Consider the following 65185-nt stretch of genomic DNA (forward strand, 5'->3'; position numbering starts at 1 on the left):
TTGCAAGCTCTTCGGGTCATTCAGCTACAACTAGAGTACCAGAAGTTTCCTTGAACAGTGAAAAACCTGTCCTGTCTTAATATGATGGAACGGGGGGGGGGGGGGCTAGAATACCCTGTCAGCATTAATATGAGGGGCATAACGGGGCAGTAGAATCACGAAAAAAATATTATTGCCCCTGACTGCATTGGGGGGGTAGTCAACATGCCTCTCTCCAGATGATGCACAACTCCCATGATGCTCAGACAGCATTCAGAGGGTCTAAAAGCCACCCGAGAATCATGAAAGGTTTAGACACTACAAGGATTGCAAGCTCTTGTGCGTTATTATTATTTATTTTTTATATAGCGCCATCCTATTCCACAGCGCCGTACAATTCTGCATCAAATTTGCTGTAAAAATGCATCTTATGGTTAAATTATCGCTCATTCTGCCAGGGGGTTAAATGGCCAAGTGCCCCCCACAGTATTTTATTGCCCCCTCCCACTTTCTCACACCACCGGCCTCATGCATCGCTGCCATAATAGTAAGAGCGGCCGGGGCTCCTGCTGGGCCCTCGCTGTTCTGATTCGGGGGCCCCTTCCCCGCTCTTCAGCCCTGAATAAGCCTCCGATTGGCAGGGAGTCCCACGAGCCGCTGACTGATAGCCGTATAAAATTGGTTTATGAATTGAAGAGTATTGTTGCCCCCTCCCCGGGCTCCGCTGCCCCCTCCGCAGCCCCGGCCTCATTCATCCAGTAATTGATTATACGCGGCTCGCTCACTGACAGCCGGGACATAAAATCCTAGAGAAAGCAGAGCCAAGAAAGGACCCCCTCTGGTAAACTGCGAAGAATCTCAAACCCCTTCGCTACCTGTCCATAGAAGACCCTTAAACCCCCCTCCAATCCACTTTAAGTGAAACTTTATTCCCCGATCCCCTCCTTATCACATGATCAGAGTTTATATTTTGGTTGTTTCAAAGATACTGGGGGAAGCTATTTCCTGTCGCACCAACCACTTCCTGTTTGGTAAAAAAAAAATTATATTTTTGAAAAGGGTTTGGTGTACTGATCATAGAATCTTTGTTAAAAGCAAATGTATAGATCAAGAAAATGTATTCACAGGGCGGAGGGGCCCAGTAAAAATCTAAAGACAGGGGCCCCCGGTCACCCCAAAAGACTAAACAGGGGCCACCATGCCTCAATCCCCCCAAAAGGAACCATCTGGACCCTGCCGGGGCCCAGACACAGGTAGTGCTAATGAGGGGAGCCCGTTACAGATCAGCATACCTGGAAACTGTCAGGGTTTTTCCCAGATTCTCAGGTTTTTTGCCCCAATCTCAGGGTCTCGGGGTAAATCTCAGAGTCACACAGTCATCCTTTAACTCTTTCATACTTTCAATTGATCCATTGAATGAGTGCTTCTGCTAAAAGCATGTAATGGTTGATATCCCTGCTTGAATGCAGGTGACTCAATTAAGCGCATCTTTAAATAATGACAAGTCACTGTTTCCATGACGACCGGTATTAGAGCCATTTAGGTAACACGTTCGAGAGTCACTACATAAAAGGGTTAATAAGTCTCCGGCTCTTTAGGAAAGTTCTCAGTTATGCTCATGGCTGCTGCTGCTGTAGAAATGGCTGAGAGTGCTGGGAATTGTCATCCATTAGCGGGGAAATAAGGGGCTTTTTGATTTATTGCTTTAAAAGAATCTGCGCTGGTGTTCATTTCCCTTTTACCTGGTACTGATTAACCCTTTTGAAATAGGATTAAAGACAAAGCCCTTCTAGGGGGCAAAAGGGGGGGCAGGGCTGGTGCTTTCTAAAGCATAACTGTAGGGGTCTCATTTACAGTCTCCTGCTAATAAAGGATTTTTGAGCCTAGGAGCTGACAATTCATTATGTGAAACAATTGTAACCCCGATTGCAGACGACCAGGGGTCCCCGGAGCGATGGGGCAAAAATACCGCCGCGTAAAACAATGAAATAGCGAGGGATACGCCAAAAAAAAACTTCAAAAGAAATCAAGGGGAATTTATTTTCTTTTAAATTCTTTTACATCACGTGCCAAATTCAATTTTATTTTAATTTTTTTTTTATTTTTACATTTTTTTATTTTAAAAATAATATTAAAATTAATTATTTTTCAATATTTTTTATTCCATTATAATAATTGTTTTATTGTTTTGATACCAAGGAACAAACAATTATTTCACAGAAAAACATCACTGGGTCAAATTACAGATAAACCGATCGATAAAGGTGATTATCACGGAAATAACGATTGATTTGGGTCAAATCTGATATTACCGACATTTTTTTTTATAAATTCACACGTTTTTCTCTAACATCCAACCCTTGTGGCTCCTTATTGCTGAATCTTTATTATATATTTTATTTAATAATTTTATTTATATTATTATATATTTTATGTTAAGAGATTGGGGGGGAAAATAATCTAAAAAAAAATCTGCATATTTTTTAAAATTGTCCAAATTTTATCGTTCTCTCGATAACCTTAAAAAAAAAAAAAGCTTAAAATTTTTTTTTTAAAATAATTCCACATTTTTAGTGAGATATTAAAAAAAAAAATCTGTAAGATTCCAAAACAATAAATTGAACACCAGCTATTTTTTTCCCCTGCAGTTTTTGATAAATAGGCTGCCCCCCCCCCGTGCAGAGGATTGTGGGTAAACGGGCGCATTGTCCCGGCCTCCATTGCTTCCGATTAGTTACGGGATGTCACATAGATTTATGTGTGACGGCCGCGCTGAAGGCCTCCGCTATAAACTCAGTAGGAAGCGCGAAGCTTTAAATGGCTGCCCTATTTTGAGGCTTTTCTCAAGGCGTAGCTGCCCCTCGCACCCCCGCTGACTGCCCCCACACCCCCGCTGACTGCCCCCGCACCCCCCCAGTGTCTTGTATGTGGGCATTGTGTGAAGCCCTCCTCAGAAAGTATGTGAATGAAGGCTCTCGCTGTCCCCCATTAATGATCTTTCATTCGTTTTTTCCCCCCGCTATTACCTCCTCATATCTCTCCATCAGGTTTATTAACAAAATTGTGGAGTTTTTTTTTTTTTTTTTTTTACCACTTTGGGGCCAATTTTGGTCAATTTGTTTTTAAAATAATAAAAAAAATGCTATATTAAGAATTGTAATAATTCTCCATTCTGGATTTTCTTAGGCCGCGTGAAGATGGCGGATTTCCACGGATAATTTAAATGTAGGGCGGGGAGGTTCCGTCGTGTCTTTCAGGATGTGGGGGTGTCAGCGTGTGGAAAATACCCCAGTCTGGGGCAAACTATTATAGCCATCATGCTAGTAAAGTTCCACGCGGCGAATATACCGTATTTGCTCGATTATAAGACGAGGTTTTTTTTCAGAGCAAATGCTCTGAAAAATACCCCTCGTCTTATAATCGGGGTCGTCTTCTAATCAGACCTCAAATAGAGGTCTGATTAGAAGACTAAGATCCAGATCCCCCGCACCGCTGCAGGGGACCTGGATCCTCCTGTCGTCGCCCCCCCCCCCCCCCACACACACACTTACCGGTGCTTCCGGAGGTGAAGTTGGCAGCGGGGGTTTGTATGCGTCCGTCGCAAATACCTTCCCCGACTATCAGAGTTCCAGAGTTCCTGATCTCTGACAGCCGGGGAAGGTATTTGCGACGGACGCATACAAACCCCCGCTGCCAACTCCACCTCCTTCCGGCTGCCGCGGAATGAGACGTCAACCCGCTGCCCCGGCAATACAGCAGGAAATTGGAAGCACCGGTAAGTAAGTGTGTGTGTGTGTGTGTGTGTGTGTGTGTGTGTGTGTGTGTGTGTGTGTGTGTGTGTGTGTGTGTGTGTGTGTGTGTGTGTGTGTGTGTGTGTGTGTGTGTGTGTGTGTAGGGCATTTCTGGAATGCCTTACACCCCTATATGCCACTCTGGCACTTAGGGGGTTAAAAGGCATATTATGGGGCAGAGTGGCATATAGGGAGGTATAAGGCATTTCAGGAGGCAGAGTGGCGTTAAGGGGGCATTTAATAGAGCACTCTGCCTCCTGAAATGCCTTATACCTCCCTATATGCCACTCTGCCCCATAATATGCCTTTTAACCCCCTAAATGCCAGAGTGGCATATAGGGGTATAAGGCATTTCTGGAGGCAGAGTGCTCTATACAATGCCTTTTAACTCCCTTAATGCCACTCTGCCTCCTGGAATGCCTTATACCTCCCTATATGCCACTCTGCCCCATAATATGCATTTTAACCCCCTAAATGCCAGAATGGGATATAGGGGTATAAGGCATTTCTGGAGGCAGAGTGGCACATAGGGGGTCAAAAGGCATACCATGGGGCACAGTGGCATATAGAGGGTTAAAAGGCATATCATGGGCCACAGTGCCATATTGGTGTGGCAAGCCTGGGGGCAGATGTGCGTAACTGGGGGACAGGTTGGAAAATACAAGGAAATAAAAACAAAAAAAATATTTTTCTCAATCATAGCTTTTATTAAAAAAAATAGTTTACATGAATTAACATTTACTGGTAAAACTTTTTTCCTTTAGGGTCGTCTTATATTCAGGCTTTTTCTTTTTTTCTTAAGTTAATATTCAGATTTTGGGGGGTCGTCTTATAATCAGGGTCGTCTTATAATCGAGCAAATACGGTAATAGACAAAATCTATACACGAGCAAGAGCAGCCATCTTGGTTGTGGCGGTTGGTGGCCCAGGTCACATAGTGCTATAATTATGACGGTCGGTGGCAGTCGCTGCCATTTGACAGTCAGTCGCGTATTCACAAAGCTCATTTTGTATTGGGAGCAGTCTGGGGAAACTGTGGTCGCCAAGACAGCTGGGACTGTTCCAGGAACATCAGAACTGTTGGCAACTATGCCGGAGCTTTTGGTAAAGGATTTTTTTTCTGATGATACATTTAATAAAATATTCTATTTGGTGATGTACAGCGCTACGGAATATGATGGCACTATACATATAGATCACATTATTATTAATAATAATAATTAATAATAATAATTAATAATAATAATAGTGATCCATTAACCAGGCCTGATAGAAACCCGGAATTCTGGACTAATTAAGGGTTAAATATTAAACAGGATAACCCCAGGAATAGAAGGGGATGAGGATTACTGGGGGGGCTCTGACAGTCCGCATTAAATACATATAAATATGTACAACACTCCAGCTTCTGTTGGTACTCTAGAGAGAAACATATTGGGGGGAGGCGAAGGGGCCTCGGGAAAGTTCCAAAGAGTTTGCAAAATGTTCTTTGTCCGTCACTAAAGTGTCGCTGAATGTAAATGAATAATGGATTAACCCCTCGATTTCCATCATATTATTATGATAAAATGTTTCTAAGCTGAGCGGATGACCATCAGTGTTGGTTTTAGGGAGGAATACATGAAGCGGGGGGTGTGAAAACACAGATAGTGGCCTTTCGCACATGCGTCTCGCCTTTAAATGGTGTGAGATCCTGTTATTGAGCCGCTCTGCTGCTTGAAGGCGTTGAGTGGGAGCCTTTCGAGGCTCCTCTCATTATCTGCCTTAATCTCCGCACTTTGCTGGGACAATGCGATGGGAGAGAGGCTGATTAGAGACACTTCGGCTGTAATGGGAGAAGCTGGCGGGGACGGCGTCTTCCCAGTCAAACCAGTAACAGGGTGTTAAGCATGGAAAGGTGCCGAAGAAGCACATTCGGTAACGACGGATGACGGATTGCAAGCTTTCGAGACCAGCTAAGTCTCTGCTTCAGGCGTATTATAATAGTTATTATATTAGGTATAAGAAGAGTCCTAGCTAGTCTTGAGAGCTTGCAATCTATTACCCGTCAGCCAATAAAAGGATCATCTTTACAGCAGGACCGCAGGGAACATACAGTGCGAAAGAATATCATTTCGGGTCTCCATGTCCCAAAAAGTCTCATTCTTTGCAGAAAGTAATATTAAGAATGAATGAATGAATGAATGAATAAAGTTGTGTAACTCATTCTTCTGCATTCATTTTTATTTTGACTTTCGATGTCTGAAAATGTATATAATAATAAAAATGAAATTCCTATAACTACCGTAATTATTAATGATCGCAGATAAGAGGGGCGGCCAGCAACTGGCATTTAAAGGGTAAAAAAAGTACCTGCAAAAGCATTAATGGGAAAGGCGAATGTTGGTAAATAACACGTTAATCGAGTCACACGCGTGTAGAAATGTCCACCATGCCTGAGATCAAAGAGATAAAGGAACCTTTTAGAGGGGCAGATTTTGGCTGCCGGGGGTCAGTCTCGGGGGGGGGAGTTTGCTCGGAGTATATTGAATGCCGCAAAAAGACAAATAGTCATAGGAAGCTCTTTAATGCCCTCCAGTCGGGGGCCGCAGACCCCCCCCCAGCATTGATGTTTAAAGGGAAACAACACAGGGTTCATTATCAGCACAGCTTTCACTTCTTAACCCTTTGTTGTTTAACAAAGGACAGGAGGACTAAAGGTTAGAACAAGAGACCGTCATCTAACACTGGAGATGGCGGGAAGTTTTTACTTTACTTAGAGGGTGGTAGATAAGTGGAACAGTCTCCCAGCAGAAGTGGTAGAGGGTAATACAGCGAGGGTATTAAACATGCATGGGATAGACATACGGCTCCTGAATCTAAGACGAGACCAGCGACTGATTAAGGTTTGACTCTTTACAGCGGGAGAAACGGGCGACTAGATGGGGGCCGGATGGGGGCCGATCTGCCAGTGGGCTCTGAGTTTCTAGTTTATAAATTATATGACATAGAAGATATAAGATAAGGACTTATGTGGTTTCTGGCATCATAATGAACTCAATAGTGAGTCGTGTTTATGTATAAAGTGGTCCAATAACCATGGAAACCTTGGAATGATTCAATGGCCGTGAAGATTCTACTGGTTGCTACGGCGACAGGATCTCGTTAAAAACTTTGCACCAAAATAACGTTTTATACATAAGCTCCAAAGTTGAGTATTCTGAGCACTAAAAACGCAGACCCGGCCGCCATCGTCCAGAACCGGCCCTGGGGAAGCGGAACGCGCAGCGCATCGTTCTCGTTACTGTGCGCGGGGGGTGGGGGGGGCGGTTGTGTCTGGGTGGGAAATGGAATTCATTGCAAGAAGAAAATAAATGTCTCCCCATGCCCCCCCACCAGACCCCCATAAAAACCGCGCATGGTCGCTGCTCAGACATCCAGCTTCACACGGCGAAGAATTCTAATAAAACGCTCCCAACCTGAGCAAACAGCCGTCTGAGCGCGGAGTCTCCTGCGCATGTCCACGGCTGCCCCAGCTATACGTCTGTGTATATATACTGTATATATATATATATATATATATAACCCCCAGAGCCCATACCCACCAGGGACCCCCTATTCACAGTGAACGCTGGCCAACAAGGGAATGTGGGGGGGGGCAGGGGGTAAAAGCTGGCAGGAGGAGGTGGTATTAAGGAGATGGTCGGGGCAGAGATGTAGCATGCAGGGTAGAAGACCCCCCCCCCCCGAGGGGGCAATCCTCTCGTCTTCGCCTCTACCTTTGGGCAGAAAGTGGAGGAATAAATGAGTTCCTAAAAATATAGGTCATGTGATTAAAGGATTAAAGCAGCAAACAGTCCCATATTTGCGGGTACAGTCCCAACGATATCAGAAGCAGAGTTATTGTTGTTCAGTCTCCATCGTCTTTCCTGCGACAATGCGGCAGCGCTGGATATTCCCAAAGCACGGACCACGGATTTCAACGGCATCAGTAATAATCAAAACTGCAATTTCAATGCTAATGCCCCCTGACACCCCCCTTTCCTCCTGATGCCCCCCCGATGCCCCTCTCTCCTCCCCGATGCCCCTCTTTTCTAGGAGGTCAGAGTGTTTGCTGGGTATGAGGGGATCGCAGGGTTCTACGGCCCTAAAAGCCCCGATAATGTGTATAGAAACAGCAGGGAACGGGTTAATAAATTAAACGGGGTAAATAATATTATTCTTGTAAAGCCCACACGCGATGTGAGCTCCGCGGCAGTCATTTTGATCGTATTTGGGGTAGAAATGAAAGTAAATGAGTCCGGACGTCACTTTGTGCAATTAAAATACTTCGGTCTCGTGCTAAATAATGTAAAAAATCCATAAATCAGCATCAAAAACAGCTCTCCGCACCCCCGACGGACAGGAAACACACACAAGAAATCAGAGGAAGCGGCAGAAAATGTGAAAAACAACAAAGAAGAGAGATTATTCACATAATAATAATAATAATAATAATAATAATAATGGTAATAATAATAATAATAAATTCATTATTATTATTCCCACAGCTAACATTTCTCTCTCCAATGAGAAGGGAAGCAGCGCCACCTGCTGCTCATCACGGAGAATGACTTCAGATCGGCCCCATCCGGCCCCCGTCTAGTCGCCGTTTCTCCTGCTGTAAAGACTCAAACCTTAATCAGTCGTTGGTCTCGTCTTAGATTCAGGAGCCGTATGTCTATCCCATGCATGTTTAATGCCCTCACTGTATTACCCTCTACCACCTCTGCTGGGAGGCTGTTCCACTTATCCACCACCCTCTCAGTAAAGTAAAACTTCCTTCCGTTCCATCTCAGTCTCTGATCCTCTAGTGTTAGATTCCGGTCTCTTGTTGTAATTTTTTTCCTCCTTTGGAATAAATTCCCTCCTTTCCTTTATTAAATCGCTTTATGGATTTAAACGTCTCTCTCTCTCCCGTCCCCCCTCTCTTGTCCCGTCTCTCTCTCTTCTCTCCCCCAAGCCGGATATATTGAGATCCCCCCCGTCCTGGAACCATTATATAGAGTCACAGCGACAGCAGAAAAGTCACCTCTAGTCTGCCTATATATTCTATAGGGTAGCTTTCTGCGCATCGCCAGCTGTTTCTTTACCGTGATTGGCTGTCCTACGTCCACTAAGGAAGTATTTTATAAAAGTAGCTGGAAACAGAACGTTACTGAACCGGCCAATGAGAAGTGAGCACTCACAATACTCCGAGCCGCCTGGCTCACATTGCCATAACTTGTGGCCCCCTAGTGGTTCTAGAGCCGGTTCCGGAGCAGCTCCTAGATCACATGGTTAGTAAGACACAGAACACTGGGGTAAAAAAAAAAGTGGGTGTGGCAAGGGCCAAAAATGGGGAGGAGCTACCATTAAACCACATCTTGCAGGGATCAGGATTCTGGAGATGCCCCCCACTAATCCTCGCAGAAATAATGAGACCCCCATAAAAAGAAACAGCATTCAGATCATTTCAACCAATAAAAACCAACGGAACGCAGAGTTACTCCCCGAAAGGGAACTTAATGTTTATTTAAAACACGGACAGGAGGACCAGCAGCCCCCCCGGGGGTATAAGGACTGCTGGGGGCAGGTAAGAGGTGTTTAAATCCCTTTCTATCACCTGCCTGTCCTGATTGGTTGGGAACAAACCGTTGGAGAGATTTATTAGCAGAATTCTGAGCAGATGGGGCTGCGGACACCCCTGCGGGTTGGCGGATTTAAGGGGTTAGTCAAGCCACGGTGCCGCTGCTTCGTGGCACTGGGGGGTGCGCGGGGGGCAGGATACTTCCGCCTTTCTTGCTGAGGAGGGAAATTTCTTCTTTCAGGTTCCCGATTTCTTTGGCTTGTATCTGAACCATGTGCAGCAGCTTATTCCTCCCCCGTATATCTGCGCTGCGCGGACCCCGGAACTCCTCACCCTGGTGGGTTTCAAACAGAAACGAGAAAAGGCGAGAGAATCATTACTGACTGGCAAAGAGCAAAATCAAGTGCTTTGCGGGGGTGTAATTATTGGCAGACTTTACATAATTCCCAACCGTCCTGGTTTTCATGGGACAGTCCCTATTTTCGGGCAGCAGATACAAGGTGTTTGGAAGAGACGTACCGCGCATGTTTGCCGTGCATCGAGTTTCTCTTCTAGAGCCTTCTGTTCCATAAGAAGTTCGTTCATCTTCTCCAGCTTCCTCGTCTGCTCCCGAGTGACCCCCATCAGCTCTCTCTTCTTCTCCATCACCTTGGCCTGGAATCGGTTACAGCGACAAGGTGTCAGGAAACAGATCGGCCCCATCCGGCCCCCGTCTAACCTGCCCGCATTCCCCGCTGTAAAGACTCAAACCTTAATCAGTCGTCGGTCTCGTCTTAGATTCAGGAGCCGTATGTCTATCCCATGCATGTTTAATCCCCTCACTGTATCACCCTCTACCACCTCTGCTGGGAGGCTGTTCCACTTATCTACCACCCTCTCAGTAAAGTAAAACATTAGCTCTAAGCCTCTCCCCGCCAGGTATCTGGTGGTTATAGTTAAACGAGAGATCAGGCTATTGCTGGTCCGCATCCGGGGGGATTATAAGCCCCCATTACTGACCCGCTCCCAGCTCACCTCCCACTCGGCGACCTCCTTGTCCATTTTCTGCCCCGTCTCCAAAGATTTTATCTTCAGCTCCTCCAGGTTGACGTTCACAGACAGCGTCTGCAGGGACTCGAGGTCCACCAGGCGGCCGAACTTCATCATCATCTGCTGACGACACTTCTCCTGCAGCTCTGGATTGGGGGGGTTTGGGACAGTTGGTTAGTATGAGTGGGGCAGACAGAATGTGGTCTGAATGATGAATGTAAGTCACCGGGGCCGTGATGGACAGCAGGCTGCGGCCTCGATACAAAGTATTAAACCCACGGTACTTTGTGCCATTCAGGCCGGACGGCCGGGGTTCTGGGTGCTGTACCCTCTCTGGCCTTTACATTTCAAGGGGGCGCTGTTTCATATTCCTTTTTCCCCTAAAACTGACCCCAAAAACTCATTTCTAATCACTAATCAGTAATATATCCGGTGTTACCCAAAAGCAACAGCGCAGTACAACGCATGAACGTTTTCAATGAATCGTCATCATCATCATCGGCTCGTCAGAGTCTTGCTGCCCCCTTTACGTTCCTGGGTGTTTTGCGGGGGGCTCCCTGGGCACTCACTCCGTATCTGGGACTCCATCTCCTTTCTGTCGCGGATCAGCTGCTTATGTTGCTCCCGCGCCTGTCTGTAGAGCTCCCGCTGCTCCAGCTTCTCCCGCTGCAGCTCCTCGATCCGCCGCTGCAGGCCGTCCAGGGAATGGTGGCTGAACACCAGCGCTTGGGAGAGATCTCCCGGGATCTCGCCGTTTACCGTGTGATCCACCTGCCGAGGAGATCATTTATGGGTAACGAGTATCCGGCACTAACCTGACCCCGTGTGGTGTAACAGGTCGTGTTATTACCCCTTTGAGTGCCACGGTCAGGGTACATGTTGCCCCGTGGCAGGCCTGGTCTGTGGTTTTAGTCTTCGTACCTGATGTAGTTTCAGCGGCACCACGACATGAAGCTCGTTCAGCTTCTGCTGCTTCTCCCTCTGGAACGCGTCGAGCTCCTTCTCCGCGATACTCAGGCTCACGTCCACAACTTTCACCTGATGGGGGGCAAACAGCGGCCTTTTAGTATGGTGCGGGTGCTTGTGTGACCACCGCGGCAGACACCGTCACCTGCCTTTAAATGCTAGGACCCGGCAAATCTACCTGTCAGGCTGGATAATACTGCCCTTCGCCTACATATAACAGAAGCAAGGCATACAAAGGGTTAATGGGGTAACACAGCCTGGTGGTGTATAAGTTATAGTCCTTGGGGGATCTGCCATCATACCCCCCAACCTACCCAAGGCAGGACGCCATTGGTGGGGGTGGTTAGAGGTGGGATAGGGGCATGGCCATCCACCTACTTACAATGTACTGAACATCAGGATATGACATCATATATCAGCGCTCTGCTTTAATGCATCACAAGGTGGCCATGTGACTTTAATCTCCCTATCTGTCCCACGATCCTCACGGAAACTGGAACCGCACACACTAAATGGGGGGCTAGGTAAGTATGCACCACGGATCTATTAAGAAAACCCCCTAACCCATTTTAAGGTATCTGTAAAGGTCAGGTAATCCATGCCCCGTTCTAATGCCCCACGCTAATGCCCCACTCTAATGCCCCACTCTAATGCCCACTCTAATGCCCCATGCTAATGCCCACTCTAATGCCCCGTTCTAATGCCCCGTTCTAATTGCCCCAGCGGGACACTCGTACATGGCGAGTACCTTTTTGGCCAGAGCGTCGTACTCCTTCTTCAGGTTGTCTGCAACCTTCTTCTCTTCGGTCAGAGAGTCCTCGATGTCCAGGCGTCTCTCGCGCAGCCGGAGGGTTTTCTCAAACAAGGCAGGGTCGCAGTCTGCGGGAGGGAAGGGAAGACGGACAGCACGGAGCTCCGAGTGACCCCATGGACGCCGACCAGAGACCCCATCGCACGTGGAGCCCCCAAACAGCTGCTGCCGTGGAAATGAACGACTCGCACACTTACTGTCGGGGCAAATGGAGTCGTCGAAAACTCCTTCCTCGGAGCCGGACTCGTCCTCATCGCTCTCCCAGGTGGATTCTTCATCGGAATCGTCCTCGCTCTCCTCTTCCTCCTCTGTAATTTACACAACCGGATATCCCGTCTCACAACGTGTACCTTCACCTAAACATTCACAACCGCGCAGCCAACGGCCGTCACCCGTCTCTGCCCGAGTCTCACCGATGGAGGCTACACGCCAACCGGCTCCCCCCCGGGGGCATCACTGAGGAGCAAAAATCCCCCCAAAAAGCCTTCAGGATGCCCTTGGGAATCTCGGGCAGGGTGTCAATGAGCGCGTTGTCATGGGAATTATGTAAAAAACACAAAATACAGCCAGGAAGGCAAATGATGGGGGGGCCAAATCAGCAATCAGACTGGGGGGGTATTGGGGTTCCCCCCACACTCCTTTCCTTAGTGGTCTAACTAAAAGCGTAATATTATCCTGATACCCCGCAGCCGCCCAACCAGACGCCCAACTCCCACTGCTTGCCACCGATGCCCTCATCCCATCCTCCAGGCAACCCGGTTAGAGTGACGGGAAGGAGGTCTACCTTCTCCACCGTGGGTCTCTTCCCTGTAAGTACGTCCGGCTGGGGATTCTATCGATGGCTACATGTTGGCCGGATGTGTTTGGAAAGTGTATATTTATGACCGCGGAGCGCACCCAGTGAACGCACCTTCGGCACCGGGAATCTCTTTCTTTTTAGTGCGTTTAATCTTCTTCTTAAAGACTTTGGTCAGAAATCCAGCAAATTTGTTGTTCTCGCCCAACGAAGACTGGAAGGTGGAATGAAGAGCCGTCTCCTGCTCCTGAAGGTTTGTTATCTCTCTCTTTTTGGCCTCAAGCTGCTGCAGATATTCCTCAGACTTCGCCTGAAAGACAGACGACGTGTCAGGGTGTCCTGCCCCGTAACGCGACATATCCCCCCCCCGGTACCGTCATGTACAGGGACCCCCCCCCGGTACCGTCATGTACAGGGACCCCCCGGTAGGGTCATGTACAGGGACCCCCCTGTCACAGGGTCAGGCTAACAGGCTATTATTTTCATGTTAAGTTAGCCGGGTCATGGAGTGTTTTTGGGTTCAGTTTGTGATACCATGACCCGGGTTATTGTGTATTCGGCCCAGAGACTGATGTGGCTGCAGCTCCAGCCTTCAAAGAGACAATCCTATAATCTGGCTGGGGCTCTTAATCAGCCAGCACAGCCCTATCTGCCCAGACGGCACCCACACTACAGGGGGGATAACACAGGTGGGGGAACCCATTGTATCCCTTAATCCCCTCACCTGATCCATCCCCTGTATACCGATGGGATTTGTGATGGGATGTGGCTGATGAGATTGGGGGCTGGGTTTTGTGTTTATTGAATTAAGGATCTATATAAGTTTGGTTTGTTGTGCAATAAAGAGTTCTTATTCTGGTTTTACTCAGAATGGTGGTCTGACTGACCTGTGGATAGCTGAGTGCTATCCGTATGAGAGACTGACTGGTGATTCCTCAGTCCTCAAACAGGGAAACCCAGCCTTGGGTACGGTGACCCTGTAACACCCCCCCCGGGTACCGTCATGTACAGGGATCCCCCCCCGGGTACCGTCATGTACAGGGATCCCCCCCCGGGTACCTTCATGTACAGGGATCCCCCCCCGGGTACCTTCATGTACAGGGACCCCCCAGGTACCTTCATGTACAGGGACCCCCTCGCCCCCGTACCATCATGTACAGGGACCCCCCCCGGGTACCTTCATGTACAGGGACCCCCCCCCCCCCCGGGTACCTTCATGTCCTCCTTCTCGGAGACTCGGTCGCTGACTCTCTCCTGCAGGATGTCCTCTCGCTTCTCAAACTCCTTCAACAGGAGAAGCTCCTCAAAGAGCGTGACGTGGCGCAGGTCGGCCATCTTCATTTCCACGTCCAGCTTCAGCTTCTCGTGGCGCAGAATCCGAAGCTCGGCGTCAAAGTTACTCACCAACTCGTTAATCTGCGGCGGAGGAAAAAAAGAAGAAAGAGAGAAACTATTTTTCTAAATGCTTCTTTTATCGATAAAATCCTTCAGCCCTCATCTTCTCGCCCCGGCCGCCGCCAACTCCTAACGATGAATAGGGCACAGAGTCACATAAAAAGTCTAAGTAAAGCCCCGCCCAGCCCCACCTCTAGCCACACCCCCAAAAGTGCCCCTTTTTGGTATTTTTTATTGTTTTTCTGTTTCTACCCCATTTCCTCACCTTCTTTATAAGGTTCTGCTGCTCATACATGTTCCTGATCTCGTCGATCCGCGCGATCTCCTTCTCCAGTTCCGATTTCTCTTCCTCCTGCGCTGATCCGCAAGCGGCAGACCCTCCTCGGGTCGATCGAGAGGATGGCAGGGACCGCGTCTCTCCTTCGTTAAGGGCAGTATTTGTCTCGCCTCCAAACCCCCCGAAGCCCCCGAAAGCCTCCTCCTTTAATGGCCGTTTAGATTTATTTTCCTGCTCCAGTTGAAATCTCTGGAGTGTTTCGCTGTCGTATCGGAACTTGTTCTCCGGCACCTCGTCAGGAAGCATGCGCGGCACCGGCGGAACCGCCAAGCGCTTGGTAGGTTCTAACCGGGACTGCGTGAGTTTGACTTCTTCGGTTAACTTCTGGATCTCTTTGATGGTGTCCGCCTTGAAGTCTCTCAGTGCCAGGATGGCGAGGTTCATGGCCGATTTCCTCTCGTGGATCTGCGGAGGGGAAAAACAACGGTAAGGAGGCGTCCGAAAGTGCCAGAGACGCGCCCCGCGCTGGGGCAACTCTGCTATTCCAAACTAGTACATTGGCCCACAGTACTTTGGTGATACCCCTAATCTAGTACATTGTTTCCGGGGGATGGTGCCCGGATGCCACCGGAAACGAGGTAGCCCCAGACTGCTGTGTCGTGGTCTGGGGTTGCCCCAGGCAGGTGCAACTTTCCCGGTGACATCATTCAGACCCGTGAGAAAGACTGGTTCACCCCAGCCCTTCAGGAATAGCCCACGACCGGGTCATCTCCATTGCCGTCTGCCGGTGTGCCCGCGTGATACCGTGCGGGTTTCACGGATCCGGTGTGGCCGCCCCGTCCCGGTAAGCGTACGCACCGTGTCCTCCAACATGGCCAGCTCGTTCCTCTTCCGCTCCGCGTTGATGCGCAGGTGCTCGGGGACCGTGTAATCCGCTGCGGTCTTCAGTTTAAAGTCTCCCATGTTCTCCTTAGCGTTTTTTATGGCCAGCAAGTCCTGCGGATCTTCGTAGTCGTCGTTGGGCTTCTTCTTGTACCTGGAAGACACCGTCACGTTTTAGGGAAATTCTCCTTCAAAACCCAAGGTTTACTCCCAATTCTCAGTTTAAATCCGTATGGATCGCATCACTTGACGGCGCATGTGACAGAACGGGAAGAAATGACATGGGTAATGCTGTGTGCAACCAATGGGAGATCTAACGTCTGGTCTACTTGCCTCTAATTGGCTACTTTTGTTTTCTTATTCAACCCAGTTGTAGTTATACTGGGGGTTATATTCCTGTATACAGCGCTGGGGTTATATTCCTGTATACAGTGCTGGGGGGTTATATTACTGTATACAGTGCTGGGGGGGTTATATTACTGTATACAGCGCTGGGGGGTTATATTACTGTATACAGCGCTGGGGGGTTATATTACTGTATACAGCGCTGGGGGTTATATTACTGTATACAGCGCTGGGGGTTATATTACTGTATACAGCGCTGGGTGTTATATTACTGTATACAGCGCTGGGGGTTATATTACTGTATACAGCGCTGGGGGTTATATTACTGTATACAGCGCTGGCTGTTATATTACTGTATACAGCGCTGGGGGTTATATTACTGTATACAGCGCTGGGGGTTACATTACTGTATACAGCGCTGGGGGTTATATTACTGTATACAGCGCTGGGTGTTATATTACTGTATACAGCGCTGGGTGTTATATTACTGTATACAGCGCTGGGGGTTATATTACTGTATACAGTGCTGGGGGTTATATTACTGTATACAGCGCTGGGGGTTATATTACTGTATACAGCGCTGGGGGTTATATTCCTGTATACAGCGCTGGGGGTTATATTCCTGTATACAGTGCTGGGGGGTTATATTACTGTATACAGTGCTGGGGGGGTTATATTACTGTATACAGCGCTGGGGGGTTATATTACTGTATACAGCGCTGGGGGGTTATATTACTGTATACAGCGCTGGGGGTTATATTACTGTATACAGCGCTGGGGGTTATATTACTGTATACAGCGCTGGGTGTTATATTACTGTATACAGCGCTGGGGGTTATATTACTGTATACAGCGCTGGGGGTTATATTACTGTATACAGCGCTGGCTGTTATATTACTGTATACAGCGCTGGGGGTTATATTACTGTATACAGCGCTGGGGGTTATATTACTGTATACAGCGCTGGGTGTTATATTACTGTATACAGCGCTGGGGGTTATATTACTGTATACAGCGCTGGCTGTTATATTACGGTATACAGCGCTGGGGGTTATATTACTGTATACAGTGCTGGGGGTTATATAACTGTATACAGCGCTGGGGGTTATATTACTGTATACAGTGCTGGGGGTTATATTACTGTATACAGTACACTGGGGGTTATATTACTGTATACAGCGCTGGGGGGGTTATATTACTGTATACAGCGCTGGGGGTTATATTACTGTATACAGTGCTGGGGGGTTATATTACTGTATACAGCGCTGGGGGTTATATTACTGTATACAGCGCTGGGGGTTATATTACTGTATACAGCGCTGGGGGTTATATTACTGTATACAGTGCTGGGGGTTATATTACTGTATACAGCGCTGGGGGGTTATATTACTGTATACAGCGCTGGGGGTTATATTACTGTATACAGCGCTGGGGGGTTATATTACTGTATACAGCGCTGGGGGGTTATATTACTGTATACAGTGCTGGGGGTTATATTACTGTATACAGCGCTGGGGGGTTATATTACTGTATACAGCGCTGGGGGTTATATTACTGTATACAGTGCTGGGGGTTATATTACTGTATACAGCGCTGGGGGTTATATTACTGTATACAGCGCTGGGGGGTTATATTACTGTATACAGCGCTGGGGGTTATATTACTGTATAAAGTGCTGGGGGTTATATTACTGTATACAGCGCTGGGGGTTATATTACTGTATACAGCGCTGGGGGTTATATTACTGTATACAGCACTGGGGGTTATATTACTGTATACAGCACTGGGGGTTATATTACTGTATACAGTGCTGGGGGTTATATAACTGTATACAGCGCTGGGGGTTATATTACTGTATACAGTGCTGGGGGTTATATTACTGTATACAGTACACTGGGGGTTATATTACTGTATACAGCGCTGGGGGGTTATATTACTGTATACAGCGCTGGGGGTTATATTACTGTATACAGTGCTGGGGGGTTATATTACTGTATACAGTGCTGGGGGTTATATTACTGTATACAGCGCTGGGGGTAATATTACTGTATACAGCGCTGGGGGGTTATATTACTGTATACAGCGCTGGGGGTTATATTACTGTATACAGCGCTGGGGGTTATATTACTGTATACAGTGCTGGGGGTTATATTACTGTATACAGCGCTGGGGGGTTATATTACTGTATACAGCGCTGGGGGTTATATTACTGTATACAGCGCTGGGGGGTTATATTACTGTATACAGCGCTGGGGGGTTATATTACTGTATACAGTGCTGGGGGTTATATTACTGTATACAGCGCTGGGGGGTTATATTACTGTATACAGCGCTGGGGGTTATATTACTGTATACAGTGCTGGGGGTTATATTACTGTATACAGCGCTGGGGGTTATATTACTGTATACAGCGCTGGGGGGTTATATTACTGTATACAGCGCTGGGGGTTATATTACTGTATAAAGTGCTGGGGGTTATATTACTGTATACAGCGCTGGGGGTTATATTACTGTATACAGCGCTGGGGGTTATATTACTGTATACAGCACTGGGGGTTATATTACTGTATACAGCACTGGGGGTTATATTACTGTATACAGCGCTGGGGGGATATATTACTGTATACAGCGCTGGGGGGTATATTACTGTATACAGCGCTGGGGGGTTATATTACTGTATACAGCGCTGGGGGTCATATTACTGTATACAGCGCTGGGGGGGTTATTACTGTATACAGCGCTGGGGGGGTTATCACTGTATACAGCGCTGGGGGGTTATATTACTGTATACAGCGCTGGGGGGTTATATTACTGTATACAGCGCTGGGGGGTTATATTACTGTATACAGCGCTGGGGGTTATTACTGTATACAGCGCTGGGGGGGTTATCACTGTATACAGCGCTGGGGGGTTATATTACTGTATACAGCGCTGGGGGGTTATATTACTGTATACAGCGCTGGGGGGTTATATTACTGTATACAGCGCTGGGGGTTATTACTGTATACAGTGCTGGGGTTATATTACTGTATACAGCGCTGGGGGTTATTACTGTATACAGCGCTGGGGGTTATATTACTGTATACAGCGCTGGGGGGGTATATTACTGTATACAGTGCTGGGGTTATATTACTGTATACAGCGCTGGGGATTATATTACTGTATACAGCGCTGGGGGTTATATTACTGTATACAGCGCTGGGGGTTATTACTGTATACAGCGCTGGGGGTTATATTACTGTATACGGCGCTGGGGGGGTTATATTACTGTATACAGCGCTGGGGGTTATATTACTGTATACAGCGCTGGGGGTTATATTACTGCATACAGTGCTGGGGGGTTATATTACTGTATACAGCGCTGGGGGGTTATATTACTGTATACAGCTCTGGGGGTTATATTACTGTATACAGCGCTGGGGGTTATATTACTGTATACAGCGCTGGGGGTTATATTACTGCATACAGTGCTGGGGGGGTTATATTACTGTATACAGCGCTGGGGGGTTATATTACTGTATACAGCGCTGGGGGGGAGTTATTACTGTATACAGCGCTGGGGGCGGGTTATTACTGTATACAGCGCTGGGGGTTATATTACTGTATACAGCGCTGGGGGTTATATTACTGTATACAGCGCTGGGGGTTATTACTGTATACAGCGCTGGAGGTTATATTACTGTATACAGCGCTGGGGTTATATTACTGTATACAGCGCTGGGGGGTTATATTACTGTATACAGCGCTGGGGGTTATATTACTGTATACAGTGCTGAGGGTTATATTACTGTATACAGCGCTGGGGGTTATATTACTGTATACAGCGCTGGGGGTTATATTACTGTATACAGCGCGGGGGGGTTATATTACTGTATACAGTGCTGAGGGTTATATTACTGTATACAGCGCCGGGGGGGTTATATTACTGTATACAGCGCTGGGGGCGGGTTATTATTGTATACAGCGCTGTACGCCCGGTGTCTTCCCCGTGAAGGAATTGATGGAGGACTCACAGTTCTTCCCACTCCTTCTTCCTTTGGGAGATTTTGGATTTTGCCGTCTCCGTTTTCTCCATAATCTTCCTCATTCTTTCGAGCCGGCTGCCCGCCTTGTGTTTTCCCGGCCACTTCTGCTTCTGAACTGGAATCGATGCCTCCTTCCCTTCGGCTGCAGCTCGTTCTGCTATAGCTGGCAACAAGAAAGAAGAGATGCGATTATCACGCGGGTTACTGAAACGGGTTCACAAATCTTAATCGGGTTTTATTAGCTAACGTTCCGCGGCGCTGTACGATGTACATGTGGGGTGCTAAACAAATACATTAAAAAAGATACATTTCTACATTACAAGTACACCAGGGGTTAAGGACTCGGCCTGTGAGCTTGCAATCTAGCCTTGTGATGCTTTCATACAAAGTTCCGTGCAAGAATGGCGGGCTTTCTCGCGAGTTCCGAGTGAAGTTTAGGCTCCTCGCTTGGGTTCTGCGCTGTGATATAATGTATCCTACATTTGGATTTGTATGAATTTTAACAAATTTCTTACAAAAACGATGAGGGGGCCTCAGCGAAATAAATATTTAACAAGAATCGCCGTTTCCAGTCTCGCTGAGAGCCCCAAACCATCTCGGAACGAGAAACACAATCATTCGTAATTTGTGCTGGGATTATTTAATTGTCATGTGACATCAAAGCGGCCGCTTCCTCACCTAATTCGTGGCCGTCCTTGGTTGCCTCGGGCTCTTTCGGGTACAGCTCGTGCCGAGTTAACCGTCTCTTGCCCTGAGTCCCCTTCACCCGGTAGGGCTTTTCGTTGAGGCTCAGCAGTCTGTACGTTGACACCTGGTGATCGCTGTTGATGCCGCGGACTCTGACCGTGTCAAATTCCACGTTATCCCGAAAGCTGCAAAGGGTTAAAAAGGACGTTATTTTTATTTAGTGTAAGAAAAAACACAATATATATATATATATATATATATATATACACACACGGTATATATATACTGTCTTAAAACATTCAGCTCTTCCATTAATCCGGTTTGGGATATCCCCATACCTGGGAACTTTCCGGCTCCGGCTACCCGGAGCCCCCCATGCGGGATGCGACTATGTTATATACATGGTGTCCTATTGAAGATGTTATATAGGTGGCGTTATATTACAGGGGATCTCCCACCATTACTTTAAATTAAAAAAACGTTTCCAAAAATTATCTCGATGATTATTATTATTTTATATAGCGCCATCATATTCCGCGGCGCTGTACAACGGGTAGTGATGTTATAATGAGGGCGTTATTAATGGAGCAGATAATGATATTGATCCTGTTTTATAGACCATGTTATATACTTTATATTACGCTGATGATGTTTTGCAGGGCTCGGTATCCAGGGGCCACATGGTATTATTTGGTATTTCTAGACTGTAAGCCTGCGAGCCAAGACCTATTAATGAATGTATCCGTTGGTCTTGGTCTGCGGGTTCTGGTTCTGTCGGACCCTTTAAATGTAGGGACTGTAAGAAGCGCTGCGTGAATTGTTGGCGTGAAATAATAATAATAATAATAAAAATTAATAAGGGGGTCACGGTAGCCACAACTAAATCATGGAGGCTTTTTTACCCCAACTGACTGAAAACATGAAATCTCGGCCTACAGACCCAACGCGCAGCCAGTAAGAGGACGCTCACCGGGCCTGCAGCTTCTTCAGCGCCAGGCTGTGTCTCTCCTGATCCCACGCCAGCTCCTTCATCACTGTACGGATCCTTTCTGAGGTCCGTCTCTCCATCTCCTCGCGGATTCGGTGATCCATCTCGAACTCCTGCAAACGGGAAGGGAACATGGATCCAGGACACGAGAAAACGCTCCAGACGTGAAGTCGGGGGAGCAGGAAAGTGCCGAAAACCGTTACGGTGCAAACTGATAGTAATGGAGCTCTGCGCCAGTCACAGACTTATATTTTACTGTCCTATGGTAGAGACAGTGTGTAGATTTAGATGGAATGGAAGCAAGTTTTAGGGTGGTAGATAAGTGGAACGGCCTCTCAGCAGAGGTGGTAGAGGGTAATACAGTGAGGGTATTAAACATGCATGGGATAGACATACGGCTCCTGAATCTAAGACGAGACCAACGACTGATTAAGGTTTGAGTCTTTACAGCAGGAGAAACAGGCAACTAGACGGGGGCCGGATGGGGCCGATCTGCTGGCGGGTTCTAGGTTTCTTTGTATCTTTAGCATACACTCTGCCTAATCAACCAACAGGGCATTATATATTTATATTTTTTGTTACATTGGGGGGCAGTCAGGGAAGGGATTCGATGATTTTGCCCTGGAATTCCCTCCACTAGACAAGACCCCATTTTTAGAGCATTTAGGAAAATTGAAGGGTAGAACAAGAATGTAGGTTTTTGTCGTTTGAGTGATAACTGTGAGCCACTCGCTCCTCGGTGTCACCCATCCTGTCAGATCAGCAGACTTTATTTGCCCCGATGTTGGGACACTTACCGCTCGGCTGAGCTGCATGTGAGTCGGCAGCTCCGAATTCTTCCTCAGCAGCACCCGGAACTCATTTCTCAAGCTCTCCAGCGTCCGCCTCTTGTTGTCCTTCTTTACTTCTGCTGCCTTCACCATCAGGTCATACTGCCTTTTCTGCTTTGCATTCTCTATGCTGCTCAGAAAGACAAAAAAATTATATCTTATATTATATATAAATGATTTATTCGCATATCATACAAGGTCTCAGTGACCTAGGCAGACCAGCTGATTAATGCGACCCTATGGGGAAAGGGACTTCATTAGCATAAGATGGACTTCATTAGGTCTGCCATAAAGAACTCACAAAGTGTGGTGCTTCAGGAGGTGAAGTCACCTAAAATATCTCACGACTGCCTGCAATGGCGGCTGCCCGGTCTACAGAAGTTACAGAAGATACCAAATCAAACCAAGCTTCCTCCAGCGCGGAACACATTACTGTCTACAACACAGACTCATACTCAAAGTAAAATGATTCTCTCATGCTCACTCACTGATACTCTCACTCATGCTCACTCACTGATACTCTCACTGTCTCTCGCACCAAAGTGGCATCCTCTCCCCCGTTCCTCCAATCAGGGGAGAGGGTTACATGGGGCTCCGCCTTTTTTCCGAAGTACTCCTATAAAGCTTTGCGTTTTCTAGCAACACCGTGCTTCTCGCATAATTCGTAACCCCAAATTCCAATTATTTTGGAACTTTCAGGCGGATGAAATCGTGATTTAGATTTTAACAGATCCAAATATGCACTTTTTAGATAAATGGTTCGGAAACCAGTAAGGGAGCATGATTTTAAAAGCGTTTTTTGAACATAACTGGTTAATATTGAATCACGAGGGCAACGAGAAGCCCCGGGAGACTCCCAATTCCTACACAGCTAGTTTAAATTCTTGAGGGATCGACAATGGTTCTGGTCTCTGGGATGGAGGCCTTTCTTTGTGTTAAGTAATTAACCCCTTTGTCTCATGTTACCTATATGCATTTGGATCATCGATATCTTCTGCTGGCTTCTCTCCTTCCAGGTCTCTCTGTGGCGGGAGGACACAGAAAATGCATTAATACAGATTACAGGCAACACAGGGGGCGCTATAACAGAACATAACTGGTTAAACCTCATTTTTATCGATAAAATGTACTGATCCGCCACGGACTAAGGAGAATATACACGGATCTATAGATTAGATCTATAACAGACATCGGTAAGCAAAGCACTCTTCTATTTGGAATTTGGGCTGTGAATTCATGTGACTGTAACGACGACGGACGTTAGAGAGACAGCCAGTGTATACTGTATACTGTTACTGTCCCATTAGCCGTTGACAGTTCTAATTGCATGGGGTATAACCATGACAACATACCCTCGGGGAGGGCACTTTTGTCTTCTTCTCTTTGAGATCACGCTCTATATCTTCCATGGATAGGATGCTGAAGGTGAAGATGTTACTATCTGCTCCGCAGGTCACTAAATACTGATTGTCGTAGCTGCAGCAGATGGCTTGGACGTGTCCGTACTGGTTGTCGTGGACGCCAAGAGACCAGTAACCTTGCATGGAGTGTAGCGAGGGGTCGTTGGCTTGGAGAGGATAGACCCGGATGGCGCCGTCCTGCATCCCGCAAAAGAGCAGCTGCTTGCTGGAGCTAAAAATGCAATAAGAAACACACAGGCAGCGAATGAAACAGCCAAAAAGAAACACACAGGTAGTGAATGAAAAATCCAATAAGAAACACACAGGCAGTGAATGAAAAATCCAATAAGAAACACACAGGCAGTGAATGAAACATCCAAAAAGAAACACACAGGCAGTGAATGAAAAATCCAATAAGAAACACACAGGCAGTGAAGGAAAAATCCAATAAGAAACACACAGGCAGTGAATGAAAAATCCAATAAGAAACACAAAGGCAGTGAATGAAACATCCAATAAGAAACACACAGGCAGTGAATGAAAAATCCAATAAGAAACACAAAGGCAGTGAATGGCACAACTTAACGCCATATCTCATAAAGATGCTGATATGCGGGATGTACACAAGGCTGATGTACACCAAGTCCTAGGTCACTCAGTGCCGCGCAGGCTTAAGTTCCCCACTCCCCCAGTGACGTCCCATTCACGCTAAGGTCAGATGCCGAAAAACACACAGGGATCTCTAGCTGGGTTATGGGGAGAGGAACTGATGCCCTTCAACTGCAAACCTTGCCAGAATGTCCATTAAGGGACTGTTAGTCTGGATTTGCCCGCTACAATTGAGCGCTGGATCAATAAAATTATTTATTATTTATTTATTAAAATTATCATGATTATAATACATAATAATACATATATAATAATAATATTATATATATAAATATATATATTTTATCAATATTAAATGTATTATTATATTAATTATATATAATGTATTATTATTTTGAATTATTATTACATTATGTAAAATTTACAAATTCATTAAAAAATGACATTAATCCATAAAACTACTGTATCTGGACCAAATATTGTTAAATCAGAGATTACATGAGGACTCAGGCTCTTCTCTTCTCGCTGTAACACTACGACTCCCATCAGTCTAAGGTTGGAGATAATTTATAAACCGCTGGTATATTCTATCCCATCCTGCCGTGTTTCTACCTGAAATGCACTTTGTGGATGGGGTTGTGAGCAGCGTTCTCGATGGGAAGGGCAGATCTCGGCTCGTCTCTTCTTGTTATAGGGTCGGCCGCCTGGTTCTCATCAAACTTGCACAGGTAGAGGAATCCAGAGTCATATCCGCCCTATTGGGACGAATGAAGACGCGATCAGAGAGCAGAGATACTGCTATTAGCAGAAATCCGTAATTAACAGTTATTTAGCGGATCTGGTAAATCTACTCAAATAAACATAATGTGACAACCAAGAAAGGGGGCAGCACAAAAAAGTACATAAGTGGAACAGCCTCCCAGCAGAAGTGGTAGAGGGTAATACAGTGAGGGGATTAAACATACATGGGGTAGACATACGGCTCCTGAATCTAAGACGAGACCAACGACTGATTAAGGTTTAAGTCTTTACAGCAGGAGAAACGAGAGACTAGACTTTTTTTTCACTGTGTGTGTCTATAATATGCAATTTCAAATACAGCCAACATTGCGTCTCTAGAGTATAAAGGCTCTCTGGAACCATTTACACCCTGTCTGGATCCTTCCTGTCCTCTTCCATTCAGTCCGTGGTGAACGCATGCTGAGTACCGTGCGTGTTGCCGGCCACTTGCCTCGACTAGTCCCCTCGGCTTCCAGTTGCCAGCCATCTGCTGGTTTATCACAGAATCCAAATAATAAAAGTAGTTGTGTAATTAAGTGAAACATTATACCAGCGACAGCCAGAATTCTCCTGGGGAGGCGTAAAACCCACAGAGGACTGGACTGGGTTCCTCAGGAACATAAAGTGGTGGCAAGGGCTCTTCCTCATCTCCTGTCTCCTGCTGCAGGTCTTCTTCTGTAAGATCCGCTCCCTTCTGATGCTTCAACCTGGCTTCCATCTCCTGCCTCTTCTTCTCCTTCACCTCCCGCCTGCGGGCCAGATCCTCTTCCCTCTGCGGAGAGTATATAATATATAATATGAGGAATATACAGGATATAACGGGTTATAAGGAAGGGATTAGTTATACGGGGGGAGAGTATATAATATATAATATGAGGAATATACAGGGATATAACGGGTTATAAGGACGGGATTAGTTATACGGGGGGGAGAGTATATAATATATAATATGAGGAATATACAGGATATAACGGGTTATAAGGACGGGATTAGTTATACGGCCGGAGAGTATATAATATATAATATGAGGAATATACAGGATATAACGGGTTATAAAGACGGGATTAGTTATACGGGGGGAGAGTATATAATATATAATATGAGGAATATACAGGATATAACGGGTTATAAGGACGGGATTAGTTATACGGGGGGAGAGTATATAATATATAATATGAGGAATATACAGGAAATAACGGGTTATAAGGACGGGATTAGTTATACGGCCGGAGAGTATATAATATATAATATGAGGAATATACAGGATATAACGGGTTATAAAGACGGGATTAGTTATACGGGGGGAGAGTATATAATATATAATATGAGGAATATACAGGATATAACGGGTTATAAGGACGGGATTAGTTATACGGGGGAGAGTATATAATATATAATATGAGGAATATACAGGATATAACGGGTTATAAGGACGGGATTAGTTATACGGCCGGAGAGTATATAATATATAATATGAGGAATATACAGGATATAACGGGTTATAAAGACGGGATTAGTTATACGGGGGGAGAGTATATAATATATAATATGAGGAATATACAGGATATAACGGGTTATAAGGACGGGATTAGTTATACGGGGGGAGAGTATATAATATATAATATGAGGAATATACAGGGATATAACGGGTTATAAGGACGGGATTAGTTATACGGGGGAGAGTATATAATATATAATATGAGGAATATACAGGGATATAACAGGTTATAAGGACGGGATTAGTTATACGGCCGGAGAGTATATAATATATAATATGAGGAATATACAGGATATAACGGGTTATAAAGACGGGATTAGTTATACGGGGGGAGAGTATATAATATATAATATGAGGAATATACAGGATATAACGGGTTATAAAGACGGGATTAGTTATACGGGGGGAGAGTATATAATATATAATATGAGGAATATAAAGGATATAACGGGTTATAAGGACGGGATTAGTTATACGGGGGGGGAGAGTATATAATATATAATATGAGGAATATACAGGATATAACGGGTTATAAGGACAGGATTAGTTATACAGGGGGAGAGTATATAATATATAATATGAGGAATATACAGGATATAACGGGTTATAAGGACGGGATTAGTTATACGGGAGGAGAGTATATAATATATAATATGAGGAATATACAGGGATATAACGGGTTATAAGGACGGGATTAGTTATACGGGGGGGAGAGTATATAATATATAATATGAGGAATATACAGGATATAACGGGTTATAAGGACGGGATTAGTTATACGGGGGGCAGGGCCGGCCTTTGGGGTGTGCGACCTGTGCGACCGCACAGGGCGCCACACTCCAGGGGGCGCCGCCGCGGGGTCCGCCGCAGCGCGGTCCGACGCCCCTGCCGCCAGTATGGGGGCACCCGGCACCCCTCCAGAGACGGACAGTAATGTCCGCCGCTGGAGGAGCAGGCTCGCAAGGGAGCAGTATCGGAGGTCTTTAACAGACCTCCGATACCGCTCCCTTGTGATCCCCGCGGCAACAGCTGCTGTGCGCCGGGGTTTGCTGTGAGATCCCGGCGCACAGCACTGAAGCCGCGCCCACCGGTCTCCGTGCCCTCTGACCCGGAAGAAGAGAAGACAGAAGAACTAAGAAGAAGAGCGAAGAGGAGGCAAAGAAACTGAAAGAGGAAAGGTAGGAAAGCATAGAGTGACAGTGAGAGTGGATTGGTGTATATGTGTGGTTTGGTATATATGTGTGGATTGGTATATATGTGTGGATTAGTATATATGTGTGGTTTGGTGTATATGTGGATTGGTATATATGTGTGGATTGGTGTATATGTGTGGATTGGTATGCGTGTGGATTGGTATATATGTGTGGATTGGTGTATATGTGTGGATTGGTGTATACGTGTGTGGATTGGTATGCGTGTGGATTGGTGTATATGTGTGGATTGGTGTATACGTGTGTGGATTGGTATGCGTGTGGATTGGTGTATATGTGTGGATTGGTATATATGTGTGGATTGGTATATGTGTGGATTGGTATATGTGTGGATTGGTGTATATGTGTGGATTGGTATGTGTGTGTGGATTGGTGTATATATGTGGATTGGTGTATATGTGTGGAGTGGATTGGTGTATATGTGTGGATTGGTGTATATGTGTGGATTGGTGTATATGTGTGGAGTGGATTGGTGTATATGTGTGGATTGGTGTATGTGTGTGGATTGGTGTATATGTGTGGAGTGGATTGGTGTATATGTGTGGATTGGTGTATATGTGTGGATTGGTGTATATGTGTGGATTGGTATATATGTGTGGATTGGTGTATATGTGTGGATTGGTGTATGTGTGTGGATTGGTAAGGGTGTGAGAGTGATGGGTGTTATGCTGTACCATTTCCAATGTATTTTGCATTATATAATTATGCTCTAAAGTACATCATAACTCCCATCACTCTATACTGTTCCATACAGTGGCAGAGCTGGGAGGCAGAGGCCTTGCACCCTCACCGCAGGACTTCTGAAAGGTAAGTGAACTTCAAAGAGGGAGAGGGTAGATAGTTAGGAGGGGGTAGATAGGGAGAATGGAGTGAGACGGGGTACATAGGGCAATCATATTCCTATCATGCCAAGTAGTCTACGAGTACATCCTGGAATCTGCGGGCATGATAAGAATGTGATTGCTGTTAATTATATATATATATAAATATTGTTATTTAATTGTTTTGTTATGTGTTATGGTGTGTGTGTGGGGGGTCATATTCGGTTTCGGCCAGGTAAATGCTGCACTTTTGGTTTCAGTCCAGAATTCGTTTCGGTGCATCCCTACTACTAAGCCAGACAATGAAGTGGTAGGCCTACACCACATCAATGTTTGGCGTAGTATATAGTGATTGGGGTTTTGTTACAAGTTTTGATTCCTTTCTTTTTTTGGGATGGGGGGGCGCCAGACGAGTAGTCCGCACAGGGCGCCAGAACACCTAAGGCCGGCTCTGACGGGGGGAGAGTATATAATATATAATATGAGGAATATACATATATATAACGGGTTATAAGGACGGGATTAGTTATACGGCCGGAGAGTATATAATATATAATATGAGGAATATACAGGATATAACGGGTTATAAGGATGGGATTAGTTATACGGCCGGAGAATATATAATATATAACATGAGGAATATACAGGGATATAACGGGTTATAAGGACGGGATTAGTTATATGGCCGGAGAGTATATAATATATAATATGAGGAATATACAGGATATAACGGGTTATAAGGACGGGATTAGTTATACGGGGGGAGAGTATATAATATATAATATGAGGGATATACAGGGATATAACGGGTTATAAGGATGGGATTAGTTATACGGCCGGAGAATATATAATATATAATATGAGGAATATACAGGATATAATGGGTTATAAGGATACGTTGGTCTGCGCGCCCCAAGGTGTCACACCTGCCCAGCTCAGTGACCAAACTCCCCTTACAATAAAAGTCCGCGACAGCTTGGTACATGTGCCTTTGGCCCTTGTGTCCCTCCCATGGGATAATGCAGCTGGTGACTGTATAACTCGGTTGTCATACTGAAGGAATACAAAGGTTTTTTTTTCATACCTCGATCTTGGATCTGATGCTGCAAAACCGGAAGTACTGTAAGCGAAGGTCAGTGATCTCGTAGCTGACGGCGGGATCTCGCTTCTCGGCGGCGGGTGCTGGGATCTGGACGGCACATCCATTCTTACACAGAACCAAGAGCGTGTTCTGTTCCTGTGATGACAAGAGAATACAAAACAATAAAATCTACTGACGTTTCTGATGTAACCCAGCAGACGGCAATCTTTTGGGGATCTCTCTGTGGTCGTTACCTGGGACCATCCCTTAAAGTATACGCAAAGTAAACAGACACCCCATAGAGATCTTTGTTAGACTTAATGACCGAGAAGACACTTAAACTCTCTTGGATAATCTCCCTGGGACTCACGTGAGACGGAGGAGACCAGTGAAGCTCCCTCACCGGACCCGGCACACAAACAAACCCGATAGGCTCATATTTGTCTCCGACTGCAAAGAAGAAAACGGTCTTGTCTTCACTCTAAAAAAAATATATATATAAAAATGTAAAAATCAATAAAGACGTCTTCGTGGGTCTTTCTGAAATGAGACATTATAGCAAAAGAATCATCCAAGTGGAATAAGAGCATCTGAATCTTGGTAAATTAGTACGGTTAGAGCTCTTTGTAGGCTCCTTCCTTTATATCCGATTGTACCTCGTATTTAATTTCATCATTTGTTGTATGAAACGTAATAAAACAAAACGTAATAATTAGAAGGCAGTTCTCGTATGGTATAACTTCAGCTCAGGTCTGAAATGGGGGCATCATATACGTGCGAATGGCTGTAAATTCAGTTCATATTAGATTATTATTGTATGTTATATATTATTAGTTATAATAAGGACCGCGTGTATAATATAATATCGCATGGAAGGCATTTATATACCCCGGTGGCCAGGATTTCTCCGTTGCGTTCGTACGCCAGGGCTGTGACGGTTGCGGTGTGCGGTTTGAAGGCCTGTTTGAGGTTTATTTCGGCGCGGTGGCTTCCTGGGCGTCCGGCGACCAGTCTGAGCCCCTGGGGATTGTATACTTCCAAGATACGCACCACGCCGTCCTCAAATCCTGCTGCGAACAGGCCGCCTTTGGGATTGACCTGTTAAATCGAACACATAAAGTAACTACCCAATAGTACATTGCACTATTGATAAAGTTTAACCATTTAATAGCTGCTTTACCCACCTAGGTTAGATAATATCAGATGTAGTAACCATGAAATAAGAAAGGAAACCAACAGGTATGGCCCCAAAGCCTCAGGTGCCTGATCTTCTTGGTTGGAGTCTCAGTTATTTAAAATATGGCCTTCGAAGGCTAGGAACAAATAGGGAACCCTAACATTAACCCTTAACCAACCCTAATCCTAACCCTTAACCCAACCCTAACATTAACTCCTATCCCTAACCCTAACCCCTGACCCTTAACCCCTGACCTCTAACCTCCTTCACACAGAACAAGCTGCAAATTCAGACCAACCTCATGATGGCTGTTTGTTCCCTTACGGCTCAGTAGGAGCAATTAACCTGTTCATAACCATGACAGTTTCTGGTACCAAGCTGTGGCCACTACCGCTAGTCCATACACCGCGGGTATATCGGACGGACGCACATCTCCTCTATACATTGCTTGGCTCAGCAGGATGGAGCTTCACAGATAATAAAAGTACTTTTTAATTTGCAGAACCTGCACCCCCCCAATCAAGATTCTGTAACCAGCGGGGTTTGCAGAACAAGTTTCTTGCAACAAAAGAATTAGTAGGATTCTATAACCCGGAGGTAGGGAAGATACTCACCATGCGAGGAGCCCAAACCAAGCATGTTCCTCCCTGTCTGAACCTCATCTCTGCAAGAGGATTCTTTCCAACGAAGTCATAGATCCGGACGGACCCTTCAGAGGTGGAATTAAGGAGAAGGTGATGTGCTTTAATATCTCAGGTTTGCACGGGGAACATATGACGGATGATAAGCATTGAGGAATCGCCACGGTAGACGTGGATCTGCCATTGTACGTACGGTCAAGTGAAGTGGAGGCCATGAGATGCGTGGATGGAGAAGCGTCCAGGGCTGTAATATTCCCGGAGTGGAAGGAGAATAGCCGCTCGGGGTCCTGCGTCTGGAAAAAATCACTTGTGCTTAATGCCAGAATTCTGGGTTTCAACTCTGATTCTGTTACTGAATCAGAACAGAAATACAGAACCTGACGGCAGAGCAGACCCATCTGGACCCGTCTAGTCGCCCGTCTTTTCTTAAACCTTAATCAGTCGTTGTCTCGTCTTAGATTCAGGAGCCATATGTCTATCCCGTGCATGTTTAAATCCCCTCACTGTATCACTTCTGCCGGGAGGCTGTTCCACTTATCTACCACCCTCTCAGTAAAGTAAAAACGTTAAAGGTGCCTGATTTGATACCATAAATAAACACAAAAATTTTCAAATTATTTTGCATCAACAAGAAAAAAAAGTCCTTCGAGCCGGAATCGAACCAGCGACCTAAGGATATCTGAGCAACTACTACAGTCCTCCGCTCTACCAGCTGAGCTATCGAAGGATCCAATAGAGAGAGCCAATCCTGCGTTAGTATCCAATACAGAGAGCCAATCCTGCGTTAGTATCCAATACAGAGAGCCAATCCTGCGTTAGCATCCGATACAGACAGCCAATCCTGCCTTAACGAAAGCTTGATCTTTAACAAGTGACCGGGGATCCAGCCATTTAAAGGGGGGGGGGTCGGAGTCATAAGAAGTTGATTAGAAGAGAGTAAGGTGAGGAGGGGACGCCAACATTTTGTGAGTCGTGGAGCTGTAATTAAAGTTCACCCAGGACCAGACTGATATATATGACGGGCGCCTGTCGCGCAGGTATTAGAGACCGGCAACCAAGAACTCCCGCATATCCGATCACGGCAGAGCGCAAATAATCAACAACACTTACTATATTGGAAAAGGAGAGATCCAGCTTCCATATGGCTCCGTTGGCGTCCTGCAAGTAAAAAAATGATAGAGCAAGATTAATAGATTACGGTAATTACATCACAGAAAACGTTTTTACAAACTTGCCAATTATTAAAATAATCTGTCTAATGATTGGAGTGACGATAGGGACCAATGAGGATCCGGGGACCAGGAGCCCTCTGTTTTTTCGGGTAGGTGGTCCCGCTGACGTAGGTGGGCAGGTGGTCCCGGTGATATCGGTGGGTGGTCCCGCTGACATTGGAATACGCCATGGTCGGAGGGGAAGTAGGCAGGGAGTTCGTCTGTGGTGACCCAGAGAAGCGGTGCGTCACCCGGAGTCTCTGGGGGACGAATCCCGGAGACTTGCCAGGTATACCTATATGTGATAGGGGGTCCTACACATGAGCGAAATGTATTGTAGGGGGTCTTATACCTGTGCAAACCACAAAGGTGAGTCCGGATCCATCACTTTCACCATGAAACGAAGGTTCACGTGCTTTCCGACCAGCAGCTCGTTCATGGGCTCCATCTCCAGGAGTCCCGTATCGTCGGCCGCGTCCGCCGTGTCCACCGTTTCAAAGTCCCAAACCTTGTTCCAGAAAAGAGAATTATGAGCCCCCGCTTTATCATTTGTATTATATAATGCCAGCCATTTCTCACTGAAAAGGTATCATTTCTCCAAAATATATTTATAGAAATGTAAAGTCTGCTGGTAGGCGAGGCTGATTCTGCCCATATAGTCTAACCCATCCTTCTGTAAAGACTCAATTCTTAAGCCCCCCAAAAAAACCTTAATCAGTCGTTGGTCTCGTCTTAGATTCAGGAGCCGTATGTCTATCCCATGCATGTTTAATACCCTCACTGTATTACCCTCTACCACCTCTGCTGGGATGCTGCTCCACTTATCCACCAGTAAAGTAAACCTTCCTTCCATTCAGTTCATTTAACTAATGTCTCTCTCCCAACCCCCTCTCTCTTCTTTCCTCCAAGCCGGACACACTGAGATCTCTTAGTCTTTTCCTTATCATTTCATTTTGGGATAAGCTATAAACTACTCGGCGCGTTACAAATCTGAGCACTAACCCTAACATATCCGTCGGTCCCGATGGTGATCAGCTCGCCTTCATCCAGGACAAACTGGTTAATGGGTCCGTTGTGGCAGGGTCTGCGTCCTTTCCGGCACAGCTCCACTTTGATGAGACCCCCTTCCCAAAGTAACATGTTCCCCCATTCCGAGCCAGAGATCACCTGTGGTTAAGAAGGAAAATCAGGAAGCCATTTGTATCTAAAGGTGGAATATTCAGCCCAAACATGGTTTCCAGCATTTTAATGATCAAAAAGATGTTTTGTCTCTCTTTCCAGATAAAGAATCCCGCACTCCTTGGAGTCAGTAGGTTCTCCATGTCGGAGGTTAACCTGGGAGCTGGAAAAATTCAATGAGGGTCTTCAGGGTCTGATGACAGGAAAGACCCCAGCAGGTTAAGCAAAAATATCCAAAAATGAACATTTTAATCACACATCTGTTTCCTTATCCAACATTTAAGTCTAATTCCACCAGAACAGGTAGTGTAACAGAACCAGCTACACAAAATTCCTGAAAACATTATATTATGAATATTATGAATACATTGAAACATTATTTATAAATAACATTAATTTATATTATTTATAATATATTTATAATGTATATCGAACCCATTCTTACTCTGCTATATATACATTAAGAAAAAACCACTTACTCTAAAAAAGGGAAATGACCCTAACTGGATAGAGTATATAATACGAATAAGGCTAATGAATACAGTTTTATTTTTATTAATATTCATTTAAAAATCTTTATTTATTTATTATTATAGGTTTCCTTTATTCAACATAAAAAAAAATTATTGTAGCCCCTCACAATGACCCCCTAACACACTCTTGGCTCTCCCTCAGATTTAAATATTTTAGGCGACATGGAAGGGAGCCTAGAACATGTTCGGAGGCTATCACCATTCATAACGCTAGTCTGCTGCCTATCTATAGAACAATTCTAAAGCCAGGAATTTCTCATCGCTAATTTAAAAAAAGCAGATAGCCTTCCGTCTAGCTAAATAAATAAAGTGCCCGACGTGCGTCTCACGGGCATAGACGCCGCTTTGTCAGGGGTCAGATTACCCCAATAGAGCCGTAACAGTAATCGCAGGCGTGTTTAATGCCTATTTTCGGGTGACTGATTGTACCTTCCCGTCCGGCAGCTCCACGTATCCCTCGATGTCGGTGAGGGCCGTCTTCCCAAACCTGCCGAGCTCTCCCTGCAGCTTCAGGCCGGTGAACGTGTGAGCCATTTTCCAAAACCTGTAAGGGAATCGAGAATAAAAGTTCTGCGTGAGAAGCTTTAACGTCCGAGACACAAAAACCTAACAACAGACGCAATTATAAGCTTAAAGATGCCAACAATTCATCTAATCAATTCAATTACACAGGGGCCGGCTCTCTGATTTAACTATACATTATACAGGGCTGAATCACTGACTTAACTATACATTATACAAGGTGCCGCCACACTGATTTAACTATACATTATACCGGGTTGGATCACTGCTTTAACTATACATTATACGGGGGCTGGCTAACTGATTTAACTATACATTGTACAGGGGCTGGTTAACTGATTTAACTATACATTATCCAGGGACCAGCTCTCTAACTTAACTATACATTATACAGGACATCTCACTGATTTAACTATACATTATACAGGGGGCCGGTAACTGATTTAACTATACATTATACAGGGGCCAGCTCTCCAACTTAACTATACATTACACAGGACATCTCACTGATTTAACTATACATTATACAGGGGGCCGGTCACTGATTTAACTTTACATTATACAGGGGCCAGCTTTCCAACTTAACTATACATTACACAGGACATCTCACTGATTTAACTATACATTATACAGGGTCCAGCTCTCTAACTTAACTATACATTACACAGGGCTGATTCACTGATTTAACTATACATTATACAGGGGCCGATCACTGATTTAACTATACATTATACAGGGGCCGATCACTGATTTAACTATACATTATACAGGGCTGATTCACTGATTTAACTATACATTACACAGGGCTGATTCAATGATTTAACTATACATTAGAGGATATAATGATATGCATCATAAGATGATATTTTTTAACTATCATAACACATCATTTAGTGAACAGATCGGAGTGTGCTTCCTGCTTCATCTCTATCTTTTCTTTTAAATTAGCATTCATTTCCTGTATGTTTTAACTTAGCACGATAAATGAATGAGTTAATAAGCTAGGTAATAAGGGCCAAGCGATCTGGGGGTGAATACAGGCTGGCGGTTTTAGAATCCGCTGGGCAGACGCACTTGATGTGTCCGGTGCCGCAGGTGGTGAGCTGCTTCTCATTCTCCGGAGAGAAGGTCACTTGGAAGACGTCCTGGGAGGAGGCTTTGGATCTCAGCGTGATCTTTTCCCGTCTCCAGTCCCACAGGGTCAGCATGTAATCCGGGCTGCTGCCCACGCTGGCCAGGAGAGTCCCGGAAGCATTAAAGTCTGCAAAGGTATAAGCTTCCTCGGTACCCCCTGCAGGAGACGGACAGCAGAATTACACGCGGACAGAACGCTGGACATTAAACGGCATCACTGTACTGCGTGTGAGAAGATATTGCCCAGAATACATAAATAAAAGATAATAAAAGATAATAATAATAATAATAATAGTAATAACAAACCATACGGAGGATATCAGACATCTCAGGTTTGGCCAAAGATTTTTGCTTACTTGGCCTTAAAGGGACCACGACTTTCCTTAAAGGCATCTATGGCACTTCAAGGACTGCGGATTTCTATATATTTACTGCCCTTGCTGTCAAGAACGTTTCCTTGGAAACCAGTCCTTCTACATACCCTGTGAAGTACTGATAAGCTACACCTTGTCTGTTTTTAAATAATTAAATGTTATTTCTTCCCTTATAAAAAAATGCTATTTGTTCCTGATTTTGAAGTGAGAGAATGCAAACATGCGCGGGATAGACATACGGCTCCTGAATCCACGACGAGACCAACGACTGATTAAGGTTTGAGTCTTTACAGCAGGAGAGACAGGTGACCAGACGGGCCGGATGGGGCCGATCCGTCAGGATGCTCTTACCCCTCAGTATCCTGTAGGGCCTCAGAGATGGAAACTCGTAGATTATAATATTGGGTTTGTGTCCTTTTTCTGCAACCGCAAAATATTTCTTGCTCGGATGGACCTTAAAAAGATAGACCCTCTGGGTTATCACTGACCATGATGGCTTTGAGAAAATCACTATAGTCACCTTAATTAGCTTAATACATAATTACTGACGCATTGATGGGATGGTTCACATTCATAAATTGAATGAAATGTTTGATAAACTAAACTAAATATATTTTTGCATGGCTAACAGACTAATGCTTGACCGCTACCAGGAATTAAAAATATATAAATATATAAAATATATAAATAGAATTCATTCTACACACACATACATTTTTAAAGTGAGTCCCGGTTACCAAATAGCAATATATAACTAAGAGATGTATTCATCCTCTCTAATAAATCGCTGTCATTGATACTATATTGGAAATACAGATATGTTACCTGTTTGGGGTTTGGGGAAAGCCTCGTCCCCTTTTACATGGACCGTATCCCCCCTGATAACACTCACCGCTATGGCTCCAACGCCGCCACCACTGCTGCTCCGCAAGTATCTCTGTCCCTGAGGCTTCAGCGCAAGGATAACGCAGGCGGTGCCAGCGACGTACAGCAAGGTCTGGTCATCCAGCAAGTGAAGGTTGGCTCGCCGGGTGCAATCGTAACCAAACGAGTGTCTGTATTGCATTAAGGAAATCAAAATAGCTCACAAATGTCTAAGAAAAAAATATAATTAATATATAATTAATAAATATATAAATAAATGAATTAATTAGTTAATGTGCAAGTAACTTGGTGTGGAGTTCAACGGCAAGAAGGAATGGCACATTCCAGGACCCCCCCAGTCTCTACTTTAAAACATATGTACAATATATTAATTATTTTTTTTTCCTTTTCGTTCTATTAATATAAAACATCGCATCTGTTATCCCCGGATGTGTTGTATGTGTGAGCCTTCATCTTTGGGCTAGCAACATTAAAAACATAGAATTTCCTTGGTCTCGTCTTAGATTCAGGAGCCGTATGTCTATCCCATGCATGTTTAAATTCCCTTGCTGTATTAGCCTCTACTCCCTCCGCTGGGAGGCTGCTCCACATATCTACCACCCTCTCAGTAAAGTAAAACTTCCTTCATTCCATCTAAGCCTCAGATCACTGTCTAACATGTCTCCTCCTTTCAAATAAACGTCTGTCCCTTTACTGAGGAAAGGTGCCGCTGTAAACAATGGCCCACAGAAGGATACAGGAGCTGAAGGACATTATTAGGGATTCCAGAGTCAGGGGTGATGTACGGCTGCGAGCGGATCTTCTCATAGTCATAGAAGAGGTTTTCCGGAATTGTCTCTTCGGGCTCCGGGGTTTCTCCATCTTCTTCTTTCGGTTGCTCAGCAGAAGATAAAGTTGTAGGATCTAAATCTTGAGGAACAGAATCATTTGAGGCATCTCCTGGAGAGGTTTCCCCTGCGGCATCGAGTTCACCTAAATCCTTACTGTCCCCGGGAGGCGTCTCGTCTTCACCGGTGCTTTCACCCTCTGAAAATACAGAATAAAAACGAGGAGCTCAACGTCTTCCACCAAGTGGATATCATTCATATGAGAACCTTCAGAGTGGGGGCATTCTGCGGACCCTCTGTTCCATATTCCATAGAACACTTCTTTTAGATGATAAACATTCTTATACATTATTCCAAATGATTAATTACCGTTTTGGGTGTCAGGCTGTCCCATGGGCTCCTCTGTCCCCTCTGGGGCTGCAATTTTCTCACCTTCAATTGTCTCTTCTTTGAGTAGAGACAGAAAATGATTGAAATTAAATTAAATTAAAATTAAATTTGGGGACAGCTAGATAAAAAACTTAAAGTGGTGCTTACAAATGAAAATTAAATGAAACATATTTATCTATAATATTTATCTATAATACCTCCAACGTGTATCCTGGGTAGGTTGGTACTTTACAAATAAACAATAATAATGAAAGGAGATGCTTTGCAAACAGATTTTCTTCCATATTGTCCCACATACCCCCCGTGGCCCCTGGTGGCCCTGTTGAATTTTCCTGGTCTTCAGGTCTGGGAGTTTGATGTTCTTCGCCAGGTCCCCCCACCGATGAAATCACATTTGAGACGTCTGCGTTCCCTTTTAATGGGTCTGTGGGTTCTCCGACGCCAGGTTCTTCTGCTTGGAGAACATCAACATTCAGACGTGGATAGAGGAACTTGGGTAACGGGATACATCTTGTCTCAAGTGCCAAATAATTAATGTCCTGCTACGAGGTACATGCGACGTCGTCCTCTCCGCAGCGCGTCATAAGTAACTACCAGTCTCTGTACCGGTACGGCTGCGTAAAGACTACCTACCTGCAGATCTGATGCCAAACAGTGTATCTACACTTTGCTAAAATCCTTAGTATTCTCACAAAAATAAGAACAACAAAATAATACTAAGCTTGATTGCTTTAATAATAATAATAATAATAATATTATAATTATTATTATTATTGAAAACACACTTGCAATCTGTATTATAGAAAAGGAGGACAAAAGTGGGGGAGCATCTACTTAGCAATTGGGGAAAAAATCAGGTCTGATGGGCATTATAGTCAAGCAGCGGCTGACGAATCTCACAAACCCCATGACTTGAAAGAAAAAACCTACTTTGATAAATGACAATTGTAAGCGCTCTCACCTGGAAGAGAGGTTTGACGGTCATCGTGCATCTCTATGTCCCCATTTTCATCTCTTTCTGTTCCCAGGACAGATGGAAGCCCCTGGCTCTCAACTATTTCAGTTTCTACAACAGACGAAGGTCTCCTGGTCTCATCTCTTTCTGTTTCTAGAACAGACGGAGGTCTCTTGGTCTCATCTCTTTCTGTTTCAGGAACAGACGGAGGTCTCCTGGTCTCATCTCTTTCTGTTTCTAGAACAGACGGAGGTCTCCTGGTCTCATCTCTTTCTGTTTCTAGAACAGACGGAGGTCTCCTGGTCTCATCTCTTTCTGTTTCTAGAACAGACGGAGGTCTCCTGGTCTCATCTCTTTCTGTTTCTAGAACAGATGAGGGTCTCCTGGTCTCAACTCTTTCTGTTTCAGGAACAGATGAGGGTCTCCTGGTCTCATCTCTTTCTGTTTCAGGAACAGATGAAGGTCTCTTGGTCTCATCTCTTTCAGTTTCTAGAACAGACGAAGGTCTCTTGGTCTCATCGCTTTCAGTTTCTAGAACAGATGAGGGTCTCCTGGTCTCATCTCTTTCAGTTTCTAGAACAGATGATGGTCTCCTGGTCTGATCTCTTTCTGTTTCTAGAACAGATGATGGTCTCCTGGTCTGATCTCTTTCTGTTTCAGGAACAGATGAGGGTCTCCTGGTCTCATCCCCTTCTTCCCCAGCAGCCAACTGTCTTTCGATTTCATGAGCCCCAGCTGAATGAGACTCGTCACTGCTGCTCGGAGCGTCACTCGCACTTAGAGGTGGCTCCTGTCCATCTGGCGTCACCAGCTCGTTGATGGCATCAGCTGTAGCACCGGGACCTGAAGAGACCTCAACGCTGCTTTCCGGGTTAATTCCATGATCCGCAGACACCTCAGTTGTAATGACATCCGATCCGTGTTCCTGTTCCTTGTCTCTCATAGTTGTAGCTCCTGCATGGATAATGAGCGTTAGCCAGTAGTAATAATATGTCACGGAATAGTTTTTACCCCGTACATTACCCACCTGGGGTAGGAAGGCCCGAGGATGTCTGTGCTTTATCGTGTGATGCGGACGTGTCCGTACGCTCTGCTCCAGGCTCTGTCTGTCCAGCATTTAGTTCTGAGCCGTCGGTTTCTATGGTGAGACATAAATACTCGTCTGTTTGAGCGTTTAACCTGAGCCCCTTTTCTTTATGTAACATTATATTTACAATTCCCTAATCAATAAATCAACCATTTGGGCATAAAATCCAGCCGGACCCCCTGTTATTGCCCTGCTGCTATTTGTACAAGTTAAGCTTGGGGTACGTTATATTTTGACGTACGTGGCGGTCATTGCCATGGTCCAGGAGACATTTATTTGCATATATCCCCTGGGGCAGAAAGAAATATGCAATGCATGTTACACAATAATACCACTGAGTATATCAACATCTGCCCCTTAGTATAAATCCCTGTGATACATAATATTACCCCAGTGTAGCTGCACTTGCCCTTACCCCCAGTACATGATACTGTGATACATAATATTACCTCAGTGTAGCTGCAGCAGTTACCCCTATTCCCCATGTACATATACTGCATATATCTGATACATAATATTACCCCAGTGTACCTGCAGCAGTTACCCCTTTGCCCCCATTATCTATGTACTTCATGCCCCAGCCTGTCAGTCCTTATACCTGCCCCCTCCAGTGCATCCAGCTCACTTTCCTTGGCTGCCATCTTTGTTTAAAGTCCGGTTGCTAAGAGACCCAGCTTCCAACATAACCATAGCAACGAAAAGGCGGAGAGAGGCTAAGCATGCTGGGAAATGTAGTTCCCAGAACCAACGAGAGCACCACCCGACACTGCTTAGCCAATCCCAAACATACAGGCTGTCCCTTTCCTTCTAGAGCAGGCGGGGCATGACGAAGCCTCCCGGCCGCATGCAGCTTCGTTATAACAGTCTGAACTACATCTCCCATGATGCTCGGACACCATCGTAAAAGAAGCGTACCTGTGGCTTGCTGAGCATAGTGAGAGTTGTATTTGCACATTCCTGTGGTAATGCTTTCCAGGAAAAACTCGAATACAAATAGCAAAAGTGTCCAACCTGATGTTACAGACACCCTGCTGCCTGTTATTGCCCCACCGGTTATTGGACAGAGGAATTCCATTTAATGAATGGAGTACACTGTGAATATATTAATAGCCTCCTGTCTGAGGAACCGTATCATTCAGACTCTTACCTGGTGCCCATCCCCGGAGTCCGTGTCCCCCGGTACCCGCTCGGCCCATCGCACTCAGGGTGTTCAATGTGTACGCTATATTTTGTGTCATGTTCATTTGCCCCTGGGGCTTTAAAAGCCAACGTAGCCCTTCATGAGGTGCCTCATTACCGAAAATCCGCGTTAGTTGCTAAACAGCACGTTCTGCGGGCGACCCGAGACGTCCCAAAGGCTGTAAGAAGCCACGGAATAAGGGAGCTGCTCGGCACGTGAGGAATTCGCAGGGTACCGGTGCCCGCGAGGTCCAAAGTTCAGCAGAATCTACTTTGCGCTCTTCGTTATTCGCCAAAAAGGGGCTGCACAGAAACGCTAAGCGCGCCAGCGTCATCATAGCGAAAAACTGCCACCTTTCACGCAGCGGGGTTTATTCGGGACAGTGTGCGACTGCTCATCCCTAATAAGCATTGACTGGCTAGCCCTGGATAATGTATAGTTAAAACCAGTGAGCGTTCCTCAGACACCTCAGATTTATTTATGCTTTATACAGGGCCAGCTGAAGAGAAACAAGTGACGTGAAAGCGCTAAAACCACAGCTCGCCCGTTAACTCTCCCTTTAGTAAATATACCCCAATGAACCTTGGTTAAGGGGTACCCGGCTTATGCCATGTCAGCCCCGGCAGCCCTGCAATGAACATCTCCCAGCTGTCAATCAAACCACAGTAAATAAAAAGGATTATTATACGCAGAGCGGGTATCGATCTCATGATCTCCTTGGTACGGCATGAATCCCCCCTTTTGGTTGGCGTGTAATACAGGGAGCGGACGTTTGTAATGCACTTCTATGCGTCACTTCATTTGGATTTTTGTCTTTTAAAACAATTATTAGTCCTCCCCACGCTTAGTAGGATAAAGAAAGTAGAACATATGGAAACAAAGTATTCTTCAGAAAATCACAATGTTATGAAATATTTTTATTAAGAAAGCGATAAATAAAAAGCTGTTACAGCTCGAGTTAAATATCTATATACAAGGAGAGCAAGCGTGACGGCACACGGGTCCAGCAACACGTCAGACGTTAGGAAACATGCGCGGACAGCGCAAACCAGCCTTCATCTTTCTCTCGTCCAGCCTGCCGGAAACAAGCACAAGGTTGGCAAAAAAAACATGTAATCTGCTACACAAAAAGCGCGCACCCTCAATGCCGAATGCCCATGACTAAGTGTGAAACACGTCAGACGCACCATTCCCCCATTTTGGGTAGCGCCTCTTTGCTGTGCTGCCGTTTGGTTAAATGTTTCTCCCTCTTCCCACAAAGGGAAAAAGTAAGAGAAAATCTTTTTTTGTGAATTATTTTTGATAAAATAAAAAAATAAATACAATGAGCTCAGCGATACCATTGTGACATCACTGGCATACATAATATGTACGAGAGATTACATTTCGTAAGGCTGGGGGTTGGGACCTTTCATTTATGCCTCCGCCGAGACCTGCCTGCTTCATTTACCAGATTCCCAACCTAGAGCAAAGCTAATAGCTGCCAGCGCCCCTGAAGTCCCTACTACAGACTTCATACTATATTCAGCGGGCCTGAGGTTGCGGTCCATTGAAAGCAAACCTTTTCAACCCCTAAGCAGTGAACCCAAAGTTCTAAGGACCCATGAGCCGCTCTGCACCTTTGTCCTCTGCCCAAACGTCTGAGGTCTCCCTCCTCCCGAAGTATTTAGAGTCCGGGCAGTCCTGTCAGACAAGCTGGAAGACACAAGAAAAGGAAAGGATTATCGCGCTGACATCAGCCTGTTCTTCTATTTTACTTTTCTACGGAAGATGTAATAATCAAAAATATAACAATATATTACATGACTTTCTTTATATATAGAGCGCCATCTACAGACAGAAACAGTTAATACAGACCGACAGCTCGACTTACCTCCTCCTGCTAACGCTGCCGGCAGGAGACGGCGTCTCGGACAGGGGGGACTCGTTCAGGTGAAGCATTGGAACGGGAACCTCTAATTTCCTTCCTCCACTTCCTGAAACACGAGCGCAGGGAGACATCAGCACAACGTACATTGTTAGAAATGCAAACCAATGGTACAAAAATATATAAAAATTGTGAGTGTCAGTAAAAACTTGAAATTCTAAACAAAATTACCTTTTTCTACGTAGGACGTGCATGGCACAGTATCCCTCCGGGTAGTATTTAAAATATTTGGGGCTAGTTAATGGTGCAGAGGTTATACCTGCAGCAGCAGGGCTCCATTATCGGATAGAGATCCTTTTAGGGATCTCTCATACATTGTATGCCAGTGATGTCATTTTTTTAATATAAAAAAATTAAACAATCTTTTTTTTCTTTTTCGCTTTGTGGGAGGGGGGAGAATAGTTGCTCACTCTCTTCCCTCCAATCTCCCCATCACTGATCACACTGATCAGTCAGCAGGGCTCCATAGACTTGCATTGATGATTGCTGTCAGATATTTTATGATAGAAAACATGTATTCCATATATTCTGTACTTTACATGAGCACAAAATGGAGTCAGAGCCATTTTATTTTACTTAATCATGTAGTGATTATTTCTTTTAGTCCTTGTTCTTTCTATAATCGAGAACAAAGGAGTATTCATGTATAATGATGTTTCAGCGTATATATGATACAATTAATGTTATCTTCCATGAGAAAGTTAAGGAGTAGACACTGCATATCTTTAGAAATGTAACTTGGAATGGGGGATACATGGGAAGACCACCAAGACCTGAGTTACTATCTAGGAAGTAACATTTGGCGATTAGGGTGACCAAGGATAAATTCCTAACACATATGTAATGGTTTTAAGTTAATTCTTAGACCAGAGCGTCTCTCACAGGTAAATTAAGAAATTACAACGGTGTCAATATGAGTAGAAATTCTAATTATAATGGGTAAAACCCACCGTTATGATTGGAGAATTCCAATCAAGAGGTGGAGGCTTTGATAATAAGCCCTGTCTTTAAAAGCTTATGTCTTTAATAAAAAAAAAGAAGGGGAGAGACCTTAAGATCGCACCCTGAAATGGACAGACCCTGACGGACTTATTCACCAAATTTACCCCAGAGAATTGGAATCTTAAGATTCTGGCACCATATTTCACTCTTGGGGAGTTACTTTGAGTTCTAACCTATATAACTGGTAGAAAGTTATATTCTTTTCCACTTAATTTCTTGCCAATGAACCTGGATTAATTTCTACAAGGACCGGTGGGACAACAGCAACAAGTGATGGTAATTATAATTGTTTTATTATTCTGAATAGAGGTGAATTTTGTCTTCTTCGTATAGAATTCCCTGTTTCTGGGAAGTACTATATTGCATTATTGTATATGACTGTGAGACTGCAGCTTATAACCCGTGATAATAACAATAATGAAAAGGTATTTTTACCTATAGATGAAGTTTGACATTATTTGCCTCTATTAGGAACTTCACTAATACTCTTAGACAATTAAATTATTTTTAATTTGTTATATTAGTTGAACTAATATTAGAGAGATAGTGATATCTTTATTACTGCCCTGATTATTATCAATTTTTGGTTGCTGAGTGGGATGGAAATTAATTGTGTGTTAGACTCATAAAGTAGTAACTCATATTGATAACTATCGATAATATACTGTATTTGAATTGATTCATTTTTGACATGTTTTAAGAACTTTGTGTTTTATATTATGCACTGTGTGACTCATATATAGATTTTATAAATTGTATTCACAATAAATAATATTTTTGATTGACTATCTTGGTGATATCTATCTAATTTGAATTATAATTTTCGGCGATCTGAAAGGATTTAGGATCGGAGATAAAATATAGGGTATCTCCTTAAATTCATATTGTGGATGTGGTACTACAATATTTGATAGCGTCGTTATTTTGCGTATGTGATAAAATATTGGTTTTGCCTATTTTGTCTCATTAATATCCCTAACATTGCAATGCATGTGATCAGCCAGCAGGGGGAGACCCGCGCATTCCTTACGAAAGGAGCGATAATGCAGCTGTATACAGACGTTGGGTCCTTACCTGCATCGCTCTGCGGGGTGATCGGAGAGATTGCTGGGGAGACTACAGAGCTTTGCTTTTGTCGCTCGATGAGGCCGAGCAGCTTTTCCCGCGCCTCTGCACTCTGCCGGTTGAGTTCAGCGATTCTCATCTCCAGGCTCACTGGAGCAGAGTCGGCCTCGCTGCCCTGCAAGATCTACCAGCAGAAACAGAAGTCTCAAATTTAGCCCAGTATGAAATGTCAACCCGGATCCCATACCTCATCAAGTTTAAGGAACAGCCTTCCAGCAGAAGAGGTAAAGATTAATCCAGAAAGTGAATTCAAGCCTCTGCGGGATAGGTACAGGGCCCTGGAAATCTCAAGTCCTGGACCAAATTGAACATCGCAATCATACCAGCAAGGAATTTTAACTGAATCAGTAACTTAAGACTTCTTTTTCTAGAAAAGACTAAGATCTCAATATGTCTTGTTTTGGGATACAGAAGAGAGGGGGATGGGAAAGAGACTTTTAAATACATAAAAGAGATTTAACCAATACAGGAGGGACGTTTATTTGAAAGGAGGAGAAACTTAACAAGGGTCCATAATCTAACACTAGAGGGTCAGCGGCTGAGATGGAATGGAAGGAAGTTTTACTTTACTGAGAAGATGGTAGGTAAGCGGAACAGCCTCCCAGCAGAAGTGGTAGAGGGTATTTAGAAATTACATTGGATAGACATACAGCTCCTGAATCTAAGACGAGACCAACGACTGATTAAGGTTTGAGTCGTTACAGCAGGAGAGACGGGGGCCTGATTGGGGCCGATCTGCTGGCAGGTTCTTGGTTTCTTAGTGCCGTTGCTTCTCTATGTTTACTCATTACAATCAAACGTCCTTATAATGATCACAGAAACGTTAAATATAAAAAAGTTCCCACTAGGAAGCCGCACCTTTGTATCCCTTGGTCGCTGGGGTTCTCTGGAGTTGTCCTCGTGTCCCGCCTGAGGATGGAGGGTTTCTGTGGAGCGGTTGATTTGTCTTAGATAGGATTTGAGGGCCGAGTTCTCCTGTGCCAGCTGAGCCATACGGGACTCTATGTCCTGGGGGCTGACACCCCGGCCCCCATCGCCTTCAGTTACAGGATTACGGACTTGGACCTCCCGGTGAGCAGGTTGGAGGAGCCTTGGGGGATCTGCCTGGGAAGGAGACAGTGGCTGCGGCAGAACACGAGCCTGGCCCGGGCTCGCACCATTTAGTGGATCCATCTTTTGCGGTGCACGGCTTGTCTGCCACATACCGGCGGTCTGCCCCGACGCTTCCCCTGTTCTCAGTCTCTGGATGTCTCTACAAGGAGGACTGAGGCGTTTCACAGACGTTAAACGATGGCTTTCGGGGTTGTCTTGTTCAGAGCTGCTGGAAGCCGACATATTTGTTTGCGATGATGGAACGGCTTGGGTCATCTTCTGAAATACTGTGATAAAAAAAACCTTCGGCTGTTATCTACGGTACCGGAAACCACGTCTATCAGCATGATTATCCCCAGACAATAAACAGAATTAAGGAAGGGGGTCTCCTGGCATTGATTTAAACCCTGACAAGCGTGGCTCTTCTCATGCGGGAAGGGTGAGCCCAGCCTGGGTATTTCGTTTATTACACGGCTGGGAGAATAAATGAAGTGATTAATAGTGATTTGCACATTACTTAGAGATCCAGTGCAGACCTTTACCAATCCCTGGTGTGATACGCGTTACAGATGCGGTTTGCCACATACTGTCAGGGGAGCAATAATTTTACTTACATGCCGACTGGTTCATGAATTCCTGACGGGACTGCTGCCTGGGAGGCGATAACATGACAGCCGGCTGGAAAACATGCGCAGGGAGAGACGCCTCGTGTCCTGGCTTTTCTGGGGAAACATACGCGTGGCAGATGGGCTCATGGGCACTTCCCGGGAACTCCGCAGCTTTCATGCCTGCGAGAGAAGGAAGATCAGAGCCTGTGAACACGTTTCACCCCACTAGCGCATCTCCCGCGATCACAGGAATCTTCTAGGGGGTCATCTACACAAACTACACATTCAGACGTCTGCCCGTGGCACTGAAATGGTCAATTATACACTTCGCTTTATAACAAAAGAAAAAGATCTCAGTATTAACCCCTTAAGGACAATGGATTGTCCTTAAAACACATTGACAATGCACTGCAAGCCCGTACATGTCATGAAGGAGTTAATAAAAAAGTTTTACAAAGCGGCATATGACAACTTACTATGAGCCACATCCAATAAATAAATATATAGATATAATATATATTATATACACACACACACATTTACAGACTGCCCCAGAGCAGCCCCTCTCGGGATACAGTCTAGACGGGGTATTAAGCAGGCCGCGTCTCTTACCAGACCCCCGGTGTAAGCTCCTGGCGTGCACGCTTTCTGAATCTGAGTCCCGCACAGGGTGGTTTTTTATGGCCTTGGCGGGTACAGACAGGGGGTCTTCCGTTTCTGTAAAGTTGGGCTGGAGGTCAGTCTGTGAAGAGAAGAGAATATAGGTCCATCGTGCCACCCGTTCTTAGAAACCCCCTAATGTGTAAATTCCTCGGAGCGCTTCTGCTCCATTTTCTGGACCGGAAGGGCTCTGGGACCGCAGGAAAAGCCTAAACAACGGAGCGGACGCAGGTGAGAAGACAGATCGTTATCCCTCATCCGAGATTCTTCTGGCTTCAAGCATTTCGTATAAGGGATACTCAACCTGTACATCTGTTAGACAGGTGCGCGCAGCCATCGCCTATTAGCCGGTGGCCTGGGGGTCCGCATCCGAGTATGAGCCGAGTAAGACATGTTTATAGACACTAAGGAAGCGCACAGTCGTTTAAACGTACTTCACTGTCTGCGTCCCCTCTCTTGAGCATGAGAATTTCAGCGGTCAGCGCGTCGATCAGTGCCCTCTGTTCCTTCAGCTCTCTCTGCATGGCTCGCCTCTCCAGGACCTCCTGACGCAGCTGAATATCACTCTATAAGAAGGACTCGTGTTAAAGCTGCCGTTCCACCAACACTTCTGAATTTTACCCTTCAGTAGCTGAAAGCAGCCTTAGAAACATCGTTCCTATTCCAGTTAAACGCTCAGCTTGTTCCCAAAAATAATTTAATCAGGTTAAAGTTTGTCTTGTTTTTTTCTTTTGTTGTTGCGGGTACCCTTTAATTGCCAAGTGGCACAGAAGCAGGCACTGATAAGGCTGTTGTCACAGAAACCGATCAGTTTTGTGTACGTGACCAAATAAAATAATAAATGTTTTGTGCAACAGCAGCCTTAATTACATTTTCCAATGAAATCAAATTATATGAGATGCATAAAAAATAAACAAAAAACATTTCTCTAGAGAACACAAAATCTGTTTGGATGGCAGTAGGAGGATTTCTCATCATTTCAAAAGAAGGAGAAATGTTACAGCTAGACTTCATAATCAAAGTAGAAGGTCCGGGGGCTTAGATGTAATGTCTAGAAGTTTTACTGAGAGGGTGGTGGAATAGTGCAACAGCCTCCCAGTAGAAGTGGTAGAAGATAATACAGTAAGGGAATTTTAAATGTGCATGGGATAGAATCAGGAGCCATATGCCCAAAACTAGACCGAGGAGAGAGGCAGAGAGAATATATATATTTTATATACCGGTATATATATATATATATATATATATATATATATATATATATATATATATATATATATATATATTCCAGAGACGGGTAACACTTACCTCTTTCAGGTAAGTCACCACTCGCCTTAAGGAGTTCACAAGAGACATGGTGAATCCCGTTAACCCTTGGGGTTCCTGTGTGGGGGTAATTGCACGCCCCGTCAGCTTCTCATACTCCTCCAGCTCGTGTTCTACTTCCTGGGTCAAGTGGTTCAAGATTTCTAGATTGGAGGGACTGTGCCTGGGGGGCGCAGGGGTCCCGGACACAAAGCGCTCGCTATTATCTGAAGAATTCACGTCTAAAGGGTTTTTCTTCTTTCCTGTGAAATTAGAGATTTTCATGTTACAGGTGTTCACGGGGGGAGGGGGTAGAACGCGTTTCACCAACAAATCATTTCAGGGAGAAGAGATTTTTAGGTTTATTTGCTACTCCAGGAAACGGATTCACGGCCAAGCATAAATCCTACCCATCTTCACAGAAACACAGAACCCGCCAGCAGACCGGCCCCATCCGGCCCCCCGTCTAGTCCCCCTTTTCTCCTGCTGTAACGACTCAAACCTTAACCAGTTGTTGGTCTCGTCTTAGATTCAGGAGCCATATTGTCTATCCCATGTATGTTTAAATTTCCTTGCTATATTACCCTCTACCTCCTCTGTTGGGAGCCTGTTCCACTTATCTACTACCCTCTCAGTAAAGTAAAACTTCCTCCCATTCCATCTCAGCCTCTTTGGATTATGACCAGCCACTTCTGCCGTTCCAATTTCAATAATACAGGACAACTGAAGACTTGACATAATCAATAGTCAATCACAAAAGGAGGTACGTCTGTTATCAAAGAATCTTAATAAAGTCCTGACCCGATTTAACAAACTGATATTAGCAAATACTGTTCCCCAGTGCGCTATATACAAGCCTGACAAGGCAGAGACAAAATCAGGTAAAGACGGAGAAGAGGTAAACACTAAAGTATATAAAACACATTCAGCGTTGAATAAAATAAAAGCAGGTAGTGGCTGGTGGACATCTTCAGAAAAAGTAGAACGTCTATAAAAGCGCATGAACTGAACGACTGACCCTCTACATGAAAACAAGACTAGACGTTCTACGAATGCACGGTTTGAATATAATACAATAATAACGATCGTTAATTAACTCAGACCTTTGGCACTCTGTTTCTTGCTTGCCTTCGGCTGCGGGTTGAGAACTTGGCCAGTCATGGAGCGCGAGTCGCCCGCCTCTTGTTCTTCCTCTCCAAGACGTGTTTTTACTCTTTTCACTGCTGCGGTGGCATTTAATGCTAAATATAAAAAAAATATATATATAAAAAAACAGCACCGAACTACACGCAACAATCCTGAAAAGGACGGTTCAATTAACCCGATGTCATTAAAGCGGAAAACGCGTAATAATTACACAGGGACGTACCTGTCTGACCCGGGGGAAGAGGATCAGCTTTAGCTGGGGTAACAAACTCCAGGTCCGGATTCTCCTCTTCATTCAAAACACGGCCAGCTCTAGAAGATAAACGCATAGAATGGTCATCACGCGATGGGAAAGACAGGAATTCAACGCGGATTCAGTCTGATCAGCGTGAGACAGGCGGAAATGCGCCGAGAGCCGTCGGGAACTAAATGAAGAGCAGTGACCTTGCATGCGGTGGGCCAGTGATATCGCATTTAGAGTTAATGGGCCTTTAATATAAACGAGAAGTTTAGATCTGTGACTGATTTGGTACAATTTGCTATTTTTAATTAAAATTGCCTGACCTGAAAATCTCTCCCCCACTTTCAGAACCAATTATTAATAATTAGCAACAATAGGGGAGAAGTAACTTAACAGAATCATGCAGATCATAAGAACAGCACGTTAAGGCGGTTGCTCCCATGGTATAAACATAAAGCAGGTCCTAATACATACATGCTGATTGTTTTATTTAGTATACGAAATCGTAACAGGCAGACATTAGGAAAGTGAAACAAGCACTTTAGGTAAGCCTGTGTTGTGAGCGATATCCCATTAAGGGGGTGATTTATTACCGTTGCTTTTGCAACTTTTTTTAGGACGCTTGTTCTGATGGAAGGATCGGAGAAACATACAGATGTGTAACCCACAAACAATAGATGTGTAATCCACAAACCCCCCCACCATCAGGACAGTCTGTATGGATTTACGAAGCCCACGGATTCTCCCTCTACCTTGAATAATGATGCATCTTTATTATCAGCTTGATGTAAGCATTTGATTTTACCCACAAAACATATGAAAGGTAATGAGCTCTGACACATGCCTTCCTTTACCCAACTCTTTCACGTGACCCCCGATCATATTATCTATTATCACCAATCTAATTATTCCTCCCCTCGCTCTGTAAGCAGACCACTGCGTCTGCTCAGCCCTGCCATCCACTTCCTAAATGGCACCCGACTATCCCGTACCAAATCCTTCCCAGCAGCCGTATTACACACAGCACGACGGCTGGCTGCACGGAGCGGCTCGGGAAAGCACTGCGCATGGCAGGTTCTCTATACGATCGTGGCAATCTGTGTACAGACAGGTCACTTAGAGAAAGAACAAATGAGGGCCACCAAAGCCCACTCACCTCCTGGCACGCACTCGAGGGTAAAAGCTTTCGGCTGCTTCTTGTTCTTCATCACTTTGCACCAAAAAGCTAAATGACTTTTCCACCTCATTCAGAGCCTAATTCAAAACAAGAAAGGAAAGATCAGAATAATCTTAATTAAAGCCATCTTGTTCCATCGGTTTACCTTTTATTTTTGTGTTCGCAGAATACAGCACTCATTGTACATTTTAATGTTAAAACACCATTAAACGATGTGTAAACGGTAGGTGCTTTTTTCTCATGGCTCCTATACCTGTGGGTCCATCGTTGACTGACTTAGAATAGAGAGACGTGTCGGTGGATCCTTCTTCTGAACTATGGGACCCCGGGAGGTTTCCAGATCACAAGAAGGCGCCAGGGTCACATCAGGGAACCCTAAAAATGAGGGAGAAAAGGACAAGAAGTAGGTAAGGGACTACATGGACTGTCATGGACACTTTGCCTGTAGCTGCAGTATTAGACGTTAGAACCCACTGACCTGCCCAGCGACGGGGGGGGGGGCATATAGTCTTATGTGTAATACATGTACCTGTTTGTTTCCAGCTTAAAAAGCTCTTGGTTAGTCTGTACAATAAATTTAACATCAAATTAAGTCACTGTAATTTACAACATTCTGCAGGGATTACACCAACTATATCCGCTTCCGTACCATAAAAAGGTGAAGAGAATAAAACATGCTGTGCTAAATAGCTTGTTTTTCTTCAGACCCAAGTATATGTTGATCCGTACATTTACTACTAATTTTGCTGCACATCGATGATATTAATATTATATAATTTGATATACGAGTTAAGATGCAAGTACAGAAATGGCTGGATTGTAAGTGACTACATTTCAGGTTTTTGTTATCATTTGGCGTGGATTTAAAGGGCAGACATGTTAAAAACAGAGAGCGCGCCGCTCCAGGTCTGCGTGTCTGCTGAGAACGCACACAGCGAGGCAGAATACAGATTCCCAACCTACCCGAGCGTCTACGAGGAGCGTCTCCAAACAGATCCTTCACAACGGCCAGCGCTCTGTCCGAATCCTCCAGGATATCCTTTAGGGAATACTGCTCACAGAGGATCTGATGGGAGAAGCACACGAGACAGACGTTATTTAAAGCCCCCCACGCCAAATCCGTCATAACATACATCACGCTGGAATTAAAGGGCGCTTTTATAAAACTTCTCACCAGGACAGGAGTTACTGTAAGATGGACTTTGTTCAGTGTGGGGGGGGGGCATGCTTTTTATTTATTTTTTTGTTTTGTTACTGCTTCATAAGTAACAGAGCAACATATATGTTAAAGCTGGAAGCTGTGGCCTCCCATGAGCGACTTGTGAAGCCTTGGAATAGAGAGTTACCATAGAATGCGTTATACAGAGGACATCAACAACAACAAAAAAATAAAAGTAAAAAAGAAAATAATATTTCCTCCTTATTTGCAGGAGATTTAATTCCCTTAAAGAGATGGATAAATGTTTTGTTCTGAAAGCTGTATTGGGAGCAATTCACAGATAACAGAAATAAGAGAAAAGAAAAGTGTAATATCCTGAATTAGAAACTGCATCAGGGATGTAATAAAAATGAGAATTCTTACCTAGTAATTCCTTTTCCTTGTCCATTTCCAAGGTGGCACACTTTACCTGTGCCACCTGGAATGGCAAGGAAATTACATTAAAAATCTAATCCGCATTTGAAAACATGTTCTTTGTAATTCCGTACGAATAAGTCAGACAGGCCCACTGGCTCTTGGAGACATAGGGGTTTATTCACTAAACTACAGAGAGTTTGCAAGAGGGTTGCGGTTTCAGCAAACGCTGGCAAATGTCTCCAATACGAAGAGCTGAGCTGGTCCTGTGCAACGAGACAATGAAGAAATCTCGCTTATTTAACTATACATTATTCAGGGCCAGACAAGCACTTTCTGCAGCAGAAGCTCACTGGACTCTGTCCTTCATAATGTATAGTGAAGCCAAGACCACAACTCTCCAGCAAACTCTCCCTTTAGTGAATAAACTCTTTTTTCAGAAGAATGTAACACAGTCCAGGTCAAAGAGGAAGAGAAAACACTACCTTTCTTGCGATGTCATAACGTCTCTCTGCCAAGGGGTCGGGACCACCGCTACTTAGGTTGTGCTTTTTCTTCAGGGGTTTGTTTTGGAGTTCCCAGTGGGCCAGCCACTGGTTTTTGGATTTGTGTATCTCATGCCGGTGGACCTATGAATAAACAATACAGGAGAGGTGCAAACAGAACGGTACGTGCACATACACGAGACGGAAAGGACTTCAGACTTCGCTAGCAAGAAGGATAGTGAATGTACAGATTATATAGTACTTTAGGTTTCTATATGTCCCCCCGGGAAAGCCTGGAGACGCAGGAGGTTTAGCACAGTACATGCATATGCCCTGCCACGTTTTCAGGCGTTCCTTTCATGCTAGTCTTTCTCAATTCAGCCTTCGGACACTAACAGTCCGGGTTTTATGCATCTCCCTCCTGGAGCAGGACGCAGTACTTACTAAATCCTGCCCTGTTACCATGCCTTGAGGACTGGCTTGGGAACCGCGGCTCTATGCAATTTGTATAATGAGGCCATGTAGAAAAGGACCCCTTTAGGATCAACGGGCATAAGATGTATTAAAAAATATATATATTTATGATGATAATCATGTTATTTCTATACATAATGGAACACTGGCTAATTGCTATATTAAATAACCCTGTACGCAACACTGAACAACGAAGGGTGCAACTACAGCCCAAACGTGAAAGTTTATCTGACCACTCACCAGCTCTTCAGGGGTTGCTCGATGTACAGAGAGATCTTGAACGGTACTCTGTAAAATAAAGAACACAATAAAATGTATACTGTCCCAGGCTGATGCTGGTTGGGCTTAAACTTCAGACAACCAATGCTCTCCAGAGCTGTACAGCAGACCTCAGTGATAAAACGTGACAGAGACATCATATATTGTTGTCAAGCAGTAGGAGGAAAGTTACTTTTGGTAAATTTAAGCTGTCAGTCCAGTTTTTTTTTCCCTTTGCGACACTGTGACACTGAGGGGGAGCATTTTACAGAGTATACAGATAAAGTACCCCTGCCTTCCATCTACGGAACATGTAACTGGGGGTCTGCAAGAGAGCGGAACCCCATGACTTCTATATGCAATATGAAGGGCCAACCCAAGGGCGTTTCTCTTGCATTGGCCCTGTATAATGTATAGTTATACCACTGAGATGTCCTGTATAAGATGTGAGATTTCTTGAAAGTCATCTCATCGATTTAATTATACATCATACAGGGCATCTTGCCGATTTAGCACAGCCCCTTCCATGCAAGAAGTGCCATATAATGCCTACTGGTGTCAGAGGGCTTAACTTTTTAGTTCACTTGCAAAGTCTCAATTAACTGAATACACCCTAGAAAGTTTGGGGGTCATAGCTTTAAACACAAATTTGTGAGTACTGTAGGGATTCTGGTGTCTAGCGGTAAAGGTGAAGCAATCGTAATGAACATTCGGCGATTAACACTTACAACCAGAAGTTCTCTTCCTATTACATTCATGCAGGTTAAATGTCAGGAGAGGCTCAATAATAACAGGGAGAAATAAAAACTCACATCCCATTGCTGTCTCGGCTGCGTCTTCTTTCCCGGTTTTGTTGGCTTCCGTCGGAGGGAACGGCCGCCCGGAGCTCTCAGAAAAGACATCTGTGGAACGAGTATATTTAAGGGTAATCAATATGAAAACGCATATCATCCACCCCATATAAGAGACGTAATGACTATTTCACTGCGCTGTATAGAAACGATCTTAAGACACGCCAAGGGATTTTAAAAAAAAACCCAAAACATAAAAAAATAAGTCCCTTATCCCAGCGCAGAGACCAATATACCAGTATAAACCCAGCGCCAGTCCCTTATCCCAGCGCAGCGACCCATATACCAGTATAAACCCAGCGCCAGTCCCTTATCCCAGCGCAGAGACCCATATACCAGTATAAACCCAGCGCCAGTCCCTTATCCCAGCGCAGCGACCCATATACCAGTATAAACCCAGCGCCAGTCCCTTATCCCAGCGTAGAGACCCATATACCAGTATAAACCCAGCACCAGCCCCTTATCCCAGTGCAGAGACCCATATACCAGTATAAACCCAGGGCCAGTCCCTTATCCCAGTGCAGAGACCCATATACCAGTATAAACCCAGCGCCAGCCCCTTATCCCAGCGCAGAGACCCATATACCAGTATAAACCCAGCGCCAGCCCCTTATCCCAGCGCAGAGACCCATATACCAGTATAAACCCAGCGCCAGTCCCTTATCCCAGTGCAGAGACCCATATACCAGTAAAAACCCAGCGCCAGTCTCTTATCCCAGTGCAGAGACCCATATACCAGTATAAACCCAGCGCCAGTCCCTTATCCCAGTGCAGAGACCCATATACCAGTATAAACCTAGCGCCAGCCCCTTAGCCCAGTGCAGAGACCCATATACCAGTATAAACCCAGCGCCAGTCCCTTATCCCAGTGCAGAGACCCATATACCAGTATAAACCCAGCGCCAGTCCCTTATCCCAGCGTAGAGACCCATATACCAGTATAAACCCAGCGCCAGTCCCTTATCCCAGTGTAGAGACCCATATACCAGTATAAACCCAGCACCAGCCCCTTATCCCAGTGCAGAGACCCATATACCAGTATAAACCCAGGGCCAGTCCCTTATCCCAGTGCAGAGACCCATATACCAGTATAAACCCAGCGCCAGTCCCTTATCCCAGCGTAGAGGCCCATATACCAGTATAAACCCAGCGCCAGCCCCTTATCCCAGTGCAGAGACCCATATACCAGTATAAACCCAGCGCCAGTCCCTTATCCCAGTGCAGAGACCCATATACCAGTATAAACCCAGCGCCAGCCCCTTATCCCAGCGCAGAGACCCATATACCAGTATAAACCCAGTGCCAGTCCCTTATCCCAGCGCAGAGACCCATATACCAGTATAAACCCAGTGCCAGTCCCTTATCCCAGTGCAGAGACCCATATACCAGTATAAACCCAGCGCCAGCCCCTTATCCCAGCGCAGAGACCCATATACCAGTATAAACCCAGCGCCAGCCCCTTATCCCAGCGCAGAGACCCATATACCAGTATAAACCCAGCGCCAGTCCCTTATCCCAGTGCAGAGACCCATATACCAGTAAAAACCCAGCGCCAGTCTCTTATCCCAGTGCAGAGACCCATATACCAGTATAAACCCAGCGCCAGCCCCTTATCCCAGTGCAGAGACCCATATACCAGTATAAACCCAGCGCCAGTCCCTTATCCCAGTGCAGAGACCCATATACCAGTATAAACCTAGCGCCAGCCCCTTAGCCCAGTGCAGAGACCCATATACCAGTATAAACCCAGCGCCAGTCCCTTATCCCAGTGCAGAGACCCATATACCAGTAAAAACCCAGCGCCAGTCTCTTATCCCAGTGCAGAGACCCATATCCCAGTATAAACCCAGCGCCAGTCTCTTATCCCAGTGCAGAGACCCATATACCAGTATAAACCTAGCGCCAGCCCTTATCCCAGTGCAGAGACCCATATACCAGTATAAACCCAGCGCCAGCCCCTTATCCCAGTGCAGAGACCCATATACCAGTATAAACCCAGCGCCAGCCCCTTAGCCCAGTGCAGAGACCCATATACCAGTATAAACCCAGCGCCAGTCCCTTATCCCAGCGCAGAGACCCATATACCAGTATAAACCCAGTGCCAGTCCCTTATCCCAGCGCAGAGACCCATATACCAGTATAAACCCAGCGCCAGCCCCTTATCCCAGTGCAGAGACCCATATACCAGTAAAAACCCAGCGCCAGTCTCTTATCCCAGTGCAGAGACCCATATACCAGTATAAACCCAGTGCCAGTCCCTTATCCCAGCGCAGAGACCCATATACCAGTATAAACCCAGTGCCAGTCCCTTATCCCAGTGCAGAGACCCATATACCAGTATAAACCCAGCGCCAGCCCCTTATCCCAGCGCAGAGACCCATATACCAGTATAAACCCAGCGCCAGCCCCTTATCCCAGCGCAGAGACCCATATACCAGTATAAACCCAGCGCCAGTCCCTTATCCCAGTGCAGAGACCCATATACCAGTAAAAACCCAGCGCCAGTCTCTTATCCCAGTGCAGAGACCCATATACCAGTATAAACCCAGCGCCAGCCCCTTATCCCAGTGCAGAGACCCATATACCAGTATAAACCCAGCGCCAGTCCCTTATCCCAGTGCAGAGACCCATATACCAGTATAAACCTAGCGCCAGCCCCTTAGCCCAGTGCAGAGACCCATATACCAGTATAAACCCAGCGCCAGTCCCTTATCCCAGTGCAGAGACCCATATACCAGTAAAAACCCAGCGCCAGTCTCTTATCCCAGTGCAGAGACCCATATCCCAGTATAAACCCAGCGCCAGTCTCTTATCCCAGTGCAGAGACCCATATACCAGTATAAACCTAGCGCCAGCCCTTATCCCAGTGCAGAGACCCATATACCAGTATAAACCCAGCGCCAGCCCCTTATCCCAGTGCAGAGACCCATATACCAGTATAAACCCAGCGCCAGCCCCTTAGCCCAGTGCAGAGACCCATATACCAGTATAAACCCAGCGCCAGTCCCTTATCCCAGCGCAGAGACCCATATACCAGTATAAACCCAGTGCCAGTCCCTTATCCCAGCGCAGAGACCCATATACCAGTATAAACCCAGCGCCAGTCCCTTATCCCAGCGCAGAGACCCATATACCAGTATAAACCCAGCGTCAGCCCCTTATCCCAGCGCAGAGACCCATATACCAGTATAAACCCAGCGCCAGTCCCTTATCCCAGCGCAGAGACCCATATACCAGTATAAACCCAGCGCCAGCCCCTTATCCCAGCGTAGAGACCCATATCCCAGTATAAACCCAGCGCCAGCCCCTTATCCCAGTGTAGAGACATAACCCCACAGCGCTATCATGACAACCCAGTGACAGCTCCAATCCCGGGGTATTTCTCTCACACAGACCTTCCCGCGGGCCACTGCGCTTAACGCCCGGCAAACACCAACTATACCAGCCAGCCAGGGAGTAACTCACCGCTCTGAGATCCCAACCAGTGTCAAATGTTACCGCCGCAACACTCTCCAATCCCCGCGGCGGCGCGTTGATAGCGTCACTTCCGGCCTGTAGCTGTAGCAACGGCAGCGCCCCAACGGCGCGGGGCGGGGCTCTTGCAGCCATAAGGGTGGTACAGCCAGAGAGGCGGGGCGCTATAGAATGACAACGATACGGTAGCCCTGAGCGCGACCTATTAGTAACCGGGGAAAAAGTGTAAACACAGGGGGCGGGGCTATAGCTGTCACAACGCTTATCTTCCTCCAATTAGGATTTCAGTAGCATTTACGTTAATTTTAATGATCACGTATTGGGAGTTATGTCTCCAAAAGTGATTTTGACACAAAGTCTGTAACTTGCTATTATTACCATAGCAACCAAGGGCATGGTCCAGTGAGCAGGTACTTTCCATTGGTTGCTATGGTGACAGGACGTTTCAAACATTGCGCCTATATCACTTTTAAGAGACAGGCTTCTTACAGTCCAAACGTTAGGCTTAACAGAACCTCCTGGTGGGGGCGGCCTCTCCCCTGACCTCAGTGGGGGCAGCGGGTTAGTGTGGCGACATCGGGACTGTCCTGCACAGAGCGGGACAGGTGGAGGCAAAGTTTGGAGGCCAAATACCTCAAGACAAGAGCCTAAATGCTGCTAGTGAAATACCCCGGTATATATACTCCATGACCACACCAGTGAACTCTCCGGGTCACCACAGGGGCGCCCCGGGCACACCCAGACTTCACTAAAAGCGTGTGCCGCGACCATGTCACCTGGACACCGCGCCGACGTTACCGGGACCCTGTGCCGAGTGCCGATGTCAGTAGGACATCCTGCTAGAGTCCTTCAGGTAGCCCGGAGCCAAAACGTTCCCAGGTATGTATATAACCAAAGGTACGCTGTATGGCCAAAAGTATTGGGACACCTGCCCATTACGCCAACGGGGGCACCCCTGTGCGGCTATAACGGCTTCCGCTCTTCTGGGAAGGATTTCCACAAGATTTTGTGGCGTTTCTGTGGGATTTTTTGCCCGTTCATCCAGTAGAGCGTTTGTGAGGTCAGACGCTGATGTTGGACGAGACGTCCGGCTTGCAATCTCCAGTCCGGTTCATCCTAAAGGTGTTGGATGGGGTTAAGGTTGGGGCTCTGTGCGGCCCCTCGAGTTCCTTTTAGTGCTTTAATATGCATTCTTTGGATGGAAATATTTCATTACTATCAGGGCCGGCCTTTGGGGTGTGCGACCTGTGCGACCGCACAGGGCGCCACACTCCAGGGGGTGCCGCCGCGGGGTCTGCCGCGGGGTCCGCCGCCGCCCCCTCTGTACCTAAATTAAAACATCGGGGTTTTTTTTTAACTTTATTTCACATCCTCCATGTTAAATAAAGTTTTTTTAACTTTATTTAACATGCAGGATGTTAAATAAAGTTAAAACAAACAAAAAAACCCAATGTTTTCATTTATGTCCCGGGCAGGGGTGCCGAGCTCGCGGTGCTGCGTTTTATGCTGAGCGCCAGAATATTCCGGCGTTCAGCTGTGAAGTGCGCACCACGGGAAGACAGACGCCTCCCGCTCCCACTGGTGGACTCAACAAGGTAAGTAAGGGGAAGGGGCAGAAGGGGGGGTCAGTGAGAAGAGTGGGGTCAGTGAGAAGGGGCAGAGGTGGTAGATAGTGATACAGGGGGATAGATAGTGAGAAAGGGGAGTTTTGTTACAAGTTTTTATTCCTTTCTTTTTTGGGATGGGGGGGCGCCAGAGGAGTAGTCCGCACAGGGCGCCAGAACACCTAAGGCCGGCTCTGATTACTATCCATCTGCTTCATTCACATCTTTATATATATATACCTCCCAACTGTCCCATTTTCCACACTCAGTCCTGATTTTTAAGCTGCCCCAACTGCGGAACGCTTTTGCAGGCAGTGGAGATCAAGGGCTAGTTGGGGGCTCTTCTGATTTCCATACCTGGGTACCCACTGACTGTGGGCGGCCCCGCTGACATCTCAGGACACATCACTATTTAAGGGGGCTTTCCTGGTTCTGCCCCGCTTCACCTAAGCTTTTTTTTTTTTTTTGAGGGGGGGGTATCTATAACATATAACCTCACTGAGCTGCAGCCATTATGCTCCCAGCTGCCGGCTCGCTCTTACCGTCAGATCTTTTTAATGCCCCGAAGGCTCCGTGTTACTCCACGAAAGCCGGTAATGAATGTTTACCCGCGTGTAACACGAGCCGCGCGTTGTTAGCATTACAGGGCTGAACACGGACTCGGCAGTCTTTTATACACAAAGATCTGCTTGTCGTCAGTTATTTGGCTCCGGCTCGGTTTACTCAGCCGAATACAGTATGTGGCAAACACGGCAATTATTAGAGAAGCCGGCGGTAATTTAACCCCCCGGACGAATATTATTATAACATTTCACTTTCTGAATGGGAGCAGCAGCGTGACCGTATCTGGGGTTCACAGAGCGATAACAGAAGGAGAGAAAGGGGCACTTTTATGTTTTGGGGGTCTCTTAGAAATGCGTCAAGAAGTGAAGCTTTAAACAAGACTTTTTCTGTGCTTTTGACTTGGTAATTATATACCCGATCGGGGCATTTAGAAGAAGATTAATGGGGTTTATTTACCCCGTTTAATTTATAAAGCCGTTCCCTGCTGTTTCTATACACATTATCGGGGCTTTTAGGGCTGTAGAACCCTGCGATCCCCTCATACCCAGCAAACATTCTCACCTCCTAGAAAAGAGGGGCATCAGGGGAGGAGAGAGGGGCATCAGGGGAGGAGAGAGGGGCATCATCATACCTGAGAACTCTCCGGGTTTGACCACTTCGCCGGTTCTCCAGGTCAACACCTGAATCCTCTGGGTCACGGGGTCCTGACAGGTCCCAGTCCCCGCCCATTTCCCCTTTAGGGGAGGATGAAGGGGTATTATGGGAGAGAGAGAGGGGCATCAGGGGAGGAAGGAGGGTATTATGGGAGAGAGAGAGAGAGAGAGAGAGAGAGAGAGAGAGAGAGAGAGAGAGAGAGAGAGAGAGAGAGAGAGAGAGAGAGAGAGAGAGAGAGAGAGAGAGAGAGAGAGAGAGAGAGAGAGAGAGAGAGAGAGAGAGAGAGAGAGAGAGAGAGAGAGAGAGAGGGGCATCAGGGGAGGAAGGAGGGTATTATGGGGGAAGAGGGGCATCAGGGGAGGAAGGAGGGTATTATGGGGGAAATCAGGTGTTTAGATTAATTTTCCTTGAATATTTATGATAAATTGATAAAATATTTTGAAATGAGTCACATGATAACCCCTTATTGCTTCTCTCCGTATTTAGGTTCTCGTTACACCTTTAATGAAGAAACATTTTACCTGCAGAGTTTGGGATGTAATTAAACCCTGCGATGAGTGATACGCTGTATCCCTAACACAGGAGAGAAGAGTTACCATGACACCCTACTAAATCGAGACATGGACTGGATCCCCAGATCCTGGAACCTCACGTGATCCCAAATTCCAGCGATCCCCCGCAGACAGAGCCGTTTGTTAGAAGAGGAAGCTGCGCAGGAATACGGACGTGGAACCAACGTCAGGATTAGTGGAACCAATGGCGCATTGTGGCCAAAACAGCAGGTCCAGGGGGCCGCATTGCCCCAGCCGCAAAGCGGAGGGGGGGTGTTGGGGGGCAGGTGGCTATATTGGATAATCAGCCCCCCCCCCCGGTGTGATTTCTGATGATATGGAAGACTATACTGAGCCTTCCTTTAAGACAGAATGCCAGGATATGACATCATATGTTGGCGCTTTGCAATGAGGATGGCGGAGATGCCCTGAGTCAGACCTGGAGCTACGCCCAAGGCCAATGCGGGGCTGAAGGTAATAGCGGAAATTTGCCCTACATTTCAATAACAAGGTCTTGTACGGCAGTAGTAAATGCTGCGGAGTATCTACCGTTTCCTGCACTTTGCCCCTTTAATTTTTCGATTTATTGTACTGTACTGTTGGCAATACAGTGCGTTACAGGGCAATAAGGGGCTTCCTGGTGCCTAAATACCCTCGTCTAGGGGTCAGCAAATGCTTCTTTATTAGAAAAGGGAGGTTTTAAAGGGACATTCCAGACAGCTGTCTCCCCCTCCCCCGTAAACTGCCCCTTTAATGCTTTGATGAAGCCGATGAAAGACTAGCACACAGGGGCACATTGGGAATGAACGGAGGGGTAGTAACAAGGATGTATGGGGGACACAATTCTTATAGATAAAATGACATCACATGACATCACATGTTTACTAAGATCAAAGAGCATTGATTACGCCACGGTATACTATCGGAGCATCACACTAAATACACTAATCCCTCCGCTTACACATCAAGGAGACAATATAGACAGTTTACATAAGCCCGGCGGGGTCGCAAACCACACATTTGATGCGTGTTTCAGAGGAGAATTGCTGTTTGTATGGAGTTGTAAATAAATACAGATAAGATGTAAGCCTCTAAGGCTGCAGTTGTATTATGTTTACTGAGGGGGTGTTAGATAAGTGGAACAGCCTCCCATCAGAAATTTTAGAGGCTAATCCAAAAGGAGAATTAAGGCATACGGCATCAGAATCTATGACGAAACCGGCGACTGATTAAGGTTTGAGTCTCTACAACAGGAAAACCTGGCAGACCCGACGGGCCGAATGGGGCCGATCTGCCGGCAGGTTCTGTTTTTTTTGTGTGTAATTTAAGGTCTTTTTAAATTCTTGAAGGATTGTAATCTTTATGAGTGTTTTAAATGGCCCAAGGGCCACAATTTATTCAGGGGGCGTGGTTAGAGGCGTGGCTTGGTTTGTGCCTTATTGTGGGGCATTTGTAACTGAGTGGGGCATTTAGAAGAAGAATAATGGAGTTTATTTACCCCGTTTCATTTATAAAGCCGTTTCCTGCTGTTTCTATACACATTATTGGGGCTTTTAGGGCCGTAGAACCCTGCGATCCCCTCATACCCAGCAAACATTCTGACCTCCTAGAAAAGAGGGGCATCAGGGGAGGAGAGAGGGGCCAGAGAGAGAGACAAACTTAATAGGGACACTTGATTAATAAACATTAGTGACTAGAACACAGTAGAGTTTAAAGGTCTCTGGAAGTTTTCTGCCCATTGTATATAATGCTCTAATCACGACATCGCTGTGTAATACCGCCCGTCAGCACCAGGTGGCGCTAAATGTAAACCTCTTGAATCACTGCACGTTTACATTAGCACCGAGCATGAGAAAAAAAAATACAGCCCCCTGACCTGATTGGCTAACCAGCCTGCTACTATTCCACTTCTCTGACTGGAGCAGCCAATCAGAAGCCGGTGTGGGAGGGAGGTGCAGTTGTGGCTGCAAGGCTGGGGTGGCCAGGGGTTGGGTTGGTGGGATTGGGTTAGTACATTACAGATGGGCAGATATGTCAGCGCTGGATGAATTAACAGAGAGAGAGGAAAGCCGACAGCAGGAGCAGCCCAGCCTGTGTACAGGTAAATGAAACCCCTGCATAGCCTGTGTACGGGTAAATGAAGACCCCTGCATAGCCTGTGTACAGGTAAATGAAGACCCCAGCATACCCTGTGTAATCCAGATCACTGCATAGCCTTTATAATCCAGACCCCTGCATATCCTCTGCACAGGTAAATCCAGACCCCTGCATATCCTCTGTACAGGTAAATCCAGATCAGTGCATAGCCTGTGTACAGGTAAATCCAGATCACTGCATAGCCTTTATAATCCAGACCCCTGCATATCCTCTGCACAGGTAAATCCAGATCAGTGCATAGCCTGTGTACAGGTAAATCCAGATCACTGCATAGCCTGTGTACAGGTAAATGGAGAAGTGCAGTGGACCTTTAACCTGCTTTTTAATTCCGTTTCACATCACGGAAGGGAATACGGAGTGAATGTAACCCCCCG

At 45.6% G+C, this 65185-nt stretch overlaps 3 protein-coding genes and 1 non-coding gene across 4 annotated transcripts; all 4 read right to left on the bottom strand.

Annotated features, from left to right (window-relative positions):
- Window positions 1–9283: 9283 nt before the first annotated feature.
- CFAP44 (cilia and flagella associated protein 44) lies at window positions 9284–38694 on the bottom strand. Its single transcript, XM_053457385.1, has 33 exons — window positions 38641–38694; window positions 38182–38470; window positions 37452–37614; window positions 36911–37013; window positions 36126–36342; window positions 34959–35073; window positions 33820–33984; window positions 33170–33325; window positions 32717–32764; window positions 31800–31899; window positions 31580–31674; window positions 30677–30886; window positions 30159–30269; window positions 29792–29944; window positions 25728–25949; window positions 25010–25152; window positions 23741–24020; window positions 23355–23410; window positions 22356–22518; window positions 21541–21671; window positions 20562–20755; window positions 19872–20046; window positions 15490–15667; window positions 14620–15096; window positions 14172–14375; window positions 13074–13269; window positions 12361–12471; window positions 12101–12231; window positions 11308–11424; window positions 10956–11157; window positions 10372–10532; window positions 9877–10011; window positions 9284–9691 (listed from the first exon to the last, which is right to left on the bottom strand). Exons 1-33 carry the CDS (start codon window positions 38663–38665, stop codon window positions 9503–9505), a joined length of 5415 nt encoding a protein of 1804 aa, XP_053313360.1. The 5' UTR covers window positions 38666–38694; the 3' UTR covers window positions 9284–9502.
- On the bottom strand, window positions 32248–32333 carry TRNAY-GUA (transfer RNA tyrosine (anticodon GUA)). Its single transcript is given in 2 exon segments — window positions 32248–32283; window positions 32297–32333. It is a non-coding gene; the product is annotated as a tRNA-Tyr (tRNA).
- A 155-nt stretch (window positions 38695–38849) lies between the features above and the next one.
- On the bottom strand, window positions 38850–42217 carry LOC128475440 (microtubule-associated protein futsch-like). Its single transcript, XM_053457938.1, has 5 exons — window positions 42119–42217; window positions 41619–41685; window positions 40644–40754; window positions 39623–40570; window positions 38850–39112 (listed from the first exon to the last, which is right to left on the bottom strand). Exons 1-5 carry the CDS (start codon window positions 42215–42217, stop codon window positions 38850–38852), a joined length of 1488 nt encoding a protein of 495 aa, XP_053313913.1.
- Window positions 42218–42782: 565 nt separating this feature from the next.
- Window positions 42783–55858, bottom strand: SPICE1 (spindle and centriole associated protein 1). The gene is made up of 17 exons (XM_053454235.1): window positions 55769–55858; window positions 54939–54986; window positions 54225–54368; window positions 53130–53232; window positions 52420–52541; window positions 52146–52243; window positions 50972–51060; window positions 50706–50843; window positions 49606–49865; window positions 48732–48863; window positions 48250–48379; window positions 47644–47817; window positions 46796–47316; window positions 45887–46061; window positions 43757–43859; window positions 43503–43578; window positions 42783–42958 (listed from the first exon to the last, which is right to left on the bottom strand). Exons 1-17 carry the CDS (start codon window positions 55856–55858, stop codon window positions 42905–42907), a joined length of 2457 nt encoding a protein of 818 aa, XP_053310210.1. The 3' UTR covers window positions 42783–42904.
- Between the last annotated feature and the right edge of the window lie 9327 nt (window positions 55859–65185).

The sequence above is a fragment of the Spea bombifrons genome, chromosome 2 (assembly GCF_027358695.1).
Source record: "Spea bombifrons isolate aSpeBom1 chromosome 2, aSpeBom1.2.pri, whole genome shotgun sequence".
Taxonomy (NCBI): domain Eukaryota; kingdom Metazoa; phylum Chordata; class Amphibia; order Anura; family Pelobatidae; genus Spea; species Spea bombifrons.

What these genes read in the sequence shown, in the direction of transcription:
- LOC128475440 (XM_053457938.1), bottom strand. Translation starts at nt 42,217, where the DNA reads ATGACGCTGGCGCGCTTAGCGTTTCTGTGCAGCCCCTTTTTGGCGAAT. An exon ending in TTTGGACCTCGCGGGCACCG is followed by an intron (nt 41,686 to 42,118) that starts GTACCCTGCGAA and finishes TTTGTATTCGAG; the next exon opens with TTTTTCCTGGAAAGCATTAC. An exon ending in CTCGGGCCTTCCTACCCCAG is followed by an intron (nt 40,571 to 40,643) that starts GTGGGTAATGTA and finishes TTATCCATGCAG; the next exon opens with GAGCTACAACTATGAGAGAC.
- SPICE1 (XM_053454235.1), bottom strand. Translation starts at nt 55,858, where the DNA reads ATGTCTTTTCTGAGAGCTCCGGGCGGCCGTTCCCTCCGACGGAAGCCA. An exon ending in TCTTCCCCCGGGTCAGACAG is followed by an intron (nt 50,844 to 50,971) that starts GTACGTCCCTGT and finishes TTTTATATTTAG; the next exon opens with CATTAAATGCCACCGCAGCA. An exon ending in CACCCCGCAGAGCGATGCAG is followed by an intron (nt 43,860 to 45,886) that starts GTAAGGACCCAA and finishes CTCGTGTTTCAG; the next exon opens with GAAGTGGAGGAAGGAAATTA.
- CFAP44 (XM_053457385.1), bottom strand. Translation starts at nt 38,665, where the DNA reads ATGGGACAGCCTGACACCCAAAACG. An exon ending in ATCCACAAAGTGCATTTCAG is followed by an intron (nt 24,021 to 25,009) that starts GTAGAAACACGG and finishes TTGCATTTTTAG; the next exon opens with CTCCAGCAAGCAGCTGCTCT. An exon ending in ACGACGCTCTGGCCAAAAAG is followed by an intron (nt 11,425 to 12,100) that starts GTACTCGCCATG and finishes GCCCCCCATCAG; the next exon opens with GTGAAAGTTGTGGACGTGAG.